General features: G+C 37.7%; 1 pseudogene; it reads right to left on the minus strand.

The window, feature by feature from the left end:
* Positions 1-54,501: 54,501 nt before the first annotated feature.
* Positions 54,502-56,602, minus strand: LOC125615945 (annotated as a pseudogene).
* Between the last annotated feature and the right edge of the window lie 15,487 nt (positions 56,603-72,089).

Here is a 72,089-nt window from a genome sequence, read left to right on the forward strand (position 1 = left end):
AATCTTCCGGCAATATGCGCTTATTTGTGCTACTTCTGCAGCCTCAATGGTCTCTCGCATACCATTCGCATTGCAAGTATTTAAAGATACCAAACCACTTTCTATCTGCTTTGTATTATATTCACATATAGATGAGATCCAATTAGATGCCAATTTAAGTAGGTTCTGGAATGAGTTAGTTGCATCATGACCTAAAATATAGGCAATGTCTACTATTCAAAATCAACATCTGGCCCTGAAAGTTGGAACGTTTATGTGAAACATTGACCCTTAAAAGTGTACCACTTAATAACTTTAATTAACTTGACATGGATGTTTGTTTGGCTACTAGTAAGTTTACACTTCTAGCAAAGCTTTGGACTCATCCTATATAATGCACAGTCTGATTTTCTGACCAGGGCAATACTTTGTCATTCTAAGCCTTTTTGTCCCCATATTAGGTCTTTTCAATCATTTCTATCATTTTCTTTACAGACACTTTATAAGTCTGATTGATTATCTGAAGTTTTTAGGTCATTGGGGAGGTAAAGTTAAATGCAAGCTACTTAGCATGGAAAACAGGAAGTGGATTAAATAGGGACTTAAGTTCTCTACCAGCAATCCTAACCAGAGGCATGCTTCAGATATAGTCTGTGCATTTAGAAAAGCCACTCAGGTGATTATGATTTGTACCCCTAGTTGAGAACCATTTTATAATGTTGTGGTTTCATTTTTCATTCTCCTTGATTAAGGACAATTCCAGTGGTTTCAGTTTGTGTCAGTCATTTATTTAACATGACAACTCTCACACAACCATCTGGAAGTGAGTGAGATTTCTAGAAAAGATATTGACGTAAGAGAAGAGTAGAAAGCTGAGGACTAAGCCATGAAAGTCACCAGACTTAGGATGGGAAAATAGTTCCTGGTAAGAATATCTTTATGGAGTAGTTGGGGAGGAAGTGAGTTCTAGGGAGTTTATAAGTGGCCAATGGATAGAGTATAATATCACTTCTGATATTTTACTTCCTGTTCTTATAAAAGTATGGCAATAATACCAGGAAAAACAAGTCAATAGGCTCCAGAAGGTGCATCAGAGTCCCAGAAAATTTCTTTGGAAGAAAGAACTAGGAAAAGTTGGAAGTCGGGAAAAGGGTCAGTAGGAGGCTATCTACTGGACTGTTACTTTTGTTGATTCTTCTCCCCTCCTAGATAGAAAGCTTTCTAGGGAATCTCCCATAACCTCTTGCACTATTTTAAGAACTAAATCTATGTCTTTTGTTGGTTAGAGTTCTCATCATATTAAATTGTGAACATTGCAGGACCCATAATCAAAAGAATATGTGGCCTTCAGGGTTAAATATAATGAAAGAGTCATAAGCACACGAGAGCTACTTTAGCAGGGTATCATAGCCAGGTAAAGAAAGAAGAGGATGTTAAGTCTGCACCTGGATCAGAGACCTGTAGCCTCTTACTTCAAATGCATTTAGACTCCCATAGTAACAAGTTCTAGTCACAGCACATGCAGGGGACAACTATACAGGACAAGACAGAGGGAAGAGTAAACAAGGGCTAGAATAAAGCGTTCCAAAAAATAAAAATAAATAAATAACTGAAGACAGTGTAGTTTGGCCCCAGATGTCAAATCCAAATAATTTAGATATTTCAGTATCTTTTTTTCCTGGGACCTGTGTGGTCTAAAAAACCTTTAAACAAAGCTCAACACAACTTAAAATCATTCTGTAACTGGGCAGGATCTCCTTTTCCTTGCTGGTTACCTGCTGCCTTCCTCAGATCACACATACCTTCAGGGGATTTATTTGTTCAGTGGTTTCCATTGGCCCTACCTCTCAGGTAGAAAATTCTTAATATTTTATGAACTATCACATCATACGTAAAATTCTCTACCCTTTTGTATCTTGGTTTCATAACCTGCATGCACATTTTTTTTAAAGCCGGAAATAATTAGTATAGGAGCCATGAGAAAATAAGTATTTCAAGGGCTCTCTCAAGCTGATTAACTCACTTCTCAGAAGATAGGAACTTCTGCACAGTCCTTCAAGATGCAATGAGCTCTCTTCTCTGGAGACTCTCCTTTTACAGTTAAATTTGTTGACGTTTTCTTTGTGATACTACCCTTGTTTAAAAAAAAAAAGAAAATATGCACTCATTGGCAAAGGAGACTTTTATTCACAATAACCACTACTGAACTTACAGAGAAGGGCTGCTCATTCAGCAGTAGTCTGAATTCAACTAAAAAAAAAATCAATCAAATCGAATCCTGTTCTAGCTGTCTAGCTTCTGAAAAAGGATCAACTAACTCATTGTATTTGATTCTTGACTTCCAGATAAAGGAGGCTGGAGTGTATTTTAAAGAAAGGGGTCCCGACCCAAGTCTTTGTGTTTGGGGACTATCCTACAGAGTCAAGCTTTCTGTGTATAGAAGGGCTGACTCAGTCCTAAGTCCCTTCTCAGGGTGCCAGCTGCCACAGTCCCACCTACACATGGGGCTTTGTGCTAATCCTTGCACCCAGTCTATGAAAAGTAGGCCCGTATTCTCTAAAACAGGAGAAGCTTATCTTACATTGTTTCTTCCTTCCTAACACCTGCTTAAAGAAGGGAAGCCTGATTATCATACCAACTGCTTTATTTTGAATGGGGAGAGACTGTGCATAATTCTTAGAACTAGAACATTCTCACAGCAAGTTCTTTTCCATCAGCACAGATTTGCCAGTGATTCATTTCAAAGAAAGATATTCCGGAACAAAACAACTTTATAATTATTCTTACTTAAAAAAAACAGTAATAATACCATTAGGGAGATTTTTATATAATTCTCAGGAAGGTATTTATATAGAATAGGCATTGGCCAAAGGTAGAAGGAGAGAGGGGGATTTTGTGCATAGTTAAAGAGGAGTTAAAACTTGCCTTAATAAGAAACTGTAAGAATTTGAAATGGTCGATGTAGGGTCATAAAACACGTACCTAAGAGTTGTAAGACTCTAATAAAGGCTTTTCCCTGTGTTCAAGAGCTTGAATTTTATTCTGAAGCTGATAAGAGCTTACCAAAAGATTTGACTCTATGGACAACATGGTCACTTTAAATTTAGAAAAACTAATGTGGCAGCTAAGAGAAGGGTAGGCTGGAGAGCATCAGATTGGAGACAGAGACAACTATGACCTTAGGAAAGTTAACTAATCTCTCTGAGCCTCAGTCTGTACATCCCTGAAATGAAGAGTAATTGGACCTCATTAGTCTGTGGCATAATTGAATGACCTGCATAAAGTAGATGTGTTTAGGATTTGGAAAGCAATCAATAAAAGATTATTGTTATTTTAAGTTATCTGGGCAGGGTCAAGGGCAGAGGGTTGAGTGGTAGCACAAAAGAAAGGAACTCATTTATTTATTTAAGGAACATTTCTTGAGCATCTATTGTGCCAAACAGTGTTGGATGATGAGATACACCTGTGGTCTAGCAGATGTAACCCTAGTTGTTAGACATGCCTTGTCTTATATCTTAGCCAAAGCTATAAATGGCAAAAGAACACTAATATTGAAAATGCCATATGATAAATGTTTTACAAATTTTCCATTCTATAACTAGAAACTAAGAAACTGTTCTTCAAAAAACATTCCTTCATTAATAGACAAATTCCTTAGTCTCATATTCTTTGTCAACTTCTTCTGCAGTGATTGCCTTACAATTTCTATCCACATTATCTTGCTCTCTCACGAGTGAAAATCATGGACAAGTCCATGCACAATGGGTAGGAACTTTGAGAGGCACAACATCATTTACTTCCTACACTGATCTGGCAGCTGAACAATAAAAGTGGAACATGCTTTTTAGATGAAAATTAGCTCTATGCTTTATGAAAATAGTTTAACATTATACTCTGATTTTTCTTAGATCCACAAAGCAATCAGATTATTTGTCTACCATAGATCGTTTTTTTAGATCTACAAAGTAATCAGATTGTTTTTCTACCACTGACTTTAGAATAAAACTAAGATAAAGAACTAAGACCCAGAACTGAAGAAAAGGACTTTTTGTTGCTGTATATTATACAACAACCTGAAGAAATCCAAGATTGTATGAGATAAAATGAAATAAAACTACCAAGTGATCATAGATTTATGTATGAACTTTTCCTGAGGACATTTATAAATTTATAAAAGAACAAAAGTTTTTAAAATTAGTTTAAAAATTAGACAGTAGAATTTTTCTTGGTGACTTGAAATATCCTAAGAAAGTTTATTTATTTATTTATTTGTTTTGTTACACTGATATTTTTTATGTAATTAGATGTTAAGAATAAGCCTATTACCTACTGAATACCTTAACTACTACCTAATGAATTTCCCAGTTTGGTTCTTTAAAGCAAAACCAGTTCTACTTAATTCAATGTGTATAGCTTCATGGTTTTCATTCCCCAAATCATTCCCCTCTTATTCCTCTTTTTCTAATAACAGAATTCTTCCTAGAGTATATCACTTCTTCCCCAGAACTATCATTATCTCAATGATCAAAAACTCCTTATGCAGAATAGAATCATTTGCTAAAGAAAAACCACATGGCATCAAAACAGAGGTTAGTACTAGACCAAGTAGAAGAGACTGACCTATTCTTGAGTCATAACTCACAACACATATAACAGTTTGTGATGTTTTAGTCAGCGATTTCATTGCCTTGATCAAAAGAACTGACAAGAGCAATGTAGAGGTGGAAACATTTATGTTGGCTCATGGTTTCAGAGGTCTCAGTCCATAGACGATTGACTCCATAGCTCTGAGCCCAAGATGAGGTAGCACATCATGGGGGAAGGATGTGGCAGAGGAAAACAGCTCAGGACACAGCAACCAGGAAGTGGAGAGAGAGAGAACTCTGCTTACCAGAGACAAAATATAAATCCCCAAAGGCCTGTCCCCCAGTGACCCTTCTCCTCTAGTCACACCCTACCTGCCTACAGTTACCACCTAGTTAATTCATTTCAGTAAATCAATTCACTGATTGATTAGGTCACACCTTATAATCTAATCATTTCACCTCTGAAAATTCTTGTATTGTCTCACATATGAGCTTTAAGGGGATACCTTATATCTAAACTGTAACACGTGATTTCAAATAATTACACTTAGTGAGTATTTTTATTCATTAGATATTTACAAAGAGGACCAACAACTATTAATACATATAAGCAAACAATAAGTATGTATTTTTTAGTGGTTTTAATAAAAACTTTAGGGGCTGTGGTTGTGACTCAGTGGTAGAGTATTTGCCTGACCCTTGTGAGGCACTGGGATTAATTCTCAGCCCCACATATAAATAAATAAAATAAAGGTTATGACTCAGTGGTAGAGTGCTTGCCTGACCCTTGTGAGGCACTGGGTTCAATTCTCAGCCCCACATATAAATAAATAAAATAAAGGTCCATCAACAACTAAAAAAAAAAAGCCTTAAAAAAATTAAAAAAATCAAAACTCAAACTTTAAAAAAAATAATGATAAGTCCTTTCGCAGAAAAAGTGTGCAATCGCTTTGAATCATCACAAACAAGGTGGAAAGATTAAAAGCATTTGAGGATATAATCTATGACATAAACTCATCTTAATTTCCCCCCTCTATTTCAGCATTTCTCTTTAGAAACTTAAAAAAAGATCAATTTTAGTTTTGTTCAAAAACACATTTTAAAAGAAACAGATTTCAGATTTTCACAAACCTCTTATTTATTCCTAGTATTCTTTACAAAAATTAATTTAGGAACACAAATTTATAATCTATAGGACTATGTTGTTATGTTGAGTTGTGAAAGCCACTAGTTCTTTCTATAACTTGGGTTTTGCTCCCTCAGAGAAAACTGGTCATAAACATGACATAATTCTAAGAGTTAACATTACTATATAAGTATGCAGACAGATTTTTCTCTTGAAATAACTGTATAAGCTTTCCATAAATAGTTGTTGGTGACCACTATTAAAAACAGACATAACAACTCATCAGAATATTTATTAGTGGGCTGTGATCATCTTAATCAGCACACTTTTCTATAAACAAATTTTTTAAAAAAGTTTTCAAATATGACCCAATTGAAATCTTGGGCTAGTTTTAATTTTTAGATTGATAGTTTTTAACAAAAGTTCATACAAGAAAAATAAGACTTGTAAATGTATATCCTGATTAGGAACATTTCTTCCCAGCTTCAGGGTGTAAGAACAGTTTTATATGCAAAAATGTCTAGCCAAACTTGAATTATAGAATGGTAAGACTATAATTTAAGAAGAAAAAAATAAGAAGCATGGAAATGTCTATAGAGATGCAAAAATAATCCTACTTAGTCATAAATACCTGCACTGTAGCACCAGTTATGCCCTAGCTAATTCCTTCCTTCCTTTTTGGAAAATAAGAAGGAACAGATATTTCAGTAGACAAAATAGCATACATTCTAAAAGGAGCCTAAATTTATGTAGCAATCTGCTTGATTTCCTTAGACCTTTATCTGGAAGACATGGAGTTCTTTTTTAACAACTCTAGAACAGTACTGCTTACAAGGCTTAGTTTGAAGAATAACAAAAGAAAGGATTCTTTTTGTTATTTTCCTCTAAACACCCATCCTTCCCCCCACCCCACCCCCACACCCTTTTAAGGTTAGTATAAGGCAGAACATGTAGAGAATGAAGAATTTAAATTTTCCAAGAAAAAGTAAATATGTGGTGTCTTTAAATTATACCAGGGTAACACATGTATAATGGATTGAATGGTGTCTTCCAAAAGGATAGGTCCAAGTTCTAATTCCTGGAACCTGTGAGAGTGATTTAATTTAAAAAGAAAGGCGGGGAGACTTTGGAGATATAATTCAAGATTTTTGAGATGAAGAGATCATCTTGGATTATTATTTAGAGTGGGCTCTAAATCTAGTGATAAGTGTCCTTATAAAAGACAGACAAAAGGGAAGACATACACAGAGAAGAAGCCCATGGGAAATTAGTTGGAAGAAATTGGAGTGATGTGGCCACAAATCAAGGAAAGCTGACAATCAACAGAAGTTGAAGAGTTAAGAAATAAAATGTCCCCAAGAGCCTTGGAGGAGCACAGATCTACCAACTGGATATTTGGCTTCCAGAGTTATGACGGGATAAATGTCTATTGTTTTCAGCCACCCAGTTTGTGATAAGTTGTTACAACAATCATAGGAAACTAATACAGTATGTACAGCTATGTTTATGTGTATGCACATGTACAATACATATGTACATACATACACATATATATGCACACATGTATATATGTAAGTATATTCATATTAATGCATTAAGACACTACTACCACCCCTACACACATGTCATGCCACATGACATTTCATTAAATGGAAATTAAATTTATCTGTGAAATATTATGTATTAAAATCTAGTTTCTGCTCTTTGTTGCATATAATTAATGTGCCAAATTTTGTGCTAGACTATTTGGAAACAACAGTAAGTCAGACACCATATTTATTCATGGAGTATCCCAGGGAGATTCAAACAAACAAATAATAAATACATTAAGATGACTCTTACTAAGCCTGAATGTACGGAAGCTTGAAGAGGAACCTGAAGCTCGGGGAAAGGAAGGAACAGGAATGAAGATGGAAGATAGTTTTCCAGAAAAATAAGTACCTAAGGATGAAACCTAAAAGCTGAGTTGGCATGGTGGTTGTGATACTATGCATGGGGTCGGGGAGGGTGATAGGGGAAGGACAGAGGTGGATTAGGCTGAGGAAACAAAACACACATGAAATAAGTTCTGTAAAACACAATGAGTGTGGAAGAGACAAGAGGTGAGACTGTTGACCTGAAGTACAGACCAGGCTGTGATGAGTCTAGTAAGTTATTCTAATAACTTACATTCTCTCATGAAGGCATTAGGAGCCCTTGAAGGTTTTAAGCAAAAGAAGAACACACAATATTTAGAAAAATCACTACCTATGATGCAGATTAATGTCAGGGAAAAATGGAAACGGAAGTATTTTTTTATGAGACTATAGTGGAAACCCAGGATAGAAATAATGATGTTCTCATCTAGAGGATGGATGCAGGGGATGAAAAATGACATTTTCATGGAGTTATAGACAAGATATTATTGAAAGTGATTAATATTCTGATGAACATAGGTAAGAAGAATAAACAGAGACCTGGGTTTCTGTCTTGAGCAACTGAGGGGATGCTGGTATTATTCCTACAATCTGGGATATGACCAAGGGGCAGATCTTGGGGGAGGGGATGATGAGCTCAGAGAAGGTGAGTAAGAGGGCCTTCACAGTGGGGGTACCAAGACAATTGGATGTGTGTGTCTGGAGCTCATGCCAGAGACTTTCAAATCAGAGATAAGACTTACGTCATCAGCACACAGATGATTATTGAAGCCATGGGAGTAATTGGAGGATCTGAGAAGAACAGGATGTATCTCACAGGAATCCCATGTTGTAGAAGTACACAGAGAAAGAAGAACACTGAAGGTGATTGAGAAGGAAATAGGAGGAAAGAAATAGAAGGAAAAAGGAGGAAGTCTAGTGGCACAGAGGCCATAAGTAAGAGTATTTTATAAAGACAGAAGATCACCAGCAGTGTTAAAAGCTCCAGGTACTGCATCATGACTCAGAAGTTTCCAGTGCATGCATCAACAAGGGGCTGATTGATGATCTTAGGGAGATGTTTGATTAGAGCAGAGGAAACAAAAGCCAGACTTCAGCAGTTGTGTCATGGTTAGATGAAAAGTTTAAAGAGCATGGAGGTAGGAGCAAGTGTGTTCGACTCTAAGTGATTTGGCTATGAAGGAAAGAAAAGAGAAAATGGAGAATCTGAACATTTAACATTTGCTTTTTTAAAGTGGAAGAGATTTGAGGTGCTGATGATCATAGCCATCTTCTTAAAAAATCCTTTATACAGACTATATATGTGAGTGGAAACAGCCATTTAGACTCTAGAACTTTAGAATAATCATAGAATTGAAAGGAATCTTAAAAGTAAATTAAATTCCTGTCCACTGCAAGCATCCTGCAAAGTCCTCTTCAGAGAATCATCTAGACTCTGCTTAATGTTCTATCTGTGAGAAACTTACTACTTCATGAAGGCTGGGTTGTATTGGGTATCTCTGTCATCTGAATAGTACCTTCTTGAAGTGACATGAGTGTGCTTTGCTATGATGTGAAAGGTCTGAGCTCCAATTCTGTCCTCTGGGACTATGAGTAGAACTATTGTATATTCTCAGTTGTTCTAACCTGCAAAATCCTCCCCGCTATCAGCACACTCTGTTCTGGGGGAATTCTAGGTTATAAATTTCCATGTTAAAGAGTAGTACATCCAGAGCTGGAGTTGTGGCTCAGTGATATAGTGCTTGCCTAGCATGTCTGAGACACTGGGTTGGACCATCAGCACCACGTACTTAATTAATTAATCAATCAATTAATTAATTCCAACACACACACACGCACACACACACACACACACACAAAGAGTATTACATCCAACTACATAATTAAAAACAACTCTCCAAATGAAACACCTATGATCTGGATTTCTGTTAACAGCATGAGTTTGCTGTCAAATAAACAGTTTTTTTAAAAAAAATAAAGCTATACTTGCCTCTGGTCCTGTCAAGCATGACACTGAGTTCATTGACTCTATTGCAAAGGAACACTCAGATGACCTAATGCAGAGAGATGCCTCTTAAGAGAGCTGCTTGACATCCTCACAACGACCTGGTTATTGTCTATTCACAAATTCAGTACCCACACAGGCTTTTTATAGCATCCACATAATGTTAATAAAAGGTCAGCTACACACCCAAACCTTGCTTCCAAAGGAAGCAGCCTCTGTTATTCAGCTTTTCATCACCGAGACCAAAACACTGACATAAATAACTTAAGAGGAAGAAAAGTTTACTTGGGGTTCACAGTTTCAGAGCTCTCAGTCCATGGTTGACTTGGGACCAAGGTTAGGGAGAACATCATGGAAGAAGGGAGAGGTAAAGGAAAGCTCCTCTGTTCATAACATCCAGAAAGAAGAAGCACAGTGTAAGGAGTCACAGAAAAATTGTGTAATCCCCAAGGCAGGCCCCCAGAGACCCATTTCTTTTGGCCATGCCCCACCATCCTAGAGTTACCATCTGGTAACCCATTCAGATTATTAATCTATCAAATGGATTACTCCACTAATCAAGTTATGACTCTCAGAATCTAATCAATTCACCTCCTGTATTAACACAGGAGCTTTTTGTGGGACACCTCATTTCCAAACCATAATACAGCCTAATCTTGCCTTTGCCGTTCATATCTGCAGCCATTGGGTAGAAGGTCAAGGAGTCATCTAACCTGTCAGTAAAATACAACACACAGGAACACAGGAAGTAAGTGTGTCTTCAATGTGCTTTTTACTAAACATTTTCTCACCTTTTTATAGAAATAAAATGTAGCTTTTGGCACATGGGCTTTCTAGGGATTTAAATGTTAAGGCCTTTTAGATGCCATTTGTACAGTTAAGCATTAAGATGTGCAACAGAAAGTATCTCTAGAAAATGTTGTAAAAACTTGGATGTTTCTCCTGGAGTCCATACCTTTGGTACTATTGATTCTTCTTCCCCTTTTCATTCATAAAACATGTAATGAATTCCTACATTTATGGGATACTCTGTCAGATACATGTAATAGGGTAGTCAAAAATCCCTCAAGATTTCCTATCTTCACAGGGTATACACGTTATGAAGAGATGGGCATCACCTTTCAACATCGTGTTTAGGAGCTAGGATGAATTCTGTGACAGATGGGAATGAGGCATTTTGAAAAGTTAAGCTGGGGCAGAGTGGTGCCAAATTTAGTTTGAAGAGTTAGAAAAATGACATTAACTGAGCTCTAAAGGACAAGAAGGATTTTTACATTTTTTTGTTTTTGTTTTGTTAGTTGTTTAGAAAAAGTGGGGGAATTGTATTTTAGGCGGAAAGAACATATGAACAATTTATCTGAAGTTTCTTCAGCTGTTTTAAACCTTAATCTTTTCTAAGGCATAAGACCTCTGACATGTCTTCATTTGATCTCTGCAAATGTAAGACATATCTATAAATCAGATAGCAAATAAAATTTTCCAGTGTTAAAAATGGCTTCTTTGGCAGGCAAATAAACACAAACTCCTCCATCCCATGTATATAAAGATGATAAAAACACAATATCAATATTTTATCATCTGTTGGAAACTGGCATATTTTTTTACTCAAGATTAATTTGTCAAATAGTTTGAAATGCTCTGTCATAGGTCCCCTCTGGGTTAGAGCATGTGAGATCTTTAAAAATGCCTTAGAACTTGTGAGCAGTAAAAACTGAGAAAATACATTTCCCACCTGGATTGTCATTATTAATGTCATCTAAAAGCACCATTCTATTTTTAAAGCTTAATGTCTAATCCTGCAGAAAGGAATGGAAGTCCTTTTTTTTCAGGAAAGATTCACTGAACAGATATGCATAGGCAAAATTCTGTTTATCTTGAGATCTGTCTTCAAGATGCACCAATGTGAAGTGGTACCATAGTGCTAGGTGACCATCTATCTGGCTTGCCAGTCCAGGTGGCTTCAGAGACAACCTATGCATTAGGGGCAACTTTGTTCTTAGAAGGGCCTCATGCTTGACTTAATGCTTTGTTTTCATTGTTTTGAAATCTGTAAATATTTGAATGAGGGAATACCACTTTTTTTTCTTTGGACAGTTTATTTTTTGTTTTTTTTTTTTAAAGCATAATCAAAACTTGCACATGACCCATCTATTAATTTTCTTCTCTGTGAAGCCTGGAATTGGGACTGGTGCTGAGCTGCTCTTTCCATGGTGGCTTTGCAGTTCTTGGAGGAAACACAGTGAGCCATTCAGCACAGTAAGATTGGTTCCATGTCAGCAGCACTTCTAGCATCTTGATGTTGTGGGCCAGGAAATTTCAAAAGCCACTGAGGAGCATATGCTTTGTTTTCTTGTTTCTCTGATAACTCATGTTTGGCATCAAGATCTGATCCTTCAGTCTCCTCTGCATCCGTTGTGAATACCTCTGGGTTTCTGCCATTACATTTAATTTTGACATATCGTTCTGACTGGTGCTGGATGAACTTCTTGGTATTCTCTCTAAAATCCTGGGGTTTGGGAGAGGTCTGAGGACAATCCTGATGCTGAGTAGGAGACAGCTGCCTCCTCTATAGGCAGCACAGAGGAAAAACCCACATTGTCATTTTTCACTGGGTCCCACAAATTTTCTACCGGGCCTTGTCGGACCTGATGCTTATAGAGCTCTTACTATGTGTTAGGCACTGAACTAATGGCCTTCCATTACTTCACCTAATACTTTAACAGCCCTGGAAGTCAACTATTATATCCCAATTTTATAGATGAAGAAATTAGTTTGAACAGGTTAATAGTTACCTAGCAGGAGCAGAAATCTGAATTAATGACTGCCTGGAGCCAAGTCCCATATGCTGAGGCTTAAATAGTAACAGAGGTCAGGATAAGGATTGCTAGGTTCTATCTTATGAAATTAATGATTTTGTTGATCCCAAATGACCAAGTACTGGCAACTTCTTCCTAGAGTTCAAACTAATGTAGAATTAGGTTAAAAATTGATACTGCATTACACATGAGCAAATCCTCTTCATCACTTACCTTAGCATTTGAACAATTTAACCTGTCAAAAATTGTTGCTTTTATTACCTTATTTCCTCCTTTAGAATTCTTTTGAAATGAAATGATGAGTGTATATGGAGGTGGTGGATTGGAATTCATAATCATCCTGCCACAAAGCTAGCCAGGCAAATAGCTCCTCTGGCTTCTCCCTTAGTCTTGCGTGTTCTGCTCAATCTGGTTTCTGGTAATTGTTTGCAAATAGAATTTGAATTTTTCCATGGGATTTAATATTGACATTCATTGGAAACATTGCTTTTTCCCCCTAGTACTGTCTTCATGAGAGCAAGCATAACTGAACTTTCCTGCAGGTCTTCAGGAGCTGAGGGAATAAGATTTCAACTTTATTTTCATGTTTAGCTTCATTTAAAAGCATCAGTATATTTTCAGCTGCTCTGGATGGCTGACCCTGCAGTAATGTGGGCCCCACATTCCTGGTTATGTCATTTATCTCCTTCAGACCCAAGAAACCCTCAAGCCCATGTGTATTCATGTTAGACTCAACCATCGAGGCTTTAGGTTCTCTAAAGAACTTTAGGAGAGAGTCCACAGAGAACAAAAATGATCCACTCTCCAAGGATGATCATTGGTATCTTTGTTATATGGGCAATGAACGGACTCCATTTTGCCCTGAGACTCCATATCATGTAAGAAATGCTTCTCCTATGGGAAAGCCCGCCTCTCTACATGCTTAGCATAGCTTGTTTGGCAACACAAAATGGTAATTCTTACACAATGTAAAAGTGTTCTCCTTTTGGTTCCCATTTTTCATGGACAATGTACCCTGTGAGAGATTGATTGTGTAGACGTTAGCAACCATTCTTTAACTTGTACTCAACTAGCAACAATTTGACCCACTCCCCTTCTACTTATGATTTAAGATCTCATGAAATTGTTCATGGTTTTGAATCATAACAACAGCCACTTATGATTAATATGGTTTTGGACTATAAAAGGAGTACTCAAACGCCAGGAGGGGGTTGAAGGGTGTCAACTTGCAGCCTACCCCTTGGCCAATCAGCTGGTAGATCCAGATCGCCAACTTGTAAATAAAGTTTCCATTTCCTACTTTAAGATTGACTTGATGATTAATTGCAATCTTGCCATAACATCTTCAGGACCTCAACCTGTGAGCCTCATGACCTCCCTGGAGGTTTTGGTGCAATGGTGATGAGGTGCAGAATACCGAGAGGAGAACAAGGCCTGGAGATGGGCTCAAAGACGTGTGAGAAACTGCTGAAGCCCTGCCTGAGGTGTAAGATTTTCAACTCTTTTACATTAATGAAAATATGAAATTTTTTTCTACCATTTTGGTGAAATAACTGTGGAAACTGCTAAATTATATATCATATCCTTCATATAGAGTAATTAAAAACAACTAGAGACATGTTAACGTTCATGAGATGGAGGGGAGATTAATTAAAAGAAAAGGTTTCAAGAGAAAACATTTATATAAAAATAGTGTAGGGCTGGGGATGTGGCTCAAGTGGTAACGTGCTCGCCTGGCATGCGCGGGGCGCTGGATTTGATCCTCAGTACCACATAAAAATAAAATAAAGATGTTGTGTCCACCAAAAACTGAAAAATAAATATTAAAAAATTCTCTCTCTCTCTCTCACTCTCTCTCTCTCTTTAAAAAAAATAGTGTAAATAGGCCACAAAACTCCAGAACTATGGGAATGTGAAGTCTCCCCCACCTCCCCCCCACACACATACACACACACACACACACACACACCCCTACCCCATTATCAATACAAGCAATTATGTTGCCTCTCTCCTAAATGCTGCAGGGCTTTTCCTGGTGACAGTGTCAATAAATTGGAAACTTTTCAACAAGGACATATTAGCTGAGACTTTTGGCCCAAATTGGGAGGTGATACTTAACCTTTCCCCTCCTTGTGAAAAAATAAATAAAACTATTTTCCATATATCAGTTTTAGCTGAAAATGTTAAAATTCTTGTTGTATCTGAGGCAACAAAGCCCTCTGAACATACCCACAGAATCTGATGCTGCTAGTTTTTATTCCCTGCCACTCCTAGGTTCGGGGGAATTTTTTTGATTTATCCATATATTGCTCTAACAAGAGACTGTTGAACAGCTTCCTTCCTCCCATTGCCTATGGGAGCTGATTAGACACTAACTTATATGTCAGGAACATTCTGGATGACACAGTCTGTGCCTCTAATGAAGGAGAGAGAGTCAACTCTGAGCTCAGGGGCTGTTCTGAGCATCTCCTGATGGCAAAGGCAGCCATTCCCTTCAGCAGCACTTTAACAAAACCTGATAGGGAGTCCAACCAACTTGTCTGCAAGGAGGTGACTAGAGAAAAACAGGTGATTAATACGAAACATCTGCTAAAATGAAACGTTGTAATTGGCTCACTAAGCTTAAGGGATGGGTCTAAGTAGATTTCTTTCCTTCCTTTATGGACAAATGAATATGACACAAAATATGGGGATCACCATTTCAAGAGAGCTGTCACCCTTGATTCTCTATAATCAGCATAACCCCAGACTTGATCTTTTCTCTGTCTTCCCCATGGATTTATTTTGGTTTATTTGCAGATGGGATGAACTAGAGAATTTAGAAGCCAAGACTCTAGATGAGACACAGCTGGTCAAACAAGGGACAGGCACCAGCCCATGAGAACATATGGAATGGACCAAACAACAGGTTAACAGGACATAAGTTCATAAGTAGGTCCCAAACTTGAAGGTGTGTCTGTAGGAAATCCAAGTAAGGGAGATATAATGCATGGACAGGGTATATAATTTATGGATTCTTAAGTACAAAAGGCAATAGACAAAAGTGTTGGAAGGCAGGTAGTCAGCACTGGAACCCAGGCACAAGGAATCCAGCATTTACTGCACGAATCCAGATAAGCACAGTCACTAGGCAACAAGATTGGAACTCTATCTCAAATAGCAAGGCAAGAGATCAGTTACTAGGAAACTGGGGTAGCTAAGTCCAAGAGGGATAAGCCAGTTCTACCAAAACAGCCTAGATGACAGACTCTATCCTCATTTTTATACAATATGTCCAAGGAAGAAGATATTCAAACCAGATCCCGGACGTGCAAAACTATCCACCCTTAAGAGCCTACACACACATACACACACACATCATTGAAAACACAAAACTCAATTTATTTCTCTAGTTCACTAATTATATGAACCAAATATTTAACTGACATACATGTGAACTTTCAAAAGCATTAAGAAATACAACCTTTTATTCCTGTGTGACACCTATTCATTATACAAATGTCCTCTAATCTAATAGGTTGTTATACATTATCTGCAAAGATGCATCACCCAGCACCACACAATTTTGATATGGGATTTATGTAATCAGTTTTCCTGGCTGTCAAAGCAAAATCTCTAGAGATTTATTCTAGCATGTGAAAAAGAAATATGAAAATTCTATGGCCCATAATTGAATATTTTAAAGTTCTTTTTGAATTTCTTTTCATATGTGCTTGATGATCATCTGAAATCCATTTTCGGGTTATAAGTACAACACTAAGAGCAAAAAGCAATAGCAGAATAAAGAAAATGGAGTTCATTATGAATCCATAGATTTATCAATTATATAGGTACCTTATAAAAGCAAGAAAATTCAATTCTTACCGAATTTTAACTAATTTTTAACTAATTGTAAAAATCTCCAACTCTAATTTTGGTCAGTCTATTAGTTACTATAATTAAATAACTGAGAGAAGTAACTTATATAAAGAAAGATTTTTTTTTGGCTCATGGTTTTGAAGATTCAGGTCCAAGATCTGGTAGACCCATTGCTTTGACCTCTGGTGGTTGTGCCAGATGACAATGACAGGGAATATGTGGCAGAATAAAATGGTTCATTTCATAGTCAGGAAGCAAAAAGGAGGAAGACAGGCCAGGGTCCCCCAAACATTATACCATCTCCCAATAGCCCCACCCTGGAGACCAAGACTATAACACATGGAACTTTGGGGGACATTCAACATCCAAACTGTGCAGTCAGTGATTTTAAATTCTTTCATATTATTTAATTGCTAAGTATTTCAGCTCTATAGTGCATATGTACAATTAAAGAGAGTTATTAGTTATAATGAATGTTATCACTTGTTTTCCTCTAAATTTAACTCTGTATCAGTTGTTTTCAACGTGTGGTCCTTGAACCAAAACTACCAGCATTATCTAGGAATTTCTTAGATATATAATTTTAGGGCAACAAACCTACAGAACCAAAAACCCTGGTTTCTGCCCCTATAGGTGATTCTGCTAAATTTTTAAGTTTGCGAACCACCATTCCATACCAGGTGGATGACTTCCAAATCTACCTGTTGTTCTCAAGTGTGTGATAAACAGAGGATTAGAGTCAGCACAACCCAAACATGTTTTTTTAAAAATCAAATTTGTCATTTACTTAATGAAACTAGCTCTTAGTTAATGGGATCTGACCAATTGCCCTATATATTCATTGTTGTTGTATAACAAATCCCCCAAACTTAGCAGCTTAAACAAGAAATATTCTCTCAAGAAACATTCTCTCATTCTCTCACATTCTCATTTTCTGAGGGAAGTCTTCAGGACTCTGGACACAGCCTTGATGAGTGGTTCAGGCTCAGGACATCTCTTGGGTTTGTATTCAAGATCCCAGCTGGGGCCATAGTCATAGAACATTTCTTAGAGCTAGAGAATCAACTTCTAGGCTGGCTCACATGGCTGTAGCCAAAAGGCCTTGGTTCCTGGCTATGTGTGCCTCCCCCAGGGCTGCTCACTAGGAGGCCATTGCTTCCCCTTAAGCAAACATTCAAGAGCGGACAACCAAAATAAAAGGCACCCTGACATCGTGACCTAATATTGAAAGTCATAAGCTATTACTTCTGTCATATTCTATTAGAAAAAGAGAACAACCCTGGTACAATGTGGGGCAGAAAACACAAGTGTAGGAAAGCCAAGCCTTTGGGAAATCTCTAGGGCCATCTTCAAGCTGTCTACCATGCCAGGGCAAAACACCAGGTGATTTACAACTCCCTCTCACTACCATACACAATCCATTGCCAAGACCAATTCATTAGACATTGGCTACTTCCCACATGTATCCTTTTCTTTATAGAACAAATAAAGCTTCCTAACACACCCTCCTATCTCTCTCCAACTTCTAGACTTTTCAGATATTCCCTCTTACAGATGAGTAACAGTCCTAAGGTACAAGTCATATCCACTCACAAAACCTTCAAGACCTCCATGTTAACAATCAAGTGAAGGCTCCTCAATATGGCATTCAAAGTCCCCTGTTCCCTAAGTACAATCCATCTTCCCAGGTCTACTTCCCACTCTAACTCTCCATCCTCTGCCCACTGTCAATGATAGCACAGCTCCCCTGAATCTCCATTCCTGATAGAGCCCCTCTGTTGTTATTCATTTCATCTGGAATATTCTTTTTCTACCCCCCCAAGACCCAGATCAAATGCTGTTTTTCCTAATGCCCCACTCAGAAGGATTGGCCTCTTCTATGTATTTTATTAATCCTCCAATACAGAAGTAGTTGCCATTAGAGTTAGTAGTTGAAGAGTCCCTACCACACAAATACATTTTAATCTTCCCAGTGGGAAGGATTTTTAGTCTTTATAATTACCCATACAATAAAAGTGTTTGTCCAATTAAAATATATAATTTCAGCAGGCTCTTTCATCACCAGAGCTGCTTCACTCTATTCTCAACAATACAAAGGGAAGATATTTGAGGGTGAAATAATCATGACTAATTCCTCTGAAGATTCATTCTTCCTGCCAAGCTTCCCTTTACAGAAACTGCCTGTTGTATCCAGGCTGTTATTTTCATCTGAAAAAAAGTTTTCCTAAGGACAGATGGAACAGTCTCCTGTACACAGCATAGAACCTAGAGATGTCTATGGAGATGGAGGTGGTGAGGCCCCACAAGGTCTGGCTCATATACAGGTTAACTAGGGTGATGGGAGCCTCTTCGGGGGGTTCACAAGAAGTGCACCTCATCAGATTTTAATCTGGAGAATTAACTCTGAAACAACCAATCACAGGCTGCCTGCCTAAATTGATGAGGTACACCAGCCAAACCAAGGGGTGATGGTGTTAGACTTGCCTTTGGATGGCAGAAGAAAAGGAGAGAAGAGAGTTATTGAAGGAGTAGAACTGGTTAGGTATGCTGACTGACTGATTGTGAGGGACAGAGGTGAAGGCCTCAATGGATGCCCAGGTGAAGAGTTTGTGAGTCAGGATTGTGTAGCAGCACTAGGTGGGAAGAACACCTGGGAGCATCTACTTTACTTGGCACCAGCATTGCTGTCATGTGTGGAGGACAACTCATTCTATGGGGAGGCCACAGGAGATCACAGGAAATTACATTGACCTTTCTTCACAAATGAATAGTCTCAAAATTAGATGCTTGCACCAACTGACTAAAGGGAAAGCTATTAAACTGTCAGGCAAGAGCTCACCATGGTTTTTATGAATTACCATGATTCATCTTTCCAGGAGAAGGATCTGAGCAAGAATCATTTCCGCAGCTTTTCAGGAGTTCCTGAAGGAGCATGCACTAAAACATTAGATCAAGAAGAATGATTCAGGAGAACAATATCAACATTCAGATTGGACATCTAAACACATAATATACATTCTTGATGTCTGATTTCAATTATCAAGCATGGTCATGTGGCTTTACTAAATCAACTTGACTTTTCTGGATAGAATTATGAATGTTCTTTCATTTGTGAGCTTAGGGATTATGGAGATGACAAAAAAAGCCACATGTTAAACAAAATCTTTGTAAGTAAATATGAGCAATTGACATCAATTCTGAAGGCCTCACATAGTAACATGCTTTATGTTATGAAGAAGCAAAATTCTTATATGGCCTATTATATTTGAGAGCTAGTGGGAAAGGGGCCACTAAAATATAAAATGTTGTACACAGAGCTTTTTGTAAACATTTGCATTTGAATGCTGTCAAAGGGAGCAAGTGTCTTGCAGTCACACCAACAGACATCCTTAATTCTCTCATTTATATTATTGTCTGGCTTCCAAGTGGGGAATTCTGAAAAAGAATAACTGGGAGAGCTGGGAGTGGTGGTGCATGTCTGTAATTCCAGCAGCTTGGGAGGCTGAGGCAGGAGGATCATGAGTTCAAAACTAGCCTCAGCAACTTAGCAAGAACCTGTCTCTAAATAAAATTTAAAAATGTGTGTGTGTGTGTGTGTTAGTTAAAGAGTCCCTAGCTCACAAAATATATATATAAAACCCCACATATATATACAAATAGATATAGATATAGACCAAAAAAGGGGTTAGGGACATAGATATAGAGATAGAGTTAGAGATAGAGATATAGACCAAAAAAGGGGTTGGGGACATAAATATAGATAGAGATAGAGTTAGAGATAGAGATATAGACCAAAAAAGGGGTTGGGGACATGGCTCAGTGGTTGGATAACCCTGGGTTCAATCCCTGGAGCCAAAACCAAAGAAGGATAACCAGGAGAGCTAAAACAGGTGTCCTTGAGAGCTAATACAGATTACTGAACCAATTTGTAAGGGAGCAGAGGTATACCAGCATGGTCACACTGCAGCTTGCGGGTATCTCCTCACCCAGGGTCTCTATTGTTGGCCTGAAGTCCTGGTAGCCTTTACCTTTCTTAATCCCCTCAACTGCTTTTCAAGTACAGTTAGAAATCCCTAAGGAAACTTAAAAGGCCCTGAGTATCTGGCTCCTGCCCCCACCTCCAGCCAATTGTCCTGCCAGTTATTCAATCTCCAGGCCTCCAGCCATGCATAGCCTCACAGGCCAATGAGCAGGGCTGCTGCTGCACTCATCTACCCCATTTCCCATTAGGCCCAAAGTACTCATTTCCCTACTGCTAGAAGTTCAGCTGCTAGGCTCACAATTGATTCCCACTTCTCTGGAAATTGCCCTCAGTGTCTCTCCCAAGGTCATGACTGCACTCCAGGACATAGAACTGGCCCCACGTAGGCATATAGAGGCCACTACTGGAAGTATCTCTAAAGGATTCTGCAACTCCAAAGCCTCTCTCACCTCCTTACAGATATAGTTCCTGAATGCACCCAATAAATATCTGACAGCAAATTACCGCAGTCTGGTTCAAGGGAACCCAACCTAAGATACAAACCCTTCTCATGCTACCCCAAAGCCTCTGTCCCCATTCTTCCTCTGTATGGAACATTGTTGAGTCATCCTCTTCTTTCTCTTCCTTTGAGGGTCTCACCTACCCCTCTTTCTTAGCTTTGGGATCACTTTATCCAGAATGTCTACCCTTCAATCCCATCTAAATCAGGTCCCTCTCTCCCATGCTTTCATGGAAATCAATTCCCATCATCCAAGGGACTCTATGTGCAATTATACAGGCATTAATTTGCATGTTTGACTCATCAGTCTTATCTGCTCCATAGTAAACTTTGTAAACAGAAGGAGTTCAGTTCTTGCTTACATTGGCCTTCCAGCCTGCAGCACTAAATTTGGCTTATGTTTGGAATTTGACAAATATACATTTATTTAATGGATCAGTTGGTTGGTTGGTGAATGAATGGCTTCTGCTATCAGAGCTCTTTCTTTTTCTGAATCACCTTCCTGCTAATAAAGAGCCCCATTTTTTGGTGACCCTTCCTCACTATGAGGTTAAAGCACAGCCACATAATAAGCTGTGACCACTATCTTTACCAAGGTCACCTTGGGGGTTGTATTTTTTTATCTGACAAATGCTAATTTTATAAGGATGTTGAGGCTGAATATCAGGGAAATGTATCTCAATCCACCTCAACACTGCTTTTGTGGAAAACTTTAAATGGTTAATAGACAATAAGAAGAAAAATTGTTTAGGATTAAAACCAACATCAGTATTTCATCAGGGTCTTTTAAAGATTTTGTAGTAAAACGTTAGGAGATGGATTTCTAAAATGAGGAGGAAAATAGCTCTCTTTACTTCTATTTTCAGAAGCTTTTGTTCTAGAAATTATTTTTAGCATTGGTAAATTATGTTAATTGAGACAACTAAACTGAAAAGTTAGTATATTTGGAACCAAGAGAACATATTTTACTAATGGATAATGATTTCCCAAAAGGATTTAAAATTAGACTTCTTTTTTTTTAAAGATTTGTGTGTGTGTTTATCTAGGCAAAAACACCCTAAAGTTCAAGCAGACCAGAAAGAAAATCAACCTCCAGTCAATGCTCACTAAGCACACTCATTGAGCAAGGTGTGCAAGGCCAGGGTCACAGGGATCAGGAGAGACCTGACCTCAGCCTGAATGGCTCTAAAATCTGATGATGGATTCTAAGAGAAAACCAAAGCCTGATAGCTGGGAGCTGGCCTGGCACTACCATGAAGGCCTTGGTGCTGCTGGATGCTGGCCTGGCACTCAAAGCTCTGTTGTAGTAGTCTCTCCTACTGAACATAAATACTTCATAGAATAACCACATCAGTCAAGGACTCTCAGATTTGATGGGTCGTGACAAAGTCAAGACCACTTCCCCCAAGAAGTCTGAACTCAGATGAGAAGAACACTGTCCAAATCACAAAAATGACTATTCAGCCCCTGGCCTGGCTGATATGAGAGCTGCTTCTTCACCATTTATAGCTTTAGCTTCACTTCGTTCCTCCTGTCATCTAGATGAGATTTATTAGATACCAATCACAGAATTGTCACTGCTGCCTGACACCATCCACTTCCTTGAACCATCTTTCAAATCATCTAACACAAGCCCACATCGTGTAAGTCCTAACACCCTTTGACTGGGCCACCCACAGTTCTACTTCATTGTTTTACTTTATTGCAATGAGTCAATAATCCCCCATTAGTTAAACTACAGATGTAATACTGGTGGGTTTTGACTGGATGTCATTGACAACTCCTAACAAATAAAAAAGTAAAATTTAGAGAGCTATATAGGCATAGTCAAATAGCTTTGATAAAGATTTGAGCTCAACATATATATACATGGGGTACATGTATATGTGTGTATTTCCACACCTTCACTCTGACACCAAACCAATAATTTGATAGTGTAGTAACATTGGGAACAAAACAACTCAGGAATCAAGTCCTCCTTTTATCTCAGTTGGGGAATGATAAAGACAGAAAGTCAAGAAATTCATCATTGAAGGATATAAAAGATTTGTGATCTTTTAAGCAGCAATTTTCAAGAACACTAATAAGAGTCTGGCTAAGCACAGTTGTCATGAGTAAAAGTAGGGTGACCCTTGAAGTACAACATGAGCCCTCAAAGATTTGGACCAATGCTTAGAGAGAGAAGTAGCTGAGGTGAGATACTTGCAAGGCCTGGGCATCCTGCTTTACTGCATAGCCCTTTATCTAAGCAGCCTGTGCTTTCTTCTCCATCATGGAAAGTGTTACTCACTTATTCAAATTTCATCTGTTTTAGTTTCATAGTACATAACTTTCTTTTCAGTCTATACATACCTTTCAAGGCAATATCATCTGAAATTCAGATTTGTCTTAATTTTTAACCAGAAATTTCAGAATTATGTAAGTGAAATAAATGCTCTTATGTATATTCTTTAAGGAAATATCAATGAGAAATCTGATTTATGCAATAATTGCTGATGAAATATGTCCTTGTATTTTTTTATGAATGACATATTTAATATGAGAACATCAGAGCATTGCAGCAATGGCATTAGCATTACATGCTACAGTCAGAGAAACACAATCGAAAAGGTGCCAAGTCTAACCAAACTGGCACAGTAGGCTATATTGCTCCACCTTGTAGCTCCAAGAAGTGGCCTCTTGCTTTCTATTTTTCACAAGGTTAAAGTAAAATGTTAGATTTTAAAAGGCAATATAGTTTGGAGGTTAAAAGCATAGGCTAAATTTGGAGAGACTTGGGTTTTTAAACCAAACTCTATTTCCAGGATCACACCTTGGACAAGTTGTTTGACCTCTCAAAACCTGTTTCCTCATCAGCAAAATAGGGAAAATAATAATAGCTACCCAAGAGAGCTCTTGTCAGCTTCAATGCACAATAACTATAAATTGTTCAGCTCAGTTCCTGGCATATAGTAAGTGCTATGATTATAGTTGCTATTGTGTTATTAGTGATCTGTACTCAAGTACAAAAAAAAAATCTCAATTTGAAATAAAGGATTTTGAAGGCTCAAACTCTATTAGCTGTTTGAAGAAAACCCTATTTTAAAATATACATAAATACATTTTAACATTAGGTTTTGAACTCTGGTAGAATTTGATAAATTCAATTTTTAGTCAATAGACATTCATTTTATACTTGCTTATCCTTGTGCCTAGTACTTGGGCAGATGAAGAGTTAAGAGAAAAAAAGAAGTCAAATAAGAAATGATTTTACACTCATGTTAACAATTAACAAACATGGCTGACTTTGATAAATGCAATAATCAGTTTCCAATAACCTTTTCCTAATAACAGTTCACTTATGAGTGAAGCAATCCCAGTGGTCACATGGAGATGATCATTTTGAAACCAGAGTGAGATTTTCTTAGGAAAAGACTGGAATTTTGAGTCTGGAACAGTAATCTGAGTAGACAGATTAATATAACAGAGGAATAGACACAGAAAGGTATGAAAGATGTCAGGAAAATTGGGTATAGAAATTTATACTGGGAATGTAGAGAATGACTAAGGAATTCATGAAGCTCCCGCCCATCGTGGAGGCCCTCTTGTGTGCCCTATTGTGTTGGTGAACTTTTTGCTGCTGTGAGAAGGAAAAGTTTATTTTGGATTCAGGGTTTCAGAGTTCCTGTCCATGATTGGCCAACTTCATTACTTTGGACCTGAGGTAAAGCAGAACATCATGGTAGAAGGGTGTGGTAGAAGGAAGCCTCTCGGCTTATGGTAGCCAGGAAGCATATTTTTAAAATAAAAAATGATCATATTTCATACCCCATCTTGTCGTGTCTTTTTTCACCTTACGTGTTATGGACTCCTTTCCAGGTAATTAACTATAGTTCAATATCATCATTCAATAATTCTTGAGCAACGGGGCCTTGTGCTAGAATATACTAGGGAAATAGTAATGAGTAAAACTAGGTGGAAAATAGCTCTCACGTGGAGCATGATCAATGTAAAAAATTTCTTGGCACACTATTATGGTTTGGGTCTGGAAAGCCCTCCAAGGCACATGTGCTGAAGCCTTTGTCCCTTGGTGCAGCAATGTGTAGAGGTAGGGATTTTGAGAAGGGATTAGATCCTAAGGGCTCTGACCTCATCAAAGGATGTTAAAAGTTCTGTGATCTGTTAAGCAACAATTTTCAAGACCACTAATAAGTGTCTGGCTAAGCATAGTTGTCATGAGCAAAAGTAGGGTGACCCCTGAAGCACAGTGTGAGACCTTAAAGATTTGGGCCAACGCTCAGGGAAAAAATTGGGGAATTCAAAGCTGGGTGGCATATTGAGAGGTGGTGGAAACTGTAAGAGGTAGGGCATATTTGGAGGAAGTAGGTCACTGGATAATGCCCTGGAAGGGTTTTCTTGTCCTGGTCCCTCCTTCTGTCCCTCCCTCTTTCCCTTCCTTCCTTCCTCCCTTCCTTTTTCCCTCCACCCGCCTTCCCGTACTTCCTTTCTCTCTCTCCCTTTCCTTCTCCTCCTGTTTCCCAGGTGCCGTGAGATGAGCAGCTTTGCTCTGCCGTACCTTTCCACCGGGATGTTCTGCCTCACCTCAGGGCCAACATAATGGAGCCGGCCAACCCTAGACTGAAATCCCTGAAACCTTGAGCCAAAATAGACTGATCCTGCTTTACGTTGTTTTTCAGGTATCTATCACAACAATAAAAAGGTGGCTAACCCACGCTCAGATTTTATTTATGCCCACATTTAAATTTTTTTTTCTATCATATTATGATAAATATCCTTATTAGATTATCTCTTTATAAACCCTTAGACAAATTTCCTAGAAACAAAATTTTTGGGTAGAGGAGCTACATGTATTTAAGTGTTTTGAGGCATACTGCCAATTGTGCCCTTCAGAAAATTGCAGCAGTTTATATTCTTTTCATCAATGTTCTCAGCATATGCCTGCTTTCCACAACTTTATCAACCAGGATTTTAGCTTTTTTTTTTTGTCTTGGCTAATCAAGAGGTAAATACTGATATTTGATTGTTATAAATTGTATTTCTTGATTACTGTGAAGATGAATATGTTTTTATGTTTATTAGCTACTTATTTATAAAATATACCTATTTTATATAAATGTATATTTGCACATACATTTTAAGTTTATATATTTAAATATATGTGTGTGAATATATATAGTGTGTGTAAGTGTTACACACATATACATTGGTTTTCATTCATTCTTCACCTATTTTTCTATTGGTATATTTGATTCAAATGATTTTTAAGCAATCATTTCCCCCATTGAGTTCCAATGTTAGTATTTTTGAAACATACAGAAATTCAAAACAGTCTCTAGTGGCAATTGGTATTTTATATCAGCAGAGTTTCCTATAATAAAGTTTGATTTACTAACCCTTCTATGAAAATGTCTATGGAATGTTATACTCAAAAGAGAATGTTACTATTAGCTTTAAATACTTGAATCTATTTTAATAAATCTGAAGACATCTTATACAAACATCAAAACAGGATGTGCAGTTTCCATGGAAACAGAAGCTAATACTATTAAAAAAAATAAGCCAACAAGAACTCTTCCTCTTGGGGATCCTCATTTGCAACCAGTTCCTTGAATAAGTTGTATATGAGAATGATAGCACCTAAGACCAGTTAACATTGGAGATGCCTAAGAAAGACTTCACCAGGCATTGATCATCATGAGGGAAAGGTTGCTGCAAATTGCATAGCCTAAAAATTTGGAGTTTTATTTTAATTGAAATTTTAAAATAAAACCATTTTATCTGGGCTTCCAAGAGAAACTTGTTCATTTTCATGCTAAAACTAAAATACAAATTATAATGTGAGTATATGGTTTCATTTTCAATTTTTAAAATTTGTCTTATAAAGAAAACTTTTGACCAAACGTGGTGGCACACACTGGTAATCCCAGCTACTTGGGGGGCTGAGGAAGGAGGATAGCAAGTTCAAGCCTACCATGTCTCAAATTAAAAAATATAAAAAAGGATCTTAAGGTACTTCCATTCAGTGGTCAAATGCCCCTGAGTTTCATCTCCAGTACTACAAGAAGAAATTAAACAAATAAAAATAAATTAAAAATAAGAGCAAACTTATTTTGTAGAATCAATATTCTTACTGGCTTATATTATCAGAAAGTGGCCTTGAAAAATAAAAATTTCATATACAAAAGCACCAGGACCATTTTTAGAAGAATTTGAAATAATGATACAATTCAGGCTGTCTGAGTTCATAATCACCATTCAGAAATGCAAATTTTCCTATCCTAAAGAACATCTGCTTGGGTCCAAATCACCTAGAGCATGATGTATCATATATGTTCCCCAGATCCACAAATAAAGTCGATGATTCAGTTTTTAATTCCAAATTCCTTTTCAAGACTGTTACCTTTTCCATATGTTATAAAATGTCACCCTTGCCTGTGAAACACCTCAACTTAGTGCTAGTGGTGAGTCCGAATTGTATATGCTTTCCTTTCATGCGGTAGAAAGAGAATTAACTCCCCTTCCTGTCAAACAAGGGGCAGGATATCGTAAAAAATAATTACTCCTTCACTTAAAAAAGTAAAACTATGTACTTTCTCATTTGACCTGCACCACTGTGATATGACTTCTACTATCACTTTATAGACAAGGAAAATGAGACTCAGAGAGCTGATGCCCTTGCCAGGTCTCCTGTCCCCAGGTGGAAGAGCTGGAACTCAGGCTCTCATCCTCAGTTTCTAAATCCTGAGATGCTTCCACTGAGTGACACTCCCACCCAGAAGTACAAAATCCTTACGAGTGTTGCCTTCAAGCAGGGGCCAGATACAGCCATCATTCAAGGTAAAAATGACATCCTTCATGGGCAAATAGAAGAGTCACCTGTGTGCATGTGTTGCTGATGCTCCACCCTCAGTGGTGGTGGTGGAGATGGCAAAGGTGGTGCTATTGAGTTCATGGCCTGTAAGTTCTGATTGAGTTCTGATCTCATTTTATGTCACACATCCCTGTGTTCACTATGATTCATATGATAAAATGATTTCTGTTTCTTCTAATAATTTCTCTTCTAGAAACAAAGGGAAATAATTCAGGAAACTCTGAAAGTAGCTCTTTCTTCAAGGTGATGATGCAGTTCAAGGGGTTGGATTCTAACTGGTGAATGACTGGATTCAAATCCTGGCTTTTAGATTTCAACCTAAGCTAAATTGATTCCATTGCTAACCTTCCTGTGTCTCAGTTTCCTCATCTGCAAAATTGATAAAATACAACTTATCATGGGGCTGTTGTAAAGATTATATGAGATGTCCCTCTAAAGCACATACCTGGTGACAGAAAGGACTCTCTAGTAGCTTATAAGTGATCATTTTTAACAATAAAGCACTTGACATAAGCATTCAATGTCAAAATTGATCAATATGGGAAGAAATCAATGTTGACTCAAGGAAGGTGAAGGCAAGCATGGAAAATGTTGTGCAATCCTCACAATATGTCATAGGTATATATTATTGCATGCATATGTAATAAATATGATATGCTACACATAAAGTATTTTAACAGAAAGGTATGGTTTGGCTTTTCAGAGAGGAAGGGAAGGGCAGGCTGAAGAAGGGATAGTGAAGTGGGGGGATTGGTGGGAAAGCAAGCAGTATATGGGGTGGCGGGAGGCTAAGCTGATGAAACCAAAGGCTTCTGCAAGCAGACTGTGAGAGACAAAGCTGGAAACACAAGAAAGGACCAGGTGAACAAAGACTTTGAGAATTACATCATTAATTCAATTAGCAGCATCTTCAGGAGGGAAGCCATCATAGATTCCTGGGCAGAAGAACTTCAGCTAACAGAGATCCTTGGTCTGCCTGGTTGTCTCCCAATATTCACTGAGGAAGGCTCACAACAACTTTTCTATAAAAGTTCCTATTTGATGGTAGTCAATGTACCAGGAGTTCATGTCTTTTCACCTTCCATTTTAATGACTCTAAAGAAGACACACAGTTAAATGTTCAAGGTCATATGACTAGTAGATAGCAGAGCCAGAGCTCAAAGAGTGCATTGTCTCCAAGCCCATGTTTATTCTGCTATCCTTTTTAAGTTAAGCACTATCATAAGGAGGTCAGGGCAGGGATGGTATATGGGAAAAGAAACAGAAATTTGGAGTAATGGGCAAAGCCATAAATATAATAACCCCCACATCACTTAAAGGATCTAACTGCCATGGACAGAAGTTTTCATGAGAACAATTAGAAAATAACATTTCCCTGGAAATGGCTATTAAAATTACAGTAATATTATGAGTGCAGAATAGCTATATTATTGGCAAACAATGTACGAGGAGTCCATCCTGCCTGGTACAAACAGAAAGTAAGGCAATATTAAGTCTCCGAGAAAAATCCTAAGTGGACCAGAAGAGCCAAGCATTCAGGATGGATACTCAAACACAGTGACCAGAGTGAACCCACCACAACCACCCTCACTGGGCACAGAGGCCACTGGATGCCAGAAGCTGCAACCCTGTGAAGCAGTGGGAACTGGTTCACCACCACATCACCAGAAGTGCTTCAGGGAATGGGCTGCCTTTCCATTTACTTACTGCCAATCTCTGATGGTTTGAATGTGAGTTGTCCCCCAAAAGCTCACGTGTGAGACAATGCAAGAAGATTTGGAGGAGAAATGTTTGGCTTATAGCCTTAACCCAATAAGTGAATTAATCCCATTGGGGATTAACTGAGTGGTAACTGGAGCAGATGGGGTATGGCCAGAGGAAATGATTCACTGGGGATGTGGCTATGGAGTATATGTTTTGTATCTAAAGAGTGGAATCAATCTCTCTCTCTCTCTCTCTCTCTCTCTCTCTCTCTCTCTCTCCTTTCTGATCACCATGTGAGCTGTTTCCCTCTGCCACACTCATCCGCCATGTTGTTCCTGCCTCACCTGAAGCCATGAGAAATGGAGCTATCTATGGGTTCAGATCTCTGAAACCATGAGCCCTCAGTTGTTTTGGTCGAATCCTTTAGTCACAGCAGCAAAAAAAAAAAAAAACTGACTAAAACACAATCCAAGCCTCCATGGGTATAGTCTGATTAGTAGAACCCACATGCCTGTCCCAAGCGTAAGCAAATCTGGGTTTGGAATTTTTATTCCATTTTCAAAAGACTTCAGTAACTAAAACTTGTAATTGGGGAAATTCTCAAAAGACACATCCATTCTCATTACATAAAGGAGTTTTGCAAAATTAAGAATCCAGCAGTATGTGTCCACCACTCTTCAGGGAAGAGGTATGCTGATGTATTTAGGTCTGCTTGCTAGGTATGTTATTTTAGAAAGGGAAGAGTGACTCACCAAATTTAATGAAATTGTCCATGAAACTGACACAACTCCCTGATTTAATTTATATTCACCCAGAAACTTCTTTGTAGCCATTAAATTTCTGAAGTAAAATTCTCTACTGGAGATAGAATGAGCTTACCAACTACCAATAAAAGAATGTTCTGGTCTCTTCTGAATTTATATTTTATTGTGTTTTAATAGGTTCCTTCACTTGACAATGTAACAGGCACTGTACTTGGATATTGGATATCCAATGGCAGTCCAGTCTCCATCTTTGCCCTTTTGGAGATCATAACCTGGTGAGGACAATAAGTTGTCCTGGGGTGATAAATGTAAAGCTGACAGAATGACAGGAGGAGGAACCCTGAGGCCCTGCCTCTCCCAGCTGTCAAAAAGAAGACTGCATTCATTAGTAAAGAGTTTGATAATTAGGAGTCAACCAAAAGAGAGGTGGGAGGAGACACTTTAGGCTGAGGCAAAGAGGGGAACTTTCACTAATTCCATTCATTAACAAATATTTTCTGAGTGCCTTCTACGTGTGCTAAAGGCAGGGATATTACAGAACATGAGAGCGGGGGCGAGGGAGAGAAACAGGGATGGGGAAGGCCATAGCATTAAGACTGAAAGGACAGATGGGATTAACCAAGCAGGGACATATAGGCCAAGTCAAGAAGTTTAGAGTTTGCCCTAAGTGCTTTAATTTAACTTATTTATTTCCTGGTATTAGGGATTGAACCCAGGTCCTCTCTACCACTGAACTATATTCCTCCATCACCAATCATTTTTTTTTTTTTTTTTGAGACAGGGTTTCACTAAATTGCCCAGGCTGACCTTGAATTCGGAATCCTCCTGCCTCAGCCTCCTGAAAAGCTGGGATTACAGGCATGTGCCACCATGCTTGCTGGTGCTTTGTCTTTTTAAGTTGTCAATGTCTGGTTACATTCCTAGGAGTTTTCTACAAAATAACTGTCAGATATTATATGTGTTATGGCAATGAAAATTTGAGAACTGATACTATGAGATCATTAATTGCTTTTTTCCTAAGTCTGTATTTAAGTTCCTGAAAATTAAATGATTTGGGTTCATGGTTGAAATTACCTATCCAGGGAAGTGTGCAGTAATGAGGACAGGAATACCATCATTTAATCTAATTGGTCCTCACCATAAAGTAACACACTGACAACTCAGTTGACAAGCAGACCTCAGGTGAGTTCCTCCAGGGAGAACCTGGTTTGCTCCTGAGCAAGCTGACAAGGGATTCTCAGGACAGGCAATGCTGTGGGTCAGAACCACATGACCACAGACAGTGGTCTGCTTACCTCCTGATTCTCCCTTGCTTCTCTCCATGACACCTTTCAACAGACAATGATTGGGAACCCTGAGCATTCTTTTACATGAAAGATTTGTTCCTTTGTTTAAATCAAGTATTTGCATTACATGCAAAGGTAATTGTATTTCACATGTAAGGCCCTGCTGTCTCAACCTTATGGACTGCAAAGTCCTTCACATTGTCATGACTGCACAGCGAGTCTGAACATCAGTTAATATTCCTGCTATCATATCTTCCCTTCTCCTTATTCTTTCCAAAGTCATGAGGTTTTAACTTGGAAACAGAGCTTTCAACCAGCACCCTCTCTGAGTTCTGTGCAATAGACAAGAATATATACAATATCAGGCATGTCATCATGGGAGTCATCCCCTGTTAAGTGCAGCTGGCAGGTGATACGTTTCATGATGGTAGGTTGCACCTAATGACAGTGTTTAGATACACAAATGTGTGCGTTACTTCTTTTCTTTTTCTGTTGTGTCTATTTTTTTCTGTCTATTAAAGATATATGGGTTTACATCTAATTTGCTTCTGCCCTATTAATCTCCCATTATCTTTATGCAAATGCCAATGCTTAATTATTGTTCAACTGGATGATTCTTCAGGGAGATGAACTACACAAAACTTGTGCTGCAGCCAGTATTATTCACTGTCCCCTGGATACTTGCCCCTCTGCTTCTCTTCAGGCCATTTCACTGTATGCCACCCTTGACTACACAGCCATGTGGACCTGTGACCCTGAGAAGCCCAGCTTTAGCCAGCCTCCTCCAGAAAATCTTTCTTGTATTTCCAGCTCAAATAATACTCTCATTTCTCCACCTACAACAAAATGTCTCTAAATAAATTTTTGGTTTTTTCTCTGTTGTGTCTAAATCTCACATGTTCTTTAAAACATAACTCCTATGTCACCTCTTCAATGAATCCTTTCCTAATTCCCCAGCATTACCAGGTCTCCACTGGACCTCCAAAAGCATGCTATGAACATTTCAATATCTTTCTAAATAGGTTAAAATCCCTCAAGGGAATACATGTTTTATTCTTTGCATTATCTCCAACTATCCAAATCACTTGCTAAAATAATGTGAGAGCACCATTGTGCATGCTTGTAATCCCAACGACTCAGAATCGAAAGTTCAAAGTCAACCTCCCCAAAAGCGAGGTGCTAAGCAACTAACTCAGTGAGACCCTGCCTCTAAATAAAATACAAAATAGGGCTGGGGATGTGGCTTAGTGATGGAGTGGCCCTGAGTTTAATCCCCAGTACCCCCCAAACAATAATAATAATAATAATAATGTGAGAGATCTCGACATGCTTGTTATTCTGTGGTAATTATTATACCAAGATATACCTATAAGAAGGTTCATTTCAGTTCTACTTGCAATGTCAAAAATTAGAAAAAACTAAATGTCTGCTTTAGTCCATGTGTCCTGACATAAAAAGTACCATAGACTGGGTAATTTATGAATAATAGAAATGAATTTCTCATAGTTCTAAAATCTAGGAGGTCCTAAACTAGGACATCAGCATATTTGGAATCTGCTTCCACAGTGGGCCTTGCCACTGTGTCCTCTGGAATGGACAAACACTGAGTCCTCATGGCAGGAGGAATGACGGCCTCATAGTTCTCTATAGCTCCTTTAGAAAACACAACACGAATCCATGAAAGAGGGAGAGATCTCAAGACTTGGATTGTGTCCTCAAAGTCTCCACCTCTTAACACTACCACAATGGGATTAAATGAATTTTGGAAGGAACATAAACATTTTAACCATAGCAATGTCCATTAGTAGAGAAAAGTTTAAATCAACCACGGTTCACCCCCACTTTGGAACATATTGAAGTCAGCATAATAGAAACAAAAGAAGAAGTAAATAGATCCACCTGACAATGAAAATATGTTCAAGATATATTCCTAAATTTAAAAATCTGGTCATAGAACAATTCATTCAGTGTAATTCAGTGATGTAAAATTATATTTTATTCTATGTGTACATATGTGGATGTCTTACATAAGAAAATGGGTGAATGGATTCATAGAAAACTGTTCACAGTGGTTACCTTTGGAGAAAGAGACAGATTGAACATTTTATTCAACAAAAATTAAGAGGCTATTTCTGTTTCAAGGACTGGACTAAAACCAATATTATAGAAGCTGTTCAAATTTGCATGAAAAAGCAGTTATTAAAAGCTGTTCAATTGCATGAAAAGCACTTATTAAAACAGAAACACTTCCCTCAATAAAGTGGAGAAAATATTTTAAAATGACCAAGTTTCTACAAAATTTGAAGTTTCACACAATATATGTTGAGACTGATTTTAATCCCTTCTTATACAGATTTTCTTTTAATTCCTACAAAATATAATGTTAATTTTTTTAGCAATTAGATTTTAGTTATCATGTTAGAACTTTAAAGTTGTTTTTCCCCAAGAATAAGATTTCAAAATAGTGTTGATGAGCAATATGCCCTGGGCCTTGGTGATATCATCTTAAAAAAAAAAAAAAGAGGTTAATGACACTGGTGAGCTGTTGGGAGGATCAAATGAGATCAGTCAGAAAGACTGTGTGGGCTGGGACCCAACAGGAAATCAGTAAAATGGGGGATGCTGCCAATTTACACTGATCAAGTACCTGATCTGCACAAGGAGATCCCCTTACTCCAGTTGCATGAGTCTGTAACATCCGGACAGAATAGTTCAGCTCTTTTCAAAGAACACTTTCAAGTTTTAGGTGGAACATATTACTCTCAATGGATTCTGAGAGACAAATGCAAAAGGAATTTTGTATGAGAAAACATCTAAATAATTCAGTGGTTCAAGAATGCTAAACCACCATTCATTTTGCTCTTTGTGTTTCTGAATCTCCAAGACTCACCTGTCAGCTTGGAACAACCTTTCAAGAGAAAGATTAATCAAATTTAACTTTCCTGTGTGTAACAGGCTAGAGGCAAATGCTACATATATTCACAAGATTTGTTTCAGCATTGGTAGCAATTCTGTTCTGTACAATAGCATTGGATTTTTTAAAATAAATAGATCGTGGGTGGAAATTGAGATTTCTTATTATTCTAAAATGAAACATCCTAAAAAAAAATCTTCATGACAATCCAATGCTTAAAATAAATTCAAATAATGACTATATCACTTTTCAGAAAGGTTATAAGAAGAAAGCTTCCATAAATTGCTCCTGATATGATCAAATTCAGCTTTAAAGTAACACCAAGCAACTACAATGCTTTGATATTTATGCCAGGGGAGAAAAATGGATGTAAGGTTGAGATCTGGTTTCATGAAAGAACATGTTTGTAAAAAGAAGAAACCCTAATAAAATATAGTTAACAAAAATGGTCAGATCGAGGGTTTGGTGTTTTTTTAAGGGTTAAATGTAGACCACTTGCACAATGCCAGGGTTGCTGGAATTCAAAGGGAACATATGATAGAGTTTTTGCCCTCTGACAGATGGCAGTCTAAGCAAAAAGACAGATTGCACTCCTATGAAATACAGAATTACACAACTTAGAAGTAAGCACTGAAATGCGTGAGGCATGCAGTCAATCCTATGGAGAAACAGGAATTGGGCAAGACCAGAGTTATAGGAGCTTTTAAACAACAGATGTTTTCATTAAATAATTTTATTTTTAATATTAAAAATTTTCATATTAAAATATTTAAAGCAATTAATACTACTTATTAATTATTACCAATTTTCTAGCAAGTAATTTGAGTATCCTGAGCTTCCACTAATGCAGAGGTTCCCACACTTTTGAAATGTTGAAACTCCTCCTTCCGAGATGATACAATATAAATATCTTCCATTTGTTTAATTTACTATGTTAGAGATACAAAATTGCTTTATTTCTTTGAATATAGTTTGAATATAAAGCAATATTAGCCATAGTTTACTAATTTTTAACAAGGCAGAAAAATATCTAACCTGGTTACCATTATCTGAAGACCTATTCAGGTCCTTTTTCTCAGCTGATTCAGAGAATGTACCTCTTTTTGCTAAGTTATAATTATTTTATTATAGAAAGAGTAGAGGCTTTGGTAGTTTGAAAAAATTCATCCTTGAAGCTGTCTAACCTCTGTGACATTGAGCAAATGACTTAACTTCTTTGATCCTCAGTTTCCTTATCTACAAAATGAGATTAATTACTCCAACCTTGCAAGACTGTTCTGAGGGTCAGATGGGGCATATGAGAAGCACCTTACAGAAATGGAGACATAGAGCAAGGAAGAAAGAATATAACTCACTAGCTAGCATATGAATTTTATATCAGTACTGATCCTACTAGCAAAATCTTCACCAGCCAAGCTACACAGAGTTTGTCAAGATTCACAGTACCATGTCAAGAATTTTCAAATCCAGCTGGGTGTAATCTCAGTTACTCAAGAGGCTGAGGCAGGAGGATTGCAAGTTCAAGGCCAGCCCTAGCAACTAAGTGAAAGTCTATCTCAAAATAAAATTTAAAAAGTGCTAGGTATATACTTCAGTGGCAGAGCACTTCCCTAGCATGCATAAGACTCTGGGGAAAAAAATTCTCAAATCCCAAAAGCTCAGAGATCTGTAAGGTTGTTGTTCTTTTTGTTTCCCTTTTTTGGTGGTAAAATGTAACCTGAACTAATGTGTGTTATTTGTTACCTTCATTTATCCTGTTTAGCATGAATGCTCACAGGCTTTTCTGCAGAAATACTGGAGTACTTGATTATGGGACTTTGCTGTACAGCCAACTGACAGTGACCCTAGTACATGTTATATGCACCATAGTCTTCCTTAAAGTTTTCAATATAAGCAATACATTTGTTCTAGGGATTTTGGATAAAGGATTATAAAATCCTCATATTTTCCATTGATTTTGTCTTACATTACTATAATTTAGATGTTTTGCATTCACCTTCTGTGTTTTTTTTTCTTACAATTTTTAAACCATTTTTTGAGGTATGATTAACATACAAAAGAAAATGTACACCTTTAATGGACATGACTTGATGAGTTTGGAGATTAGTATACACCCATGAGGCTGTCACCACAATCTGTGCCACAAACAGAACCATCACTTCCCAAAGCTTCCTTCAATGTTATGTATGCGTGTGTGTGTGTGTGTGTGTGTGATGATTTATGATAAGAAAACTTAACACAGGATCTACTCTCCTCACAAACTTTTAAGTATACAATAAAGTGTTATTAACCATAGACACTATGCTGTACTGCAGATCTCTAGGAGTTGTTCTTCTTGCACAACTAAAACTTTGAGTCCTTGGACTAAAGAAACCCCAAGTCCTGCTCCTCTCAGCCTCTGACAACCACTATTCTCCTCTGTGCCTCCATGAGTTTAAATATTTTTATTCTTTAAATAAGTGGTATCATATAGTATTTGCCCTCCAGTATCTGGTTTATGCCACTTAGCATAATGCCCTCAAGTGCTACGACCCACCCAGCCAGTATTTCAGAAAACCAGTGAGGGGCAATGGGGGATGAAGAAGAGACAGACACATAAAGAAAAGCTGGAAGCAGGTGGGCAGACAAGCTCTGATGAAGCTTGTATGACACAGAGGTAGTTCAGCATGTTTATTATATAGGTTTTTTTTTCATCAAAATGTTATTTGTGAGAAAGTTTCAGAAAAGCAGACAGATTTGAAGTTCACAGTGAGACATCAAGGTCATCTTGTTATGCCCAGAATTCTCAATTCCTGGGAGTTGGTTACTGAGCTCAAGGTTCTGACTGATATAGCTGCACACCTTTGCACGTGGCCTCCTCTGGCCAGATGTCACTGGGCCATCTTGACCTGCACCTTCATACAGGCAGTTCCCAGCACAAACACAGCCATGAGGGAATCAGAAACCATGGCTCAATCACTGCTCTCCACACTCTAGGTTGATTCCAGGTTCATCCATGTAGTCACAAATGGAAGAATTTTCTTCTTATTAAAAATCAGAGTAATTGTGTGTGTGTGTGTGTGTTGTCATCATTATTCAACTGTTCATGAACATTGCTTCAGTGTCTTGGTAATTGTGAATAATGCTGCAAAAAACAAAGGAACATAGATACCTTTCAAGACCCTGATTTCAATTTCTTCAAATGTGTATCTACTAGTGAGACTGCTGAGTCGTATGGTAGTTTTAGTCTTGATTTTTCTAGAAACTTCCATATTGTTTTCCATAATGGCTGCACCTTATTTATATCCCTACCAACAGCATACAAAAGTTCCCTTTTCACCACATCCTAACCAACACTGGTTATCTTTTGCATTTGATTTTTAAAAATTTCTTTCAACTTTTATTATATATGATAGCACAATGCATTACAATTCATATTATACATATAGAGTACAATTTTTCATATTTCTGATTGTACACAAAGTGTAGTCACACCATCTGTGTCTTCATACATGTACTTAGGGTAATGATGTCCATCTCATTCCACCATCTTTCCTACCCCCATGCCGGCTCCCTTCCTCTCCCTCCCCTTTGCCCTATGTAGAGTTCATCTAATCCTCCCATGTACCCACCTCCTGCCAACCACATAATAAATCAGCATCCTTAATTCAGAGAAAACATTTGGCATTTAAATTTTTGGGATTGGCTAACTTCACTTAGCATTATATTCTCTAATTCCATCCATTTACCTGCAAATGCCATGATTTTATTCTCTTTTAATGCTGAATAATATTCCATTGTGTATATACCACATTTTCTTTATCCATTCATCTATTGAAGAGCATCTAGGTTGGTTCCAAATTTTAGCTATTGTGTATTGTGCTGCTATAAATATTGATGTGGCTGTGTCCTGGTAGTATGCTGTTTTTAAGTCCTTTGGATACAGAATGAGGAGTCAAATGGTGCTTTCGTCTTGAGTTTTCCAAGGATTCTCCATACTGCTTTCCATATTGGCTGCATCAATTTACAGTCCCATCAGCAATGTATGAGTGTGACTTTTTCCCCACATTCTCACCAACATTTATTGTTGTTTGTTGCTGCAGTGTGGCTGGGCAAATAACCGGGAGGTGACAAGCAACTTGTGAAGGTTGAAACAGTGGGAGCCGCTTTATTACGGGACAGCAGAGGTATATATACCTAACTGATTATACACAGCTTGTTTCAATTAACATCATCTAGATACAGCAATCAGCCAATAAGGAATCTCCATCATCTTAATGGCTCAGTGGCGTTAGCTCACAAACCACTCCTCCTAGCAAACTGCCAGGTGCCATCTTGACTTGGTTGTGGCCCTCAACAGTTTGTATTCTTAATAGCTGCCATTCTGACTGAAGTGAGATGAAATCTTAAAGAAGCTTTGAATAACATGTCTCTAATTGCTAGGGATGTTGAAAATTAAATTTTTACCATATGCACATCAGATAGGGCACTAATCTCTGGGATACATAAAGAACTAAAAATTCTTAACACCAAAAAAAAAAAAAAATCAATAAATGGGTCAAGGAACTGAACACTTCTCAGAAGATATACAATCAATCAACAAATATATGAAAAAATGTTCAACATCTCTAGCAATTAGAGAAATGCAAATCAAAACTACTCTGTGATTTTCTTTTTGATAGCCATTATAACAGATATTAGGTGATATTGCATTGTGGTTTTAATTTGAATTTCCCTGATAATTGGGGACAATCAGCATAATTTTCTATGCCTGTTGCCCATTTGTTTACCTTCTTTGGAGAAATTCTATTCAGGCCATTCACCATTTTTTAAATTGAATTTTTTGTTTTTTTTAATTTTTATTTTTTATTTTATTTTTATTTTTAGCTATTGAGCTATTTGACTTCTGTATTTTAGTTCTTAACCCTCTATCAGGTATATTATTGCAAATATTTTCTACAATTCTGTAGGTTGCCTTTTCATTTTGTTTATTGTTCCCTTTGCTATGAAGAAGCTTTACAGTTTAGCATACTCCTGCTTGTCTTTTTATTAGTTTTTCTTGTCTGTGCTTTTGATATCATACCCAAGAAATCATTGACAAAACTTATATCATGGAGCTTTCCCTCTATGTTTTCATCTAGTAGTTTCATCTAGTAGTTTTAGTTTCAGGTATGACTTTTTAGTTTTTAATTTATTTTGAGTTTTGTGTATATTGTCAAATAAAGATCAATTTTCCAGGAACTGTGGTACATATACATACCTGAAATCCCAGCAGCTCAGGAGGCTGAGGCAGGAGGATTGCAAGTTCAAAGCCAGCCTCAGCAACTTCTGAGGCCCTAGGCAATTTAGTAGGACCCTGTCTCAAAATTAAAAAAAAAAAAAATAAATAAAAATAAAAGGGCTGGCTTATGGCTCAGTGGTTAAGCATCCATGGATTCAATCCCTAGTATCAAAAAAAAAGAGAGAATAAATAAGGATAAATTTTATTCTTTTGCATGGGGATATCCAGTTTTCCCAATACCAGTTGTGATAATCCTTTTGCCCTTGTGATTTAATTCTTGTAATCAGTTGACTGTATATACAAACCTGGGTTTATTTCTGTGCTCTCAATTCTGTTTCATTGGTCTGTCTGTTTGTCTTTATGCCCATACCATTATTGTAGATTTAGGATACATGTTGAAATCAGGAAGTGTAATGCCTCCAGCTTCTCTCTTCTTACTCAAAATTACTTTGAGTAAGAAAATTAGCTATTGAGGAATTTTTGTGGTTCTAAATGAATTTTGAGATTTTTTTTCCCTATTCCTTTGAAAAATGTCATTGAGCTTTTGATAGATGTTGCGCTGACTCAGGAAACTGCTTTGGGTAGTTATGGACATTTTAACAATATTAATTCTTCCAATTCACACAAGTCTTCCACTTCTTTGGTTAAGTTTATTGTTATTTTATTAATTTTGTGGTTATTTTATCTGGTACTATTTTCTTGAATTCTATAAGTACCCAGTCATATTTAGATTACAAACAGATAATACCACTAACAAAATAGATATTACCACTACAAAAAATGTACATCCTTTGACAGAGATAACAGCATTTTTCTATACATTCCAAAGACATATATCTATTTCATTTTCACATTCTAAGCCAATCCTGAGCCTAGAAAAAAATCAAGTATAAGCCTACTTGAATTTCCATGTTCATTCCAACTTAAAATTTTAGGCTTCTCCTGAATACAGCACATAATCAGAATCCTCTAGGCTTTTGTTGTTGTTGCTGCTGCTGCTTTTAAGGTAATAAATATACAAGAAGTAAGAGAGTACTTGCATCCAATCAATTTTTCATGACCAGCAAGTTGCTTGAAGCAAGATTGATGAGTCAACTACCAAAAGCAAAAGTAAAAAAAAAAAAAAAAAAAAAACACTTTCCCTGCTGGTGAAATAAGCTAGTCCTCAGCTGGGGGTAAATCCCTAACTGCCAAAAGCTTCTCTGGGAGTCCTTAAAGGATTTAGTATCTCTCAGTGATACTATAAGCAAGACAGTAGAGAGAACAAGCAAGGATGTGCACATCTTTCAGCAAGTGCTAATCCATTTTCAGCTATGGCGTTCAAACCCTTTGTTTAGAACAATTCACAACACATTTTATTAGTATTTCATAAAAGAGACTCTGAAGTAATTGGAGTTAAATAGCAAAGTCGCTAATTATTTTGGACATTAAGCAGGTTTTTTTTCCCCCTCAGAAACTGGAACTCTAGGAATATTCTTAAGATATTTAAATTGTCTAAAATAGAGTGGGTAGTAGGGAGTGCTGAATATTAGAAAGAAAACTAGAGTCTGCACTAGTTGGGTCTTTTCAAAGATCATCTATACTAACCAAAAAGAAAGTGCCAATCAATAAAATAGTCATTATTCTGCCACTTTTAGATTATAGCCACATAAAAACAAATAAATTGACTCAAATATTTTGTCTTCATGACACCTCACATCTGCCTGTTTAAAAGTGCCGGGGTATGCCCAGCACCACAAAATTAATTGATTAATTGAAAGTGACTGGGCAATTGAGTGTGCATTTCACTTTTTATCCAAATAATGGAATGCTTCCATGCCTTAGGTTTATCTTATTTATTAGGTTGTCATGGCCACCTACCTGGGAATAAAAACAAAACAAAACAAAACATAAAAGAAAGTTTTTCACAAAATGGTGCTGTCATTACCGGCCTGAGACCACTGCCCAGCCTTGCTCCATCTGTACATCAGGCATTGTACAGCATTGTTGAGGACAGACCAGAGCTGGGACTTAGCTTACCAACAAAGGAAGCACCTCTTGATCTGAGCCATCAAATCATACATCTAGTTACATAAAAAATGTCATCTTCAGTGATGCTCGTCCAAAATAAGCCTAGACCTATAAAATTCTTGTTACAACAATTTCAATTTCCACAGAAAAATAATCCAGAAGGCAAGCAATATTCTTCCTACGGATTCAAAATAATTTTGAGAATTTTACCACCCTACAATTATAAGGTAAAACAAACAAACAAACAAATGAAAAAACCATTTTTCAAATTCTTAAGGCAGTGAGACACTAATTGTTCACTTGAGGAAAACTAGAAGTCCTTTTTAAAATAGCAGTGCATCAATTCTGAACTTGAAACAGCTATTGGCACCACGGGTGATTCATTATTCTTAACCCCTGTCACAGCACTTGCCCACTGGGCCTCAGATTAAATCTCAGAACTCAGGCAGCAGCACTAACTTCTGAGGAGAAAATGTCACTAGAATGCTGTTTCATATCAGTGACAGTGGCTTCTTCAGAAAATTAAGCTTCATTCCATGTCAGCAAGCACAGTGACCATTGACCCACCTCTGAGTTAGTTCAGCTAGCTCCCTAACAAGCAGAGAGCTTCATTCCAAAATCAAGTGCAACTGCAAAACAAGCTGAGAAACAGGACTCAGGCAAAGCACATTATAACCACCCTCACGGTTATTATACTTCAAAGCTATCATGCTTCTGAAGATCTGGAGAATATGGACATAATTTATCTACATGCCAATGGTGATTACTACTTAGTCATTCATTTGTGAAAGGTTTTCCCCTCCTTTGTACATTCAATTTTTTAAAAAATCTCCTCTCAATAGGTTGCGTTAGTTGAGTATTCAGGGGAAAAAATATAAGCCCTATTTTCAATCTGCAAATATATTCTCGCTTTAAATTTTAAAAACACATACCTGTGACATTTGCACAGTAGTGGCAGAAAATCGATATGTTTTGAACAACTATAGATAGTTGAATTTAAAAATAATTTGAAGAATATATGCTTATTATACATGATGAACTATTCATTATAGAAGGTGACCGACCATAGGCCTGGGAAAACATAGAAAAGCATAAGAATAAAGCCTGGAAAAGTCAGTGGTCCATGATTGTACTCATTTGTATATCCAGACTGTGGGCCATCCTGTGAGTGATGACATCATGGAAAGATTTGTGAGGCAGATGGAAAAATAAAAAGCATAGAGACCATTTCCTTTGTAACTCCTTGGCTACTTGTGATTTAAGATCCCACCAAGACTTCATGGGAGGGAGGAGAGGAAGTTAAGAATAACAATAAAGTTTTCTGGGTTTTTTTTTTTTGGGGGGGGTCCTGTAACCCCCTTTCTGGAGGGAGTAATTAAAAGCCATGTGTACACCCTCCAGTTGGTCAATGAAGTATGCGACTTCTATGTGTGATTTTGCTTTGAACATGACAGATTTGATTTTATAATAAGCTCCCTCAAAACTGTTTAAAAAGGCCAAATGTGTATATATCTTAATTAACCTTACTTGGACAAATGGCAAAAAAAAAGAAAGAAAGAAAAGAAAATACTAATGGGAAAATATTTTCACAAGAGACTAGAAATTACACTGCTTTAAGTTAGCAAGACTCATAGGAAGGGGTTTAGATGAAAGGCAAACGTTTCCTAAAAACCTGTTTCATACTTGAGACTCCTTAGATTTCTTAGCTTAGGACCCAGTCCCTGTGTGTCTGCACCCAGCATGTGCAGGTCCCCACACACTCCAGCAACCGTGAACGATTATCCTCACACTGATATTTTGCCTCTTGTGCCCACACAGACAGCAAGGGATTCAGAGAGGAATAAAATAATTTGTTAACAGAAGGCAGAATGTAACCATGCCTGGGAGGGAATGCAGCTCACTCAGGGACCATAAGGGTGGGAAGGATCAGTTTTGACAGATCAGGCAAAGCCCTAAGGAAAGTGTGAAGTTCTAATCCAGTTCTGGTGGATGGTTCCCAGGATGCCAGGATGGCAGTGTTCAACTGCAATGCCTTATTTCAGTCTCTGATTAGGTGTAATCCTAATTTTGTTCCAACTGTTATACTCTATTACCTACAAAGTGGGACTTCAGTCAATCTCAATGAAAAGAGTCCTAATTAATGGTTTAAAGAACACCTTTCTGGCCAGCATTGTGGCACATCCCAGCAATTTGGGAGGCAGAATGAAAAGGATCACAAGGTCAAGGCCAGCCTGGGCAACTTAGCAAGGCCCCAAGCAACTTAATGAGACCCCCGTCTCAAAAAAGAAAAAAGGGCTGGGGATATAGCTCAGTGGTAAAGTGTCCCTGAATTCAATCCCCAGTATGGGTCAGGGAGGAGGAGAGAACAACTTTCTGTCATCTTTTTAAGATATCTGAATCAAAGGAAAACTTCCCATCATGTGGAAATATCCCTAGTCACCGAGCCTACCTGAGACTCACATCTATATTCAGGTTCAAAGCAAGGAGAATTGGAGGGCATCTTAAACAAAATAGGCTTTCTAGTAATACAAAATGCCAATTTTGTAATATTTGTGCTTTTTGACAAACCATAATAACCAACAACTACTCTGCAGATATATTGTAAATTGGTACTTGGTAGCCTCCGTTTAATTTTTCTTATTTGTTGTCTTCAGTTATACTTGACAGTAGAATCTATTTTGACATATTTATAAAAACATGGAATAAATCTTATTCAAATTAGGATCCCAGTCTTGTGCATATAAATGATGTTGAGACTCACTGTGGTGTGTTCCTACATGTACACAGGAAAGTTGTGTCAGATTTATTCCACAGTCTTTCCTAGCAGCCTTGATTTTAAAGCCTCTTTTACTCAAGTAATATTCTCAGTGAAACAGTGTTTTGTTCATAAAGACTTTTGTTTGTGTGCAAACACAAAAACAAACACCCTTGTCTATGAGACTGAGATATTAAGAAACAGGTGCATGATCTTTCTTGGAACCCCCAAATGCTGAATATATTGAACAAATTAAAAAAAAAATGTCAAGAAAGGGAGAAAAGAGAAAGGAAAGAAGGAAAAAATGGAAGGAAGGAAGGAAAAGAGAAAGGGGAGAGAGGGAAAAAAGAAGAAAAGAAGGAAGGATGGCAGGCAGGCAGGCAAAAAAAGCAAACAAGGAAACTAATATGAAATTACAAACAAGTTTCATGCAGGTTCGCTGAAGCCTGCAAGCATGAGGGTAACCTGAATGTATGTTTTCTAGTCAGACATTTTGTTCCCCCAAATACCTCAGTTAATTGTACAGACTTATAAATAATTAAATTTACTTCAATAAACCAATGTATTTTGTTAAATTTTACTTGATTTATAAATATGCAATGTCTATTTATTAATATTGCAATTTTAATTTATTCCTCTGAGCCTAATATACTCACTCCAAAAAATTCTTGTTGTTCAAGAGTACGCTTTTTACAGGCTGGAATTGTGGCTCAGCAGTAGAGCGCTCGCCTAGCACGGGCATGACCTGGGTTCAATTCTCAGCACAAAAATAAAGGCATTGTGTTTTGTCCATCTACAAAATTCTCTCTCTCTCTTTTAAAAAAAAAAAAAAGAGTACACTTTTTTACAAAAATGTCTTAAAATATATTGTTGTTTTAAATAACATTACAAATTAGAACTCTAAAGAACACTGGGTCCCAGATTCCTTAGTACTGTAATTACTAGTTTAACATATAATTTCATCATGTCTTCTTGGTATAGATAATCAAGGTTTCTATGCTAACATATAGTAACATTCCCTTATCTCTAGAGTGCAATTATGTTCTAAATGATAGTAATAAATCCTTAATATAACCAAACACTGATAACCAAACAAAAGCTTGCTTTGAATAGCTTAATATGTTAAAAATCACAAAATTGCATTTTTCAGTACTGCTTTGGTTAAATTATAATTGTATTTCTTGCTTTTTATAAACAGCATTAAGTACACAGTGACTACATTGTTGTTCATTCTAATTAAGTGTTTGTCTGATGCAAGTGTTCTTTCTGATGTAGCAGTTTTATTCCTCCTATTCAGCATAGCACTTATACCTGATCTCTTTGTCTGATGTAATAAGGCATATATTGTTCCACAGAGATTAAATAAGCAAAGAAGATTTCATCTAAAAAAGCTGGTGTGAAACCTTATCATATGAACAATCGTATGCCTAAAGAAGACAATTTGCATAGTAGGCACAGGGCTTATTTGTCCACATTTCCCTTCTGTATTCATTATCAGAGGTACCTGATGGGCAGGCATGCCTGGCTTCCAGGCAATGCTAGAAACAGTGTTTTTGTTTTCGTTGTTGTTGCTTTTGGAGGGTGGGGGGGACTGAACTCAGGGTCATGCGACCACTGAACCACATCCCCAGCCCTATTTTGTATTTTATTTAGAGACAGGTCTCACTGAGTTGCTAGTGCCTTGCTTTTGCTGAGATTGACTTTGAACTCTCCACCCTCCTGCCTCAGGCTCCCTAGCTGCTGGGATTGTTTTTAACACCAAAGTAACTTTTATATCACTTTTGAAAGCCTGAAAATAAAATGCCTGTTAAAACAGAACTCATAAAATGACCATTATCTATAAATACAACAAAAAAGAAAAAATGAAATGCACATGCACTAGAGGTAACAGGATGAGTGTGGTTTTGTTTGCTTTGTGGCATGGTCTAGCAATTCCTCCTTCCTAGAGCCCTATAAATCTCTTCTGGGAGGGGCCTCACGGGTTCCATTTTGGTTGATCTCCTGCTCTATCACTGATCTGCTTCTATCTTCCAGGCACAGGAGCTGGTATTCATGTTGTACCAGTCACTTTGGAGTTATCATTGACCACAATTAATTGGGAAGCTGTCTCAGTTTACTTCGAGTTGCTCAAGTTGTGGTTTTGACCAAAATCAGAGCCACCCGGTGTATGTAGGTCTTTGCTGAGCAGTGTCTGTGCTAGTGCTCCGGAGGCAGTGCTCCAGTTCTGCAACTTTCACTGGCTGTGAAATATTTATAAATATTGTAAGCATTTCTGTCTTCAGGGAGAAGAAATGCAAAGACTGTCCTTATGACTGAGCATCCTTACCCTCAACCATTCTACGCTCCCTGCCCCTGTCCATGTGGTCGAGACTGTCAGGGCTAACATTTTGTTTCTTGAGCTAGATGCCTGTTATAAAGGTGTATTCTGTTTGAGAAAATCATTAAGCTGGATACTCATGATTGTTGAATGTTTTAAAGCGTATTTTTAATAAAAAGCTGAAAAAAAAATCTTGTGCTCTGACAGGATTTTTCTGGATACCAGCTTCATACATATAAAGCAGAGAACTATAGTTTCTAGGACATTCACACATTACTTTCCCTAGATATTTACAGACATAAGTGAGACACATTTTCAGCTTTAAAAATATAGAGGTTATTTCCCTCAAATATGCCATAAATTATCTTATCCAGAGTACATGAGTAATATTAATAACATATTTGTATAAGACATTGAAAAACACAAAGTGTCTTCCCTAAGGGTTCCCTGCTGTCAATCAATTCCATGCCTCCTTGAATGACTTGTATTCATTTTAGCTAGTCTCAGAAATGGAAAGGGGCCTCAGAGTGTTATATAACAGCTTGACTAATGGCCACCATGCACAATGAAGTAAATGTCCTGTTGCCTAGTGACTATTATTCAAGGCAATCAGAGTAAACAGCAAATACCATAGAAATTTTTGAACCGCTGCTTGTTGACCCAGATACAATATTTGTATGGTTTATGAGTTTGTCAGATATAATAGGGCCCTATCATATTCTACAGAATAGAAATAGCTCCTTAATTATTCATCACTATTCCTAGAAACAATTTTTTTATTCTTAATTAGAAAAACCTTTGAAAAGGAGTAATAAGTTCCCACTGGAAAATTAAAAAGTCCCTCAAGTTTTGTTTTTAACTCACATATAATGAAAATCTTTTCTGCAGAGGTGCATTTGAACTACTACTAACTACTGGATTCTGTAATATTCTTTTATATTTCCTACAGTACTTACATATGATATTTATTTAGTTGTTGGAACTATCATAAGTCAGGGTACAAGAAAATTCACTTGAGTCTCTGCAGGTGATTAGACTGGGACACAGTAGCCTAGAAAGTTCCCCCTCCATACTCCCCAAGGCTCAGCCAGGGTTTACTGCCCTGGGAGAGCTGCCCTGACAATACTGGCCATGGTTCCACGTCACCATGGCACCTTGTTGTTGGTTGTTGAATTAATGCACAGTTCTGTTATCATTGTTAACACATCGGGTTTCAAGAATTGGTTTATATCCCATTGCCACAGTGATTACAAGCTACTTGTCAGAGGGACATGGCCCATTCATCTTTGAAGGAGCCTGATTAGAATAGGTAAGTGCTAAACAGATTTGGAAGGAATAAAATAATGCCTTCCTTTCTGCTTTAACACAATCCAATAGCTTTACTTAATGTTTCTTGAAAACTGTTATGGATTAAATGTTATTTTAAATTATTTAATTTATTTAAATTATGTTGCAGCCCTAACCCTCAATGTGATGATATTGGAGGTGGTACCTTGGGAGGTGACTAGCTTTAGATGAGGTCATGAGGATGAAGGTCATGTGATGAGATTATTGTGCTTATAAGAAGAGGAAAGGACCCCTCTCCACCATGTGATGATATAGTGAGAAGGCAACCATCTTCCAGTCAAGTAGAGAATCCTATGCTGCTAGGTTCTAGCAGGGTAGCAGAAAGCAACCATGCTTCTACACTGGTCTTGGTCTTCTAGTCTCCAGAACTGTGGGAAACATACCAGAACTTGATGTTTAAGCCACCCAGGCTGTGGTATTGTTATGGCAGCCCAGGCTAAGACAAAATTCAGGTGCTTATCTAAAACTTTGATATTGTGTTCTTTTAAAGAAATGGGAAAAAGATGAATAATTCAACAAATTGTATACCACAATTGGCTAGGAATTTGAAGGAAAAACATAAATCCTTTACTCCTTGTGCTACATAAATTCTGGATGGGACAAGTATTTAAATGTTAGAAGGAAGGAAGTAAAGATGGAGGGAGGGAGAGAGGTGGGAAAGTTGGCCACTGGAGACTGAAAGTCAATAGTGGTCAAAGTGTTTATACTTCTGGAATGTGGGGAAAGATTTTTTAGGTAGGATACAAACCCCAGAAACCATAAAAGAAGATCTTCTCATGTAAAAACTTTTTAAAAAAATGAATTCCAAGAATAGCCATACACAAAGTCTCTTAAAAACAACAATATAACAAGAAAATGGCAATAATTATGATGAAGGCCTAATTTCTAAAATAAAGGGAGGTCTCACAAATCAATTAGAAAATGACCGAAAACAGGGCTGGGAATGTAGCTCAGAGGGTAGAGCACCTACCTGCTACCTGTGCAAGAACGTGGATTTGATTTCTGGTACCACCACCACCACCAGCAGCCCCAGAAAAAAGAAAAAAGAAAATGACCAAAAATAAAATAGAAAAATTAACAAAGGGTATAAAAATGTATTTTACATGGAAAAAAAATACATGTGGTCAGTAAATACATGGAAAGATGTTTAATGTCACTGAAAACTAAAAATGCAAATTAAAATCACAATATACTATATTCATCTATCAGTTGACAAAGATTGTTAGGGCTTCCTTATTTGTTAGGAAATGGGAAAACATCCCTTCCATTAAATTTTCAGAGTACAAATTAAGGGTAGGAGCCATCTGTCAATATCTTTAAAACTTTTGATGTACTTTGACACTGCAATTCCACTTCTAGGAATTTTTATTTAATTTATTCACACACATAAATGCATGCATATTAATAGAAGACAGGCTGCCAAATCAAATTATACAAGTATACAAATGTGTTTGTTCTAATACAAATGGAAATTTACTACAGTTTCCTCTGACTAAGGGCATTTGAAAAAATGGTGTGAAATTTTACATTTTTGTAAATTTTGCTACCATTTAGCTTTTTTAGAAATGCATGAATTTCTACTACTTTTATAATTTCAAAAAAAAATAATCAAAAGTCTAGGAAATGTTGCCAGTTTACAAATCTGTAGAAATTAACATGATGCAATCTATGTCATCTAAAAGCAAAACATTAAAAAAGAATAATCCAAAATAAAAGAATTTCAGCAAAAACAAAGAGCTTTAAATTAAATTATTGCTGCAGCAACAAATAACATGTGTCAGGCAGTTGACAAGCCCCATCTATAATGGAGACACAGAAGCCTGGAAGCCTGGGTCACACCTGCCACTCAACCCCCTATCAATAACAGAAAGGCTGGTGGTTAGGGGGAGCAGATGACAGAGTGGGCACATCAATAGAGTAGGAAAGAGAAGCATTTCCTAAAGGCTGAGGCAGGGAAGAGAAAGATTTCAAAAAGGAAACAAAACAAAAAAAAAACCAAACATCATTTCTGACCAGCTTAAATGAGATCAAGAACAGTCTATGACCTTCAGTAAAGACTTTTTTTTAGAAATAGATTCTATGCCCCAGAAAATCATCACAGCAAACCTTCTGTGTTTCTTTATTTTAAATTTAGCCTCCATAAATAAGCAACAGATGTATTTACACTTGTATTGTCTGCAAGTAGATGATGATGGAGTTGGGATGCTGAATTAGAACAAATATCCCAAATGGAATTTTTCAGGCCAGCGGTGGTGGAACTGTAGCATTTCCTAAGCCTACACGTATTGTATCTTCACTTTGGGCCATTTTCCCACAAGGAAAGATTGTTTATTTCAGAGGGAAGAAAATTATTTGAAACCATAATGTGTCCTATGGGAAAAAAGAGTTGTACGTCAGGCGTAGGTTGATCTCCACTTCTCTCAAATGAAAGCGCCCTCTAAATATCGATTTTCTGAAAAAAATAAAAAAATAAAAATTTTTCTCCATGTGGCCCCCTTCCTGAGAGATGAGAAATGTGAAAAATTACAGCTGTCTTGTCTTTGTGGACAACTAGAAATTGCTGGTACTGATTGAAGTGAACCATACTCAAGGTCAGAATGAGTCCTTCTTGGTTGGAGGTGAACATAATCAAATGCATGGTGATTCTTAAAGTTACCTGGCGTTTTGATTCTTACTCCTTTTTTCTCTTTCTTCCTTTCAGGCCTCTCCATATCCACCTGCCGGTCCTTTTCTCTGTATATTACATCATACACATTAAAGATACATTTGCATATATAATAATAGTAAAAATATCTGTTGGGATTTTATTACAGTTTTTCACTATCAATGGTAAGTTATCTAGCAATTAATGTCTTTCTAATAATTGTTAAAGTGATTCAACTTCTAGGTAGGAAAACCATATAAATCAGCTAGTGGATTTCGTGGATTTTAGTATCTATAGAGGGACTCAGACCTAAAGCAGCACTGATTTCCGTGGCCATGTAATTCAGTAAGGCTTAATTCTCAGCTGCTCTTCATTGAGCAACAAGCAGCAATATTTCCAAAATGTGAAAGAAAGGGCCTTGACGTGCTTTGGATACATGTGATATGGCAATGACTATTCCTGACTTCATTGCTTCTTTGTTACATATGGCACAGAGTTGAAAATCAAAAATTTTAAATGCTCACTATCAAACATCATTCAAATATGAGGTACAGTAATATTGTTGAGTCACATCCAGTGATGCTCTATCTTATCTCAGCAGATTTTTAAATGATTTTCTGAACTGTGCATGATGGCACACCCTTGTAGTCCCAGCTACTTAGGAGGCTGAGGCAGGAGGATAGCTTGAATGCAAGAGTTAGAGGCCATCCTGGGCCACACAACAAGACCCTGAATTTAAAATGAAATAGGAAGAAAATCTTTGCCAACTACATTTCGGACAGAGTACTAATATCCACTATATAAAAAGAACTCAAGAAACTTAACACCAAAGAAACAAATAACCCAATTAATAAATGGTTAAATGAACTAAACAGACTTTTCTCAAAAAAAGAAATGCAAATAGCCAACAAACATATGAAAAGATGTTCAAGATCCTTAGCAATCAGTGAAATGCAAATAAAAACCATTGAAATTTCATCTTACTCCAGTTAGAATGGCAATCATCAAGAAAATAAATAATTTAAAAATGTTGAAGAGGATGTGGGGAGAAAGGAAATCAGTATTCCTCAAAAGACTAGGAGTGGAGCCACCATATGACCCAGTTATACTACTCCTTGATATTTATCCAAAAGACCCAAAATCCATATACTATAGGGATACCTACTTTCCAGTGTTTATAGTGGCACAACTGATAATAGCCAAGTTATGTAGCCAGCCTAGGTACCTGTCAGATGAAGGGATATAGAAAATGTAGTACAAATCCTCAATGGAGTTCTATTCAACCATTAAGAAAAATGAAATTATGTCATTTATGAGTAAACTAATGGAACAGGAGAATATCGTGCCAAATGAAATAAGCCAAACTCATAAAGTCAAGGGTCAAATGCTTTCTTGCATATGCGGAAGCTAGAGAGAAATAGGAATAAAAGGGGATCTAAAACAGTACAATAAAGGAACAGGATCAAGTGTGAAGGAGAAAGAGGAGGAACTGAAGAATGAAATCAACCAAGTTTTGCTATGGGCATATGTGACTACATCACAATGAATCCTACTTTTCTGTGTAAGTTATAAGGCATCAAATAAAAATAAATGGAAGGAAAAATAGTATAATATAAAAGAAAATTTAAAAATCTACTAACCTAAGAAAGCTGTTGATTTGCCTTCTTTGATTTACAACAAACCTCCTTTGCTTCATGTTTAAACTCATTTTCTTCTCACTGTTCCTTTATTCATTATCAGTAAGGACTTCCATACTGGCTTTTCTACTGAGACAAGTGCTTTAAAATTACAAAATAATTTCTTTCAAGGAGGTGATTAACTCCAGAGATTTAACTGTAAAACTGTGGTGGGCTGGTCACCCCAGGCCTGCTGAGGATTAGAGATTTTAGGTAATCAGAGAATATGGCCTTCTGCTTTCTATTTGCCATTCAATGCCTTGAAACTACTGCTCTTGTGGCTGATCACCTAAAATGTATTTAGGAGCAGGCAGTTTATGAAAAAAGTTAATAAACAACTGTTATTTATTGTTAAATAATAAAGTTATTCCTTCAATCAAAATAATGGTGTATGTAAGTATATAAGTACAAGTAAATATGCATGTATTTATAGCAAAAATTTGGAAGGACATACATTTTTAAAAACTGGTATCTTTGGTTAGTTCTTTTGAGCTAGTTTCTAGTTTTATGCAGACTAGTTTTACTTGCATAGTAATAACAAAAAAAACAATTTAACTTCTGAAGATCTTTTAAAACATCTTTGTGTTGATTGTAGATGCTTTTTAATTTTTATATCTGATATATTCAATCACTGAGTGGTGACATCACATTTTACAAAACATAATACTGAACTTTATGAAAAGAAACTTTTAATTTTAATTTTTCTCCAATTATCTTTTAATAAGAATTTGATAATATGTATGGATATAGGAAGATATGTGAAGTTGGACAGCTATGGACTACTTAAAGATGGAAGTAATGGAAGTTAAAAGATAAGTCATTAGGAAAAATACAAAGGACTTTACGATTTTGTAATTATTTAAGTTGTAATGGTAGAAGGGGCTAAGCAAATCATCATGTGCAAATGGCACAAACAAAACCAGAAGTTCTTCCTTTAAAAGGAAAGAAGAAACAACTTTGGAAATAAAGTTGAAATAATAAGTTATAAATATACTACACTTTTTTCTCTTGATTACATTAGTTGGGTTATTGATCTTACATAGGATATTAGTCAGGATTCATCTAGAGCCAATAGGAGAGATAATATATGTCTCCTGTTGGAGATATAGATGATTCTAAAAAGGTTATTTATTTGCTTAGTTTACACCATGAGAAGCTAGATAGTCCTACAATGGCCATCTGCAGGCTGGAGAGTGGGAGGAACCAGTAGCTGCTCTGTCCCAGAAGCTGGGAACCACAGGGATCAATGATGCCTCCCCAGTCCAGGACCTGGAAATTCTGTGGAGAGTCACTGGGCGGAGTCCATTTTGGATGAGTGAAGAAGCTGGAGCCTGAAGTCATCAGATGATCACAACAGCAATCAAGAACCCTCTCAAGATGAATGTAGCTTGTGTCTGCTGCTGCTTCCTTGTTCTTCCAACCTATTGGACTGTGCTGTCCACACTTAGCATGGGTCTCCACCTCAGTTCCCTGTCCCACATGCCAATCATTCCTAGAAACACCCACATGGAGACACCAAAAGACTCAATCTTGAGCATCTTCTTAACCCAATCAAGTAGATAATTCAGATTAATCATCACACCTAGGAAAAGAGAGTTCAATAAATTTGTGAATCTTAATTTACCATCCGCTGAAATTAAGGTTCCTTCCATAGGGAGACAAGCACACCTCTGTGCTATAGGCTCCCTGAATTAGACTAGTAATCTTGTAAACGGCATGACATGGGTGAGCAAGAGGAGAAAGAGAAGCCGGCCTGTAACTACAGTGATCTCCAAGTGCAGAGCAAACGAGATAAAGAAACCAGCTGTGTGAAGTCACTTCTAAATTAGTGATACCTTTTCCACAGAAGTTACCACTAATAACTGCTTCCACTGAAAATTGGGATTTATTAAGAACCCAGCACCTCATGCATTTTGCTCTGTATGGACTATGTTTCCAAGAAACACATTGACAAAATCAATTTGGCACCCCCAAAATTGCATCTCTCCATAAACTTGCTCGGTATGATGATAGTTAAAGGAATCAACAGAAAACACCAGGGCACGTCCCAGTAGCTGAAACATGGTGAAAAATGAAATCAGAACTTTGTTCTATATGCTTGGTTTTTCTCAGATAACTTTTCATTGTGAAATAAAATCCCTACAGCAAAAGATGCACAACAAAGGTACGCCCAGTACTTTGAATTATCACAAAGCAAACACCTTGATAATGTATTTTTTACTTAATAAAGTTATAGTTTTCCAAATGTAATTGGTAAGACCTGTTGATGCATCTTCACCAGCAGCTGGGGCATCTCCACCCTTTGTGTTTCTGGGGTAAATAATTTGAGCTCTGTGCTTTGAAACCAGTTTGATGAATCCTTTAGTTCCTGAAGGACTATCTTGGCTAGGGAGTTTTGAATCTCAGTCTCTCAGAAACCAGGGGTTATAAACTTATAGTGGGGAACTTCCCTACAGCTTACCATAAGTTAACGTTGTCAAACAAGCTAGATTGTTAAACTTGTCTGAACTTTGCCTTTGGACCACTTCTTTTTGGCCTTGTCCCTAGATTTCTTAACTGGGTCTTTATCTTTTGTGGTCAACTTTCCAGCCTCTACTTGTCATCCTTGGGTTGCATCACGAAATTCAGAGAGCAGGTGTTGCCACCACAGCCTGAGATTTCAGGAAAAATAATAATAATCTTTCAAAGCAATAGAATAGCATCTGACATTATACACCCATAGATGATTCCTCCCAATTACTGCCTTTCTTTTCCTCCCACTCAAAGATAACTACTATCTTGACATTTAAGTTAATCACTTGCTACCTTTCAAAAATATGATTTTAATATATGTAAACACCATAGTTTTGCCCAATTCTGAATTTGAGATAAATATAGTTGAAGTCATGTAGTATGATTCCTTGTGTGTCTGGTTGCTTTGGTTCCATGTTCTGTTTATAATACCCATGTAACTGCATGTAGCTGTAGATAGTCTTTTTGGTTTTATAGTTTCATAGGGTTTTGTTATGTTTATACTACAACTTTATTTCTCCATTCAGCTATGGGTGAACTTTACAAGCCACATTATTGGGAACATTGTTGTAGGTATGCCTTGCTATACAGAAGGACTCATTTCTAGAAGTGGAATTGTTGGTCACAGGGACACACATCTGCAGTCATAATTAATCATGCCAAACCGACTTCCCTTTGAAGTGTTTGTTCAGTTTCTATCCCTGGGAGCAATGCATGGGAGTCCCCATGGCTCACATTCTCACTCAGATTTGTTGCTGTAGGATCTGCAGTTGCTTATTCTGGCTAACAGTCATTTATTGTTTGTATGTGTTGCCAGGAATTTTATCCACTGTGCGGCTTGCTTTTTCACTCACTTAGTAATGTCTTTTAAAGAATGAAAGACCTTAATTTTATTGTAGCAAAGTTTATTATTTATTTGCTTTGGTGGTTAGTATTTTTTGTGACCTGTTCAAATAATCCATTCCTACTCTTATATAATAAAAACGCTGTCACATATTATCTCCTAGAAGATTTATTATTTTGCTTTTCGTATTTAGATCTACAATATACATAATTTTTTTGTGTGCATAATTTGAAAGAAGATCAAATTTCTGGTTTCTTCTGTGTCAATATAAGTTTATCCCAGCACCATTTATTGCAAAGATTATTCATTCTCAGGGCCAACTGCCTTGGGTTCCTTGAGCTGCTGGAACAAAGCACTACAAACTGGATGACCTAAAACAACACAAACGAATTTCCACATGGTTCTGGAAGCTGGAGGTGTGAAACCTGCTCTGGGCTGGGCTGGGCTTTCTGTGAAGGCTCTTGGGGACAATCCTCTTCTCGAGGCTTCTGGCGATCCTTGGTGTTCCTTGGCTTTCAGCGGTGGCACTCCAGTCTCTTGGCTTCGGCATCCCATGATGCTCTGTGTCCAGGTCTCTGTGTCTAACCTTTCCTCTTGTCAAAAGAACAACAGTTGAATTGGGTTTAGGGCCCACCCTAATCTAGTTTGGCCTCCTCATACCGGATTACACCTGCAAGGACCCTATCGGCAAAGGAGGTCACATTCATAAGTAAGGAGGTTGAGGGAGAGTCATTGGGGCCATCATGGAGGCAGGCTACCACAAACATGTGGCATGTTAGCTTGGCACATGAATGTCACATGAACACAAACACACATAAGGTCATCTCAAAAGAAAGAAAGGCAAGTATTCATCACAGTTGTTAACATATGTGGTTATGGTTTTGAAATTATATTTCATTTAAATCCATCTTCTGTCTTGATAAATAAATGCACAAATGTGAAACCTTTTTTAGAATAAATTATCTTAGAAATAGTCTACCATTTTATAAAGTTTGTTTTTAGATAAACGCTTATTTAAATATACTTTTTTTAATGTCAAAGATAAAATAATTGAATTGTTGTACATACACATCAACACACACAGAGAAATCATCCTTCTGAATTAACATATCCCTCACAATGTAAAGAGGCATTTAAGACTCACAGTAGAGCAGGTTGTTAGAATTCTAACTTTAACCCTTTCATTTTGATTTGCCTGTGGTCACACTACTAGTAGCAGAGTCAGGACTGGACCTAGGACTCTATACCCACAGTCAAGTAAGTGTACCAATTACACAATAGTCAACAATGGCTTTCCTGACCATGCAATTATTTGGTGAATAAAACACTGCTAATGACTAACTTCTATATTTATTTTATTGACTATTCAGTCAATAATATTTCCTATGAGCAGAAGACTTCATTGACCTGTTTACATTCTTCCTAAGAGTGAAATCCCCCAGCTGACGATTCTTCATTGCTACTCTATGCACTATTATTCCCCCTTTCTCAATAAGTAAAAATAATAATGCACATTGCATCTCGGGCTATTAGAATTCTCATTCGTGCTGCAATTTGTCATTTTGAAAAGACAGTGGGAATGTTTAGGCTTAAAAAAGCAAGTGATTTGAGTGTGTGTCCATCCTTTGTGTACACGCCTCTAGAGCATTTGCAGAGAGACCTGTCATCCTGGTATTTTTGGTAATGGGTTCCACGCCTACGAAGTAATGTACATGTTCACTGAAGAGCAGTGAATGAAGTGTCCTGTTGTCAGAGACTCTGAGCACAGCTGGGTTCGACTTGCCTAGCAACAGGGCTCTAATGTGACTCTTTTATTTTGTAGAATTCAGGCCTTTAAAATACTTCATGGCATTTGAAAACCTGTGTCTGTCTTACTGTGCACCATGTGGTCAACACCATATGCTGACAGATGAGAATAGAAGCCATTACGAATTAAAGTATATTGCGTCTAGAGTAAAATGGAGCAAAATATAAAATGTTCATTTTGTACTCTCTCAGGTAGATGATAATTTGAGTATTATTTGCCCATAGGAGAATAGAAGGTTATAAATGTTTTGTTGCACTCACAACAAAAGAAGCAGAAATAGGAATACACAGTGAGTTCATTATAAAAGAGAAACTGTCAGCTTTGAACTAATCTTTCACTATTTTAATTTCCCCTAATTGACCTTCTAACAACTTCTCAAACTAAGTTTATTTGGTCTACCTGTATTCTTTATCTTTCATTCAGCTTTAACCCTGAAAACAAACCCAGGGGAGGAATTTAGTGCACATTTATTTCCTCTCATATATCTAGCTCTGCATCATGATGTGATTGATTTGGAGATAAATAATCTTTAGGTATTTGCCTATTCAAATTGAAAATTTTTTCACCATTTTTTTCTTCAACCTTTCCAGGCTCTTTGGGGATGTTTTTATTTCTAGAGGTCAAAATAAAATATTCTTCAATCAGACAGCTTTTATTAATGCTTGCAAAATCATTCCATATTCTTTTGAATACTATGATTCACTTATATGAACCTACTTAATCTTCAGCAAAGGCAAAATCAACAGGAAGAAGAGATGGGATAGTAATTAAAAAGACTTCATCTCTTGTTTTTGAAATAAAAACTACTTTGTGGACATGTCAATACACTATTAGTTCTACAGAGTATTCTCATCCTTTGATCACTTTCAATCTTTCTATCCACTTTCAGTCTTTCAATATACTCAACATCAGAGCCCAAAGAAGAATGCAAATTTTATAAATAATTAAATACATCATAATTTTGATTTTAGAACTTAAAAAATATCTACTAAACCTTACATTGTCATTAAGATGTGCCCTAAGAGTATGTGCTATATAAGACATACAGGTCTGGGGCAGGGACCAGACTGGAGTTGGTATACCTACATCCTCACACTTTAACTTAGGGCTCCAAAGCAAAAAAAAAGCAGACAGCAAGGTTGAGTCTCTTGGCCAGAACAAAGAGACATAAGCCACAATCATGGTTACCATTTTTGAGAGACATAGATTGTGCATAATTTTGCGTAAATAATAACTTCATTATTTTGACTCCTTATATGAAATGTGAAAATATCTCAGGAATTTCACTTATTGTCCTAGTAATTTGTAGAAGTTTACCTGACCACAAAGCCTGCTCCATCCACTGAATCATGATATACTAGAATTCTCTAGAATTCACTATAAAATGCAAGGCAAAATGAAGATCTGAGATGAGTGCTCCAAACAGACTTTAGAAGGGATGTCCTTTTAATATCTGACTCAAGTTTTAAAGAAGTTGCAATTATCCTAATCACCCAATGTTGAGACTAATTTAATCAATCAACACAGATTTATGCTTTCAACAGCAACACTAAAAGCATACATAGCCAAGATAAAAACAGTACAGTTTGAAACCAACCAAATGGCTTTCCATCTCAACTCTGCCGCTTACTAGGCATGTAGATGTGAGTGAGCTCATAACATCCTCACGTCAGGCCTTCCTCATCTGTAAACTGGGATATTTCTAAACATACTTTGTAAGCCACTTGTGCTTAACTAGAGAGTACAACGTAGTTGCCACCATGGGACTGAATTTTTTCCAAGATCATATTTTCTAATACATTAACAATTTGTTTAGAATGAAACCATCCTATATCATTAATATGCACCAATATTTTTTTTCAGTAAATATTGGTAGCAATTGGGTAGTGGAGTAGTACTGGTACCAACACATACACCTATAACCAGTGAAGTTATTTTCAAAAATAAATCTATTATGGATGTTACTAGAGATTGTCACCATTATTATCATAGATTCTGCCTTGTCCTAGGATTTCATCCTCATGGACATTTACTGTGAATTTTGGCAGCCACTGGCTTCCCCAGCCTTGCTCACTCCACCTAGAAGGACAGTCAAAAGACAGAAGAGTTGCAGCAAGTTCCTGCTCAGACCTCAATGAACTGGGTTGGGGTATGTCTCGGGTTCGAATAGTATCTAAGAAAATCATGCAAATAAACACATGCTTTATCCTAAAAAGGGTCTATCTCCAGTAAATCTTTTGAAAAGACAATGTCATTTGTCATGTTATAAATTTATAAATCAATATGAAGACCAAACTCAGATCCCCCAAATTTTTAGGCACAGTTCCCCAGAGCTTGACCACCCAGCCTCTCTAGCTAATTTCTGGGCTTATGAGATAGAAAAAAAAATACTTGAACATGCTGGAATTTTAACTACCCTGCCCACCTTATATCCTGTGTCATTCCCTCCATGTGGCCCCCTTTTCCATCCCTAGCAAGGGTCCTCTTTAGCAGGCCAAAGTATTGGGGGCTCTTGTGTTGGAAGAACAGGAGGTGAGTGTGGGAAAACAGGTGGGCAGCAGGTAAAATGTGTGACTGACAGCTGGGGCAGATTTTAGGAGGAAAGGGTGCAAGGTATTAGAGAGAGCGACAGGGGAAACAGAATTATGATCAAAATACAGATTTTTAAAAAATATTCTAGGATCTACCCATCTCTTTGAGGAATTCAAGAAAACCATGTAAAAGACCAGTTGTTTGGAAATACTACTGATTGCATGGGTTGGGACTTTGTCCATGACCATATTCACATTCTGGCATTGATACACAGTTATCATCAACTTATAAGTTTATAACAGTAAATTTTATGTTTTATAAAAGCCACAGTGCCCCCCCAAGGGGGCACACTTATATCTCTCTCCTGGGTTTTGATAACCACTGTATCCTCACTCCCTCAAGCCTAGAAGTCATAGTGTTTCCACTGCCCCAATTCCATAGACCTGCACTAGTTCTGTGGTTCCCCCATACTCCACCCACACCTTTGTAATTACCCTATTAATACATTTTCATCAAATTATTTTAATTTTAGTGTGCCATCTGCTTCCTGGTTGTACTCTGAATAATCCACCAGTCACTCAACTTTGTTCTATAATCTTACATCTAAACCCTAGAAAACTGAGCATGATGAGGTAGAAATGAGCAGCAAGACCAAGAGCCTGGCCGTTCAATAGTTTTATATCCTTAAGAAGCTGGAATTGGCTAATTCAAGGGCATAAAATCTATTTGCTTCGGAAGAATCCAAAAGACTCATTTCAATCCAATTTTTGTTACATTGTCTCCCCTGTCCCATGTTTTCTGCAACAGAAACTGTTTTTCTTCTCATTTGGCTTTATCATTGCTACCTTGAGTTTCCACTTCTTCTACTTAGTCAACAGCTGAGCACACAAGACCAAATAGTGTCCTGCTGGGCCAGGCTGGACTGTAGCCTCTGCTGAGGTCACAAACTCTATGCTGTGAAGCCACAAAGGCATGACAAGTCTGTGGTTGGGGAGGGGTCTATTGGAAGCAGGAAAGGATCTCCCCTTTTTGATTGGCTCCATCCCCTTTAGAAGCTCCAGGTTTCAAAAATGGCACAAAGTATGACACAAACATACTTCTGAGTTTATTCCATATGAAAATAGTTCTCTATAATTAGTCACCATGAACCACATAATCGGGAAATCAATCTTGGATATTAGGGCAGAAGCCATCTTCACTAGGGTATTTGCTGGGCATGGGCTAGTAGATCACTTCTTCCCACCACCTCCATTTGTTTTGCTTTTTAGTGAGCTCCTTGAGACAGGGAAGTGACCCCAGTCACCTTCAAATTACAAGGGCCTAGCACCATACCTGATAAACAGTAGGAGGCTATTTAATTAAATAAGTGGACGGATGAGTGAACAGTTGAATGAATACTCATGCTAAATGAATATGGTGCTTTCCTCATGGCTCACTCCCTATGTATAGTCCAGAAGCCATGCTTGGTTATGCTCTGTACTTCAAAGCCTTCTATTGTGTCTCATCAGAACAAATTATCTTTCCACAGGAGACTCTATACTTATATTTTGTCAGATGTTATATTAGTCTATTTTATGTTGATACCTAACACTGGGTATTTTATAAGAAAAGAGGTTGTTTTATCTCTTACATTGGGAGGCTGGAAGCCCAAGATCAGCTGGCCCTATGTGCTTGTCTCTGGATGAGGGCCTTATAGCAGATGGCATCACAATGGCACATGCAGAAAAAAAATCATATGGTGAGACAGGAAGTCACAGAGATCCAGGGGCTATGCTCACTCTTTTCATAACAACTCACTCCAATAGAGAAAACCAGGGGTCCCAAGAGAACTACCTTAATACTTTCTGCAGGCAGCAACCACCAGTCCTTACCTCCTAAGTGTCCCATCACCTCTCAGGACTGCCACTCTGAGAACCAGGCCTCTCGGACATGAATCGCTGGGGGACACACTCAAACCACATCTGAACCATGGCAAGTCATGAGCAAGAGGTCTCTTTATTTTATTTATTATAGTTTTGTTTAACATTCCTATGTGCTTTCAATGAGGTTTCTCTACTAACCAGAATGGCTCATAACTAGACAATTGTTACTCAATCAGTCTGAATAAATAATCTTTCCTGAAGATTTTTGAGATGTTGGTCTGACTTTTCTCCCAGTGTAGCACCACCTCACCAGCTCCTATGTTCTCCAAAAACAACTAGGCAGGAGTGAATCACAAGCAACTCAAATACCACTCACTGGGTCTCTACTGCACCTATTGCTTAGTTATTGCACATCTAATAAGCACCTCAATCTGAGAGGTAATGCTTACAGTTAGTGATAAGAGAGCACATGTATATGGTGTTTATCAAGTGCCAGGCACTATCCTAGCCCTTTATATGTTTAAAGTTGCTTAAAACTTACAACAACCTCTAGGGCAGAAACTGGGGCAGAAGGTGTTAAGGGACATCCTGAAGGGCAGATAGGCAAATGAGCCTAGAACACAAGCCTCTGGCCCCTGTGGGTTGTCTATGGAACTACCCTGTCATAATGTAGGACATGGGAAGAGGCAGATGTTCTTTGTCCTCTCAAACCCATGATCTCCAAACCTAGAGACTCGCCTCCAACAAGATCTTGAATAGAGAGCAACTGAGACTAATAGGCAACTAAGACTCTTGAAAGAACAGTGGATCTGTAAGCTTAGAGGTCAGGCTTTAACAAATACAATGATCTCCAAAAGCAATAAAAAGTAAAGGCCTTTTGTGTAAGGGAAATCCCAAGGGCACTGAGGCCCTGCGGTGCAGTAACCCCAGTAGGCTACATGAGACTGTTGTATGACCTTTGAGGGTTAGCAGAGTCATAGAAAAGAAATCACAATCTCTGGCAGGTGAAAATACTTGCTGATACTTAAAGGAAATGTCTGCTGAGCACACACGGAGGTAGTTTAGAGGACAGGTGCCATTTCAGTGAATGGACTCCCCAGAAACTATAAAAATAAAATAAAAAAAGGTCAAGTCTCTGTATGTGCTGTGTCTCTGTGTTTTCTCTCCTTATGATGAAACCAGTTATTGCATTTGGAACCCATTTTAATTCAGTTTGGCCTCATCTTAATTAATTTCATACACAAGACCATATTTCTTAATAAAGTCACATTCTAAGATTTCAGGTGGACATGAACTTTGAGGGACACTATTCAATAACAAGCATTAATAGTAGTTATTCTTGGATTGCCACAGACAACAAAAGGAGGTATTCTGACCTGAGTTTTATATTGGAAATTCAGAATACAAATGTATCCCATCCTCCAGCAGGATGGCATAAAAGAGATTATTCCTTGGTGCCTTATGAGATATATAAAATAGTTTTGTATGCAAATATGGAAGTTGTAATGTTTCTCCTTTTGGCTTCCAGCAAAATCATGTGTTAAACAGGAAGCTCAAATGGTCACCTAATGTTCTTCAATTGAAGCAGCTGGCTAAACTGAAAGTAAATGCTGCACAGCTAAACATGCAATGGAATACATTTGGGGCACTCAGGCTTGGCTCTATAATGATTATAATTTCTCTCTCCTGATAGTGAGAACGTGACTATGTGCTGCTTGATTTGGTTTTCCAAAGAGCACCTGAAGGCTCTTTATACATTTAGAATGGCAGGTGACTTGGTTGATTTCTTGTAGGTAGTTCATTTACTCAATGAAATGAGAATATCATTGAGTCAAAGACTCATCTAATTAGCTGGCATAATATATCAAACACAACTAATTTGGTTGTTCTCAATGCCACAGCACTTTTTTAAGGTCACTGCCAAGGTGTATGCAATTAGCAACTTGTCTCCCTGAAGGAGTAGTCTGGCCAGACTAAATTGTTCCTTGGTGGGAGAAGTAATTTGGCAACAACCCGCTGTGTTGTTATAATAAGCAGCCTAGCTGTTATCCTCTTTGGGTTTTTTTTTTTTTTCTGTCTAAATTATCTTTTCTTGCTTCCCCACCCCCCGCCTGTTTTGTTTTTAAACCAGTTCTTTGATTCAAAGAAATTTGCCATTTTATCCAACTTACTATAGTTATATATTTGAAACATCAATAAACACTATCTTCAAAAGCAGTTTTCAATAAGAGTGATTTAGATTGCAGCTTTATATTTATTTTATTTTTCTGCCTTGATGTTCTTATATACAAAGTGGTTTCTGGAGGAATCTAACTTAAAACTAAAACAGATCCATTGGTCCATGAGGTATTTTTATCTTAAATTAAGGTAATAATATTTAGCAATCCTAGTATTAGAGAATCCTTCTTTGGCAACTTACTCCTTCTTTCATTCCATAATATCCTCTCTCTGGTTCTTCCACTGACTCTGCCCTGACTGCTCTTTCTGAATCTTTCTAAAGATCCTGAGCTGCCTTCCTTTCTTTGCTAGAGTCTAGTCCCTCCCTGCATACTGTCCTCAATGGACACTGTCCAATCCCAGGGAATCATTCTTGGATGCCTCACAAAATCAATGCTGAAACCTCTTGTGAAATGGATCTATCCACTGTATACAAGACACAGGCCACAGACAAGGAAGAGCCAAACTGGATATAATCAAGTACAATACATGGAAAATGTTTTCATAAAAGTACTCAGGAAGGGGATTAATTCTTTGCAGGTTGAAGTTATTGGAAAGACTCACAGGAAGAAAGATGGTGTTAAGATATACTTCATGAGCTGGCGTGATTTTTGAAGGCAGAATAATAAATAGAACATTTCAGACCAGGAGAATGGCGTGAACAAGGTAGAAGAAGGGAAATGAGAGAACGTGTTGGTAAAGAGACCATCCCGGCTGGCACAGCAAGTGTGTTAGGCTTCAGGAGGTGAAGTTGGAGCAATAAAGAAAACCAGACTGTATAAGGGATTGAAAACACTGAAGGTCATCCTTGAAAGGTTCCTAAAATCCTGGCACACAATGATGCATGTGGTATGTTAAGCAGATCGGCCTGGTGGGAGGGTAAAAGACGAACTGCACAGAGGAAAACTAGTTCCACAGCAGTGGTGGCAATTAAGACATGAAATGAAGAAGATGAGGCAGAAATAATCCCAAAGAAGAATCAACAGATCCCCACGGCAGAGTTAATGTAGGAGATAAACAAGCAGGAAAATGAGGAGCAATGTGATGAAGAAAAAAAATTACAAAATCCAGGAATGAGGTTGTCACTACCCGACCACTGAAGGAATGTCACAGCCTTCCTGAGCATCCATAAAGTCAGGGAGTGAGACCAACAACAGTTAAGGTTCCCCACCCCAGCTTTAATGCTCAGTGGTGCCCTCTGCAGGCTTAAAGGGAAGCTCAGTCTTACCCTGGTGCTTTCTGCCCCTCTGTTCACTCATGGAAACTATCATCTTATCTTATTGGGGTATAAAAAATTTTGTTAACTTTGAAATAAAGTGCTAGGTGAGTGATTTTTTTTAACACACATTTTTCTGTGTCCTATATCATTGTCTATTCAGCATCTCTGGCTTTTGAATGATGAGTAAGGGGAGGACAAAAGAAGAGTATATTCTCCACAAATGTGTTTCTGATGCTTGATCTGCTTTGCAAGCAAATCCTGAAATGTAAATAATCAGGATTTCTGTATAGATAAAAAGGGATTTAGGAACATGGATTTAAAGTTTTTAATTGCCATAATTTAAATGTTCAAGAACATGGTATGTTTAAGAGGCTATTCCCATGGTCCCTGACCCTTTCAAACTTGTCTTTGTTTCATCTCAAAGAGAAGACAGAGCTACCTCCCCTTCACTCCTCTATAAGCCACAGTGATAAGAAAGAGAAAAGGAAAACAAGATACTGTAATTCTTCAACTTCTGCTCATTTTCTTTGTAGGGAGCTTTAGGACACTTTAGAAGATGACAATAATAGTTTTTATTTCTGCTATGACAAATATAGTGATTTAAAATAAAACAAATGTATTCACTTACAGTTCAGTAGATCACAAGTCTGAGACAGGTTTCAGCAGGATCAATCAGGATGTTGGCAGGTATGCTTCTCTTCTGGAGTCTCCAGGGGAGGACTCATGTCCTTGCCTTTCTAGTTTCTAGAAATGGTGCCCTTCTGCCGTCTTTGAGGCCAGCGCTTTGTATCTCTGATCATCCTCTCTGAGGCATGTCTCCCTCTGACCACAGCTGGGAAGTTTCTCCAGAGCCCATGTGGTTACATTGAGCTCACCTGGAAAATCCACAATAAATCTTCCCTTCTCAAAGTACTTAAGTCAATCACATTATGAAGATCCTATTGCCATGTAAGGTGGTGTATTTACAGGTTTCAAGAATAAGGATGTGGACAACTTTGAGGGGCCATTATTCTGCCTACCACAATAATTAGTCATTGGCTATAGTCATACATTCATCTTGAAGATAAGTTTATGTGGTAAAACTAGGTAGTAGGCAAGAGAGAGCATACTCAGTGAAATACTTGGGTTATAAATCATGTAGAAGTATAGGCACAACCTAGCATGTCTTGCTATGATCAGCTCTGCTATCAGCAGCATTAAGTCACCACAGTCATAGGAATTATTAAGTATAAGTCATATATATACACATACATGTTTATATATGTGTGTATATATACATATATGTGTATGTTTGTGTATATATACATTTTTTTAAACAAAAGCCAAGGTTTTATAAATCTCCTTTTATTTACCTACTACGCAACATCCAGAAGCTCATTTAGAGGAACTTGCTATGATTAATGAGACATTTTGGATAAAATAAAGGATATCTTTCTGCTCTTTAGAATTATCAACATTTTAATTTTTCTTATTTCAGACTATATTCTGAAATTCTTGGGGATTTGAAAATTGTATTTCAGTCTCCTGGTTTTAACAAAATCTGAAAATGTTCCTGATGTTTAAAAAGTAAATATTTAAAAGCTATTTTAAAGAAATATTATTGCCGCAGCCCGGCTGGCTGGGCAAAATAACCGGGGGGTGACGAATAACTTGTGTACGTTGATACAGCAGGAGTAGGAGCCGTTTATTGCAGGACAGGAGCAGTATTTATACATTCCACACAGCTTATCTAATTAGCATAAACTAGATACATCAGTCAACCAATAAGGAATCTCCACACTTAATGGCTCGCTTTTGTTACTTCTCAAACCACTCCCTCTGGCATTTTGCCAGGCACCATCCAGACTTGTTTACGAACTCTAACATTCCCCTGGCAAAATGCCAGGTGTTATTTTGACTTGTTTACAGACTCTAACATTTCCCCCTTTTGTTTAATTTAAATAACGACCATAGTGGTTTTTACAGAAACACCATAAATAACCTGCTACAAACAGAAAGGGAGGATACAAAATGCCACAATACCAAGCCAATTGATGGCTCCATGCAAGAAGCCCTTGGAAAAATTATACCAGCAATGACACTGTTAGCAAAGATACCGAGTTACAATTTGTTGTAGATTACAGTTTGTTGTCTCAGTCCAGGTAAAGCAGTGTCTCAATAGATTAACTCACAGTCCAGGTAAATCACAGTCCAGGTAAGTTCTGCAGGCAGCTAGCTTAAATCACAGTCCAGGTAAGTTCTGCAGGCAGCTAGCTTGATCCGAAGTCTCGTCTGTTTCTCAGCCGAAGTCTCGTCCGGTTTTCAGCAACACTGGAAATTCTTCCACCTTGGTCTTTACCGGCACTGGGACGAAGGCAGGAACTCCGGATGGCTAAAGAAAATCCTGTAGCATTCTACTAAGAAAACAACCTTCTGAACAATTTAGTACATTATCTCAAGGTTTTTTTGCATTTGAAATAAGCATTAATAGTGCTCATTACTCATCAGCTTCCAGGTGTGGGAGAACCATTGTAGCTTAGTTATTGGCATTGAAAATGACCAAACATCAGGGACACCAGTAGCATCTTCTGCTGGCTGTAGTGCCTGGGCAGCCCCAGATGGCCCTGGGGAGTGTCCCGGACTCAAACTGCTACTGGGCACAGGGAGCAAGAGCCTGCGAGACTGTGCCTCCAGGTCAGGTCTAGATTTGGGTTCGCGGCAGTGGAAGAGCCAGCTCCCCGGCCAGGAGGCGGGGAAGAGCCAGTTGCCGCCGCCTCTTGGAAAATCCTTGCTGCGCTGTGACCGGCTTGCACACTTGGCAGCCGCCTCTCCGCTTCACGCACCCTCCGGTAACGAAAAGTATTTAGTAATAGCCTTTTGTTGCAACTTTTTTCCTGATAATCCTTCCTCCTCTGATAATCTTTCTTCTTCTGAACTTTCTTTTTCTTTCTGACTAGAGTTCCTGGGCTCTTATCAACACATGCCCTAACTATTCTTGGTTCCACTGGGGTGCCTTCTTCCCTTAGTAATTTACTTCTCACCCCTTCCATATTTTCATCACAAAGACAATACAATACACTGAGACAAAACAAGACACAAACATACTGTATCAATCTTCTCCATTTTCTTGAAATGGCCATTTTTCCTCTCGCCCTATCTGCCTAGGGACGAGCAGATTGCTCCCGTCCTATCTATGGACAGGCAGCTTTTTTTCGTCACTTACCCCCAAGTGTCCCGGGGCTCCCCGTAACGGGCCACCATCTGCCGCAGCCCGGCTGGCTGGGCAAAATAACCGGGGGGTGACGAATAACTTGTGTACGTTGATACAGCAGGAGTGGAAGCCGTTTATTGCAGGACAGGAGCAGTATTTATACATTCCACACAGCTTATCTAATTAGCATAAACTAGATACATCAGTCAACCAATCAGGAATCTCTACACCTAATGGCTCGGTTTTGTTACTTCTCAAACCACTCCCTCTGACATTTTGCCAGGCACCATCCAGACTTGTTTACGAACTTTAACATTCCCCTGGCAAAATGCCAGGTGTTATTTTGACTTGTTTACAGACTCTAACATATTATAAGGGATGAGTATGAACCACAAATCAAATAGTCTGTGAAACATCCTGAAACAAACAAAGGTTTAATTTCTGTCACATCTGGCAGCTTAATTTGGATGGATGGATAGTGACAGGGCATTGGGGAAATGTGTTCTTATAAGGCCTGCAAGGAAAGCAATGTAAAAACCAATCCTTTCTTTAAACTCCTAAACTTAGGCAATCTAACTTTCCTTTTTTACTTTTTGATTCATTTTCAACTTGTAAAATGGTATGGAATTCTATGTGCTTTTCTTTCTTTCCGTTTATAGCTTGATTGCATTTACTTTCTGTGTATTGGAAAGAAAACTGGTAATGTGTTTGCATTGTACTGTGTGCTGACTTCTGCTGAACTGAAAATAGTGGGTGCAGAGCTTTTGAGAGCATATTCTGTTCAAACCATCATCTACAATGAGGGCATATTAAGATTGCTAGTAGAGTACATGAAGTAATAGCTCTTTTCCTTCTACCTACGATCTTTGCAAAGGATTTTTATTTTCAATAACTATTTTGGGAAGTTGGATTAAGGTTCAGAAGGTGGTAGAATAAAGGACTGAAGAGAAGAAAGTTGCTTCGGGTTTAACCTGAAGTTCTTGACACTGCTGAGGTGGAAACATTCCTTTTGTGTTCTTGAAGTCAGTGGTGAAATCCGTTGCCCGCTAGAAGCTTTGTGGGGAGCAAAGGATGTATTTTGTTTTTCTGTGGAAATTATGACAAGTCTGAGCACTTCACCTGCTCTGTGAGCTGTATCACAGGGCAGCAGATTAACAGTTATTTCAGGAAAACTTAAACTCAGAGATCAACATGATTAGGAGAAGGTGATTGGGGCTATCACCAGGGGCAGAATGAACTTATGAGATTTTTATAAACAGAGAGTCTAAGTTGACATCTGTGTTAGAGAACAAATCAAAATATCCCTTCTTTTGAAAAATACCTTATTAAGGTATAATTGACACAAAAAAACTATATATTTAACATATTCAATTCAAATTTGAGAATAAGCACATACACATGAAACTATCACTGTCATTAAGCAATAAATATGTATCACATCCTAAATTTCCTCAAGATATTTCTGAGTAGCCTCTCACCACCTTGCAAAGCCATTTTTTAATTCAAAGTATTGTTAAGTCAAAATATACTAGGTATATAACAGCTAAGCACATAACATGTTTGCTTATTTCTCCAAAGTGAATACTATAAAGGTACACATGAACCATTTTTAAAGTATGCAAGAAAATACCCATGCAAGGTCAACAACTGGAAACCAATATATTTCTTAATCTTAACCATAATATTTGGGGAAATCCTAACCACTATAAAACTTTAAACATCCCCCATCTGATTCTGTACATTACATGCAACTGACTTTGACTGATTTCTGTCCTCTCCCTCATTTCCATTTCAGAGTCCCACACTTGCAGCATGCCATCCACCCACCCCCTGTTGCAATGTGTTTTCCTGATTCACTCTGATGTTCCCTGCAACCTGATGTGCTTGCTGGTCATTCCCTGCCATCACACATTCTACCTCTGCCAAAGACAGCCTCTGGGTCGAATCCATTATCTTCTCTCGTTTCCTTTTAGACTTTCCCCATCTACTTATTCAACCCTCGACTGGCATCTTTTCCTTAGTCTTCTGACTAGCTTCAGCCTTATGGCTACGGGACACCATAGTATCTACTAGGGCCTACTATGGCTTTTAGGAAAAGGCCTGTTGTGTTTTGTTTGACTACCTCTGTCTTTATCTCTAGTTTTTGTTTTCTCTCCCAAAACCCTAGCTGGGTAAACCCAACTTTTGATTATTTTGTTCTTTAAGTCTCTTTATGTGTCATCACCTGTATATAGGTGACCCCAGCCATCTTCAATTCACACTCCAGGTTAATGATTTTCATAAAATGCACCCTGGATTTTTCTGTCCTGTTTTTATCTCCTCCATAAAGAATTATTTCTTGAACAACTTCTGATGCTTTCAAACCCTCTGAGTATATGGATAATTTCAAGACCTATTTTAAAATCTGGTATTCCAAAAATTTTGTGTTACTTCCTAGATGTAGGTGGCCCTGGCCATCTTTAACTCTTATTTTACAGAAAGTCTGAGTATCTCCCCAGTTCCTAGAGATAACTTGCTAGGAAGAACAGAAACTGAGCTACCTCAGCAGAAACTGAGGATGTAACAAGAAGGTGATCCAGTCTATCAGGGACAGAACAGATGAGGTGTGAAATGATTTTATGATATATACATATAGGTATACTATGTGCATATAAATACATCTATAAATAAAAAGTTTTAAAAAGCTATTTGAGAGAGAACTTTATGGAAATAATGGGAGGTATATTGTAAGAGCACTTGAAGAGCAGAAGGTTTGAAGGAAGTAATGTTTGCAAGGCTTTTATTCTTTTTCATACAGTTCACAACAGATGTTTTAACTGGCCATTTTGTGCAGGATAATACACTAGGTAGTACAAGAGATTAAAAATAAGTGGAAAACATCCCTGCTTGTAACAGTTGACAGCCCAGACCACTAACTTCAAGCTGAGCCATAATAAAAGATGAAGTGTGTGAAATTTCACAAGCTCCCCTGCCAAGGAGGGAGAAGCTTCTTCAGATTGGGCTGAGGTGGGTCTTCAGAAAGAGCTTCACAAAGGAAAGCAGCATCCCTGTAATTCTTTTATCTTTGATAGTACTTAGTATTCAAAAGTAAGAAAAAAAATTATTGAGTGGGTGTGGGATGGATGGATGGTGGGTGGCTGGGTGGATGGATGGATGGTGGATGGGTGGATTGGTGGATGGATGGATGGTGGATGGGTAGATGGATGGATGGTGGCTGGGTGAATGGATGGATGGATGGATGGAGGATGGGTGGATGGATGGGTGGATGGATGGATGGTGGCTGGGTGAATGGATGGATGGATGGATGGTGGATGGGTGTATGGATGGATGGTGGCTGGGTGGATGGATGGATGGTGGATGGGTGGATGGGTGGATGGATGGATGGTGGGTGGGTGGATAGATGGATGGAAGGTGGATGGTGGGTAGATGGGTATGAAATTTGAGTAAGACAATAATGGAAGGAAACAAATTCAATAGGCAAAGGCTGTATGTGTTCCTGGTCACTGGTGTGATCAATGGACACTCGGCTACCTCAGTCGCAGGGGGTAGAGACGCAGTTTCAGAGAAACACATGGACACTGGGAGCTGGTGA

Source organism: Marmota marmota, unplaced genomic scaffold (assembly GCF_001458135.2).
Source record: "Marmota marmota marmota unplaced genomic scaffold, marMar, whole genome shotgun sequence".
Taxonomy (NCBI): Eukaryota; Metazoa; Chordata; class Mammalia; order Rodentia; family Sciuridae; genus Marmota; species Marmota marmota.